Source organism: Papaver somniferum, chromosome 11 (assembly GCF_003573695.1).
Source record: "Papaver somniferum cultivar HN1 chromosome 11, ASM357369v1, whole genome shotgun sequence".
In the NCBI taxonomy this organism is placed as follows: domain Eukaryota; kingdom Viridiplantae; phylum Streptophyta; class Magnoliopsida; order Ranunculales; family Papaveraceae; genus Papaver; species Papaver somniferum.
This window is the reverse complement of record NC_039368.1, coordinates 105478361-105550449: the sequence shown is the minus strand read 5'-3', so window position 1 is coordinate 105550449 and position 72089 is coordinate 105478361. Positions and strand designations below refer to the sequence as shown.

Sequence of the window (72089 nt, the reverse complement as noted above, 5' to 3'; positions counted from 1 at the left end):
TCCAACAGCCAGGATCGTTTAAGATTTTGAGACGGTATCAGCCCCTAGTAATATTGGTATCATCTCTTATAAATCATGACGTACTGTATCAAATTGCTTTGGAAAGAGTTGGATATTTTGAGAGAAATGCACCCACGTACCATCATTATACTATGCAGTGTTGTCGGGATGATTTGTCAATTTCCCAAACCATTCCTCTCTAAGACGTGTCAGATGAGGGTGTAGATTCAAACGAAAATGATTGATATACAACGAAAAGTGTACCGAGTGTGTACCATGTGAGAGAAGGGTGGGTCATTCATGCCCCACCCCTATCCCAATGTAGTGAGGGTGACATTTAGGGATATTTTCGTTGTGTGTGTATCATTACTCAGATTCAAATGCTTTTTTGTACTTTAGCATATTGGCATGTCTTTCTATTCACTCTTATACGAGTATTGTTATTATGTTATTAGAGAGTCACCTTCTTTAAGTTTCATATATACACCGTTACATACTCCATGTCTTATGTTTGTTAATGCAGATGTATACAAAAAGAAGCAAGTCAAACAAATAATGTGGGCAACATAAAAGCAAATAGTATATATATTAAGGAAAGTGTAATACTTTCCAAGACTGTAGTGGTCAGTTTATGAAAAGTATTGTCCATGTAAGTCACTAATGTGAGACCGATAAGGTAAGTGATATATTAGGAAAGGATTGTCCATGTAAGTCATGATTTTGAGACTTATAAGGAAAGTCTCAAATCTGTGTCTTAGGAAAGTTTTGAGTCTCCAAGTTATCGGTCATGTATAAATATCTATAGAACTACTATGAATGAAATTAAGAAAGGAATTTACCAAAGTTTTATCATGGCATCACGAGCCAGTTGAAAAACCGAAAAAAATCGTTGAGAATGGGTGGAGATGGAGAATCAAGCAAAGACAAGAATATAGATTATGATACGCAAAAGAAGAATCCAGTATATCACCTAGGATCCAGTGATGGTCCAGGTATAATTATCACACTGGTTGTTCTAAAAGGACATAACTATGATGAATGGGCTAGAGCCATAAGAAGATCATTAATAGCTAAGAGGAAGTTTGGTTTCATTGATGGAACAATCCAAGAACCTAAAGATAGTGAACAATTGGAATAATGGGTGGCAATTCAGTCAATGCTTGTCTCTTGGATCAGCAACACATTGGAGTCATCACTCAGATCGAGTTTGGGAGACTATGATGATGCCAACTTGTTATGGAACCACTTGAAGAGACGGTTTTGTGTTGTAAGTGGAACACGGACATGCCAGCTAAAGACATCTTTAAGTGATTATAAACAAAAGCAAACAGAAAGTGTGGCTGCTTATTTTGGAAGATTGAATAAGATATGGGATGAGATGATTACATATATGAATGTACCAACGTGTAAGTGTGGCAAGTGCGAGTGTGATATTGCAACACAGGTTAGTACTTTGAGAGAAGAAGATTTACTACATTATTTCTTAATTGGACTAGATGCTGTCTATGGTTCCTTGCGTGAACAATTGTTGGCAAGAGATCCACTACCTTCAATAGATGTAGCATATCAAACAATGATAAACTCGGAACGTCTCAGAAGAGGAGATGTAGCTGCCACACCGGAAGTTCATGACAATGTGATGGCGTTCAAGGTACAATCTGATCAACGTACTCTCAATAACACTTATGATCCTAACAAATATTGCAAGCACTGTAGCAGACAAGGACACTCAGATGAAGGTTGTTTTCAGCTTATTGGATACCCTGAATGGTGGGGAGATAAACCTAGAAGTGGAAGAGGATATGGTCGAGGTGGAAGAACCGGTGGTAGAGGTCGTGGTGGATTTGCGAATGGAAGAGGAGGTAGAGGACAAGGAACGGGCAATCAGGTTCGAGCACATAATCTAAATATATCAGAGACAAATCAGTCAAATGGTCCATATTTCTCAGACGGCTCAGATTTGATGGGAGTAACCGCAACACAACTCAGACAGGTGCTTGAGTTTTTGAATGCAAAGAAAAATACGTCCCAACTTCAAGGTAAGCAAACTAAACCGAATTGGATTATTGACACGGGAGCTACAAATCATGTCACGTGTAGAAGAGATGACATGATTGATGTGAAAGATATTGTGAAGTGTACTGTTGGACTCCCAGATGGAAAATATGCACAATCTGAGAAAATAGGGACTATTATTCTGCAGGGCGGTTTGAGACTTAATAATGTGCTTTATGTGCCTCAAATAACTTGTAACCTAATTTCAGTCACACAACTTATTGATGAATTAATGTGTACGGTACAATGTACTAACAGTTTATGTCTTATACAGGACCGGTTGACGAGGAAGGTGATTGGAATGGGTGAACGACAAGGTGGACTGTATATTTTCTGTGGTGTGCCTCGAGTTGAAGTTATGGCAGTCAGTGGAGAATCATACGAGCTGTGGCATCGACGAATGGAACATCCATCAGAAAAAGTATTGCAAAGGTTGCCGGGTGTGAGTAGATTGAAGAAGCATAATGAAGTTTGTGACATTTGCCCAAGAGCGAAACAACATAGGAGTAGCTTTACTAGTAGTCTAAGTAAATCCAGTTGTATTTTTGAGTTGATTCATATAGATTTATGGGGTCCTTATAGGGCTACATCGTCTTGTGGAGCACAGTATTTTTTAACAATAGTAGATGATTTTTCAAGAGGTGTGTGGATTCATTTACTTCCAAACAAAACGGCAGTTGAACGAACGTTTCTTGATTTCATTGCTCTTGTGAAACGACAATTTGATAAAGATATCAAAATTGTTAGAAGTGATAATGGTACCGAGTTTAATTTATTGCGTGGATATTTTAAGACTAATGGGATAGTTTTTGAAACATCGTGTGTAGGCACTCCGCAACAAAATGGAAGAGTGGAGAGAAAGCATCAACATATATTGAATGTGGCAAGGGCTTTGAGATTTCAAGCCAACTTGCCAATACGGTTTTGGGGAGAATGCGCATTGACAGCTGCGTATTTGATTAATCGTACTCCTACACCTATTCTGGAAAATAAAACTCCGTATGAAATATTGTTTGGAAAGCAACCTCCGTATAATCAGTTGAAAGTGTTTGGATGCCTGTGTTATGTGCATGATCAAAGTAATAAAGGAGACAAATTTGCAAGTAGAGGAAGGAGGTGTGTTTTTCTTGGATATCCGTTTGGTAAAAAGGCATGGCAAGTATATGACTTGGATGAAAGAAAATTTCTTGTGTCAAGAGACGTCCAGTTTTGTGAGAATAGTTTCCCATATAAGAATGAAACATCTGTGTTGCAGCAGCCAACAGTTTCGACTCGCAAAGAGAGTGATCAGCCTGGTCATTCTATTGAGACCGAGGTGACTGGTGTATCAGCTGAGACTGATCAGTTGAATCCAGCGTTTGACTGGAGTGATGATGAAGATGTAACAGCGACAACAGGAGAAACTGTGGCAGTACCAGGCGTAACTGCGACAGCAGGAGACGCTTTAGGCATTCCGGGCATAACTGCGACAACAGGAGAAGGTGTAGCAGTTCAAGATGTGACTGTGACACGAGGAGAAGGTGTAGCAGTTCAAGATATGACTGCAACGGAAGAAGAACGTGTAGCAGTTCAAGAGAGATCTGCTGGGATTATGAGTCCGGGCAATGATGTTGCAGTAGAAGGTGATATGGGTAAAGGAAAGCGTACGAAAATTCCATCGAGTAGGCTTAAGGGATTTGTGACGCACACCACTCGAGAAAATAGTCCATCTCATCTTCATTCATCACAATCATCCTCCTCAGGTACACCGTATCCTTTGACATATTATGTTAGTTGTGATAAATTTTCTACACCGTATAAGAAATTTCTTGCAGCTATAACTGCGAGTTCTGCACCTCGCAACTTTAAAGAAGCAATGAAACATCCAGGATGGCGGAAAGCCATGGAAGAAGAAATACGAGCACTAGAAGAACAAGATACCTGGGTTTTGCAAGAATTACCGGAGGGTAAGAGAGCACTAGGAAGTAAATGGATATATATAGAAAAGTATGATGAAAATGGGAATTTGGTTCGTTTAAAAGCAAGATTGGTGATCTTTGGAAATCATCAGGTGGAAGGCTTAGATTACAAAGAGACCTTTGCACCTGTAGCAAAAATGACAACAGTGCGCACTTTTCTAGCTGTTGCAGCTGTTAAAAATTGGGAAGTACATCAGATGGATGTGCACAATGCATTTCTACATGGAGATTTGGAGGAAGAGGTGTATATGAAAATACCACCTGGATTTGCGAGAGGTAATCCTAATATGGTATGTAGAATGAAGAAATCGTTGTATGGTTTGAAACAGGCTCCACGTTGTTGGTTTGCAAAACTATCAACAGCTTTGAAGAATTATGGTTTTCGGCAATCTTATTCAGACTATTCTCTCTTCACTATGATCAAAGGAAATATGCAACTTAATGTTTTGGTGTATGTGGATGATTTGATTGTTGCAGGAGATAATATAGTGGAGCTAAATAAATTTAAAACATATTTGGGATAGTGTTTCAAGATGAAAGATTTGGGAAAATTAAAATATTTTCTGGGCTTGGAGATAGCTCGCAGTAAGCAAGGCATTTATGTTTGTCAACGGAAATATGCATTGGACATTATTATGGAGACGGGGTTATTAGGAGCAAAACCAGCAGAGTTTCCAATGGAAACTAATCATCGTCTAGCTTTGGCAACAGGGCCGCTGCTGAGTGATGCAGAAAGGTATCGACGACTGATTGGAAGATTGATTTATCTGGCTGTGACTAGACCAGATCTAGCTTATTCTGTGCATATTTTGTCACAGTTTATGCAGCATCCAAGACAAGAACATTGGGAGGCTGTACTTCGGGTAGTTAGATATTTGAAAAAGAATCCTGGGCAAGGAATTTTGTTGCGCTCTGATAGTATTCTAAGTTTAAAAGGCTGGTGTGATTCAGATTGGGCAAGCTGTCCTTTGACTAGACGATCGTTGACATGATGGTTTGTGCTTCTTGGAGATTCACCAGTGTCTTGGAAGACCAAAAAGCAGTACACAGTTTCTCGGAGTTCAGCTGAAGCAGAATACAGATCTATGGCTGCAGCTACTTGTGAATTGAAGTGGTTGAAGCAATTACTAGGTGATTTGGGAGTTTGTCATACACAGGGAATGAGTCTTCTTTGTGATAGTCAGTCGGCATTGTATATTGCTCAGAATCCCGTTTTTCACGAAAGAACTAAACATATAGAAGTTGATTGTCATCTCATCAGGGATGCGATAGTACAGAAAATTATTTCTCCCTCTTATACTCCTACGGGGTTGCAGTTGGCGGATATCTTCACCAAATCATTAGGCCGAGTTCAGTTTCAAGGTCTTTTGTCCAAGATGGGCATTTGTGACCTGCATGCTCCGTCTTGAGGGGGGGTATTAAGGAAAGTGTAATACTTTCCAAGACCGTAGTGGTCAGTCTATGGAAAGTATTGTCCATGTAAGTCACTAATGTGAGACCGATAAGGTAAGTGATATATTAGGAAAGGATTGTCCATGTAAGTCATGATTTTGAGACTTATAAGGAAAGTCTCAAATCCGTGTCTTAGGAAAGTTTTGAGTCTCCAAGTTATCGGTCATGTATAAATATCTATAGAACTACTATGAATGAAATTAAGAAAGGAATTTACCAAAGTTTTATCAATATACTAGCGTCCATTTGACACTTTATCGATCCTTTTACTGTGAGATTATTATTTTTTAACTAAGAATAGATTTTAGAGAAAATAAAAGACTAAAATACAAAAGAGGAAGCAACATTAACGGAAAATGAAACATAGTGTTAAAAATAATAAATAAAATAATTTATTGAATGGTTAATAATTATTGAAATTTGGGACAACTTATCTCGTACCACTAGTTTATTGAAAGTTAATATGATTTTATAATTTTGGATGATTATCATATTTTTGGGTACATGTTTTCATATCTATTATCAAAATAATAAATATTGAGCATAACCAGAAAAAAAAAAGAATCGTAGACGTGGTGGCATACCCCTAAAATACACCTAAACTTAAACCTTAATTAGCATATTCGTTTTACTGGTCAAGTAAACAAAACTTTTCCTAGAATATTCATCATACGATTTTTAAGTTTTGATGATACATACGAAGGAAAATATGTATTTTTCCCCTAAATAACCGTGTAAGTAAAAGAATATGATTTTCTTAGATTTTTTTAGAACGTTGCTCTAACTAAAATGGAAAAAATAAGAAAGACCTTATAGGACCCGCCAACCTGAATTCTATAATAATCTCTCTTGCAGACCTGCAGTAGTCCCTCCTTTCTGTCTACCCAGAAATCTCCGTGAAAATGCCGTCTGTTGAGAAGAAACCCATTCAAAAGGAAGAAGAAATCAGAGATGATGAGGAAATCTCTACCCTCGGAAACAGGAAGAAGGTTTTTAGTTTGCCTGGTCAGAATCATGAGCCGGAGGAAAGTGTGTTATTTTTGATTATTTTTTTGTGATTTTTTAATGGGGTTTATTTGATTGGGTAATGAGGTTTCTGGTATCTTGTATGTGCAGAGGTTGGTTCAAGGATTTTTTACGAGTCTCTCCATAAACATAAACCGGAGAGTGTGATACGGGACGTATCCAAACAAGTCATAGTGGCTAGTCGAGTTTCCAAACCTCACAGGATTTGCATACTTCTCCCTGTTTAAGTACATGTCCAATAAAAGGGAAGATATTACATTATATGAGTATTCTTGTTAAGTATTAGATACTTAAAGATTTGTTAAGTTTCGTAGGAATTCATTGTTAGGATTTGGTCGCACTATAAGTGCCAAAGAGTCTGTTCTTTAGGCTCAGCTTTTCGCTCACTTAATATTATCAATCTTATTGAATCAGTTCATTGGTTATAAACTATTCTCTTATCTTTTACTCTTGGATTAGAGTTACCGTAGCTCCTGGATTGGAGTGATTTATTTGATTAAGGAGTGAATTCTCCTTGTGTTCTAACCTGTTTCTTATTGCTTCCGCTGTCCTATATTAGGTGTTATCAAGAGCTAGTTCTTTCCTGTTTCCCATCCTTGCCTGGAAGACTGATTCCATGACGAAGCCAACAAAGATGGCTAACGAAGGCATCAATGGTGCAAAACCTAATGAGAAAATTCTGAGGAACTTATTGAGGAAAGTACCAACAATGATCTGATGTCGATGATGATCAAAGCTCAAGATACTTCTATTGCTTCTCTTGGTGAAACCATAACTGCTCACACAAAGATCTTAAAGGAACTGCAGGAATCCCTAAAGTCTTTGAATCTGGAACGAGGTGAGATGCAGAACGCCGTCAACATCAACAACCACCCCAAAGATTCGGTCGAGATGGAGAACGACATCATGGACCTTATCAACACTCATATCAAAGATTCAACCCTAAAAACTACACCGGAAGGTAATATCTTAAATTCTAGAGGTACTAACCGAAACCCTTATTTTGAATAGTGCAGACGAAGGGTTGGACGTGATGTTCATGGATTTTCTGAATATGATTTTCTTCCTGATCATTTTGGTGATTTTGAAGAGTTCGAATCGATCCCCAGGAATTTATTGTTGGAGCATTCAGTTCCAAGAAGGAGGTTTACAGGGTTTAGAGGAGGTTCTCGGCGTATTCCTATTGAGTACGAGGATAAATCTGAAAATGTTTTTGATGAGGCATACCAAACTAATAATTTTCGAGAAGAAGACGATCCAAACGCTGCCTACAAGATGAAATTGGACGTCCCAAGTTATGACGGAACAATTGATATGAAGGGGTTTCTCGATTATGTTGCATCCGTAGAGATTTTTGTTTTGAGTATATGCGAATCCCAGAATCGCAGCGAGTAAAGCTAGTCGCATACAAGCTCAAAGACGGGGCAGGCACCTGGTGGAGGCAAACTGAACACAATCGAAGGCTTACGGGAGAACCGGCAGTCACCTCATGGCCCGAAATACGATGCATGATGAAGATTCGTTTCCTCCTACCTGATTTTTCGCAAAATCTTTTTCAAAGCTACCAACAGTACTCACAAGGAAATATGTCAGTGAATGAATATACTGAGGTATTTTACCGGATAGGTGCGAGAGTTAACCTCCCTGAAACCGAAGATCAACTAGTCTATCGATACATCAGCGGTTTAAGACCAGAAATCAGCGAAGCCCTTTACTTGCAGTCCATCTATTCCGTAACGGAAGCAGTTTTTCTTGCTCAAAAGATAGAGATACAACAGCAAACAAGGGTGAAATCTGAATATAAAAGGAACCCAAACTTCTAGGATGGGGTAGAACGATCAAAGGAGAAGCCAGCAGGTCCCTTTAATAACAATCAACTCACGTTCTCAGTCAGCAAATGACCTTCCATTGAATCATCTACTGCACCAGCAATGAAGAATAACAACAACTCTTATGCAAGACCAATGTCTACTATTTACTACCGTTGTAGGCATCCTGGACATCTTTCAAACGAGTGTCCAAAAGGACGACGAACCGCACTAGTCGGAGGAGATGAAGACAAGATTACTGAGTCCAGGTCAAATGAGGAATCTGTTGTTTATGCTGACGATGTGGAGGCTATCCTAGTGGTAAGGAAAGTGCTACAATATGACAGTACAAAAAGGAAGGTACTCCTGACGCCAAAAATTGATGAAATTACTCAAAGAAACAAGCTTTTTGAATACAAAGGAATAATTCTAGAAAAGGTATGTGACTTTATTATTGATAGCGGGAGTACAGAAAATCTTATATCTTGGAAGTTAGTTCGAGAACTCGGTTTACCGGCAGATCCACACCCTCGTCCTTATCGTGTCGGCTGGATTAAAACTGGGTTAGAAACCAGAATTGAACGAGTCTGCAAGATTCCAATTTCTTTTGGAACGGTTTATCGTGATGTTATTACCTGTGAAGTGATAGACATGGATTCATGCCACGTTCTTTTATAACGACCATGGCAGTATGATGTGGATGCTTTATTCTGCGGAAATGCCAACTCCTATGAGTTCTATTGGTGGGGAACGAAGGTGACGCTACTACCAACCAAGCGACAATCAGTCAGAGAGGAAAAAGAAATGCTTCCTAATAGGGTGTTACATGTCGCAGCTACTGGTGATTGTGCAGCTGTTAATGATCGTGGAAAACTCGGGACGAGTTTAGTCGCAGTGGGAGAGTCTGATACGGGACGTATCCAAACAAGTCGCAGTGGCTAGTCGAGTTTCCAAACCTCACAGGATTTGCGTATCTCTCCCTGTTTAAGTAGGGGTCCAGTAAAAGGGAATATATTAAATTATATGAGTATTCTTGTTAAGTATTATATACTTAAAGATTTGTTAAGTTTAGTAAGAATCCATTGTTAGGATTTGGTCGCACTATAAGTGCCAAAAAGTTTGTTCTTTAGAGTCAGCTTTTCGCTCACTTAATATTATCAATTTTATTGAATCAGTTCATTGGTTATAAACCATTTTCTTATCTTTTACTCTTGGATTAGAGTTACCGTAGCTCCTGGATTGGAGTGAGTTATTTGATTTAGGAGTGGATTCTCCTTGCGTTCTTCCGCTGTCCTATATTAGAGCGTGACTGCGATATCATGGTATGAACTTCAACAAAAATTTGGGTCGTTTCAATCAAAACATTGTTTTTTTTCTCTGTCTGAATAATCCTTTTTTTTTGTCTAGAAGTGTGAATGGATTCAGTATGATTGTTTGCCGACTTCCAATTCTCCCATACTTTTTGTTCTTCTACATCTACATGAGTATAAAGGTATGGTACAAATCTCCTTGTCCGGAGAAGCCAGTGTAAACTTTGAACCATGGTATGTTAAAGCATGCACCTGCATTGCTGGATGCAGTGTGCTTTTAGGTGTTCATGTTCTCTACAGTGCTCGGTACATACAGATAATATGATCGGTTAATCTTTTAATTTTGATAGCTCCCTTGGCTTGATTTGGTGTATCTTCAAAGAATCAGAGTCTGTAGCGGTGTCCATAACATTTTCTAACATGTTAAGTAAAGGTCTGTTAAGACTTCCACCGTAGATATTTTATACACGCTATTAGAGATGCTCTAAGTTTATTATGGTCTTTATTTTGAGCCGATTTCAAATACACATGAGATTAATTAAGATGGCTAGATGGTCCCGAATCCACTTTAAAGGTGGTCATATGCGTCGTTAACGTGAAATGAGCGAGCCGTGAGAACGAACCTACGGGGCCATTGCATTTGTTGTCTGGATATTGCAAACCTTATCCTAATTACTACTTTTTTTTAATGCTATAAATACTGAAGTCGGACCCAAATACAAGTCGCTAAGTAAAAGATTTTGATTTCATTCCTCTTGATATGTTCAAAGTAGCAAATAAAAATATTTGTATAATATTGGTATATGTTGAGGAGGCAGGATGATTAGGCATGGCTTTTTACCGGTGGATGAGCTGAAAAAGGTTTTCGAGCAGAAACAGAAAAACCAGATACAGAGGTAAACCAAGTATGCTATTTCTACTGTTAAGACAAGAACTACTATTACCTTTACTAGACTACTACAACAACCTATGCATCAGTAAAAAGGAAGTATGTCTCAGAACCTAAAAGCACACGGAGCAATCAGCAAGTGAAAAACATAAACTCGAAGATAGATCATCAGACGATGACGGCTACGACGACGATGATGACTTTCAACCTATCAACACAATTATGAAGATTAACAACATACTAAGATGAGAACGATGATGACTTCACTCTTTAGAGTACTCCGAGCAAGAAAGCGTGTTTTTGTTAGTAGGTAGTATCGTAAAATCTTTCTTGTGTTTACATATGGTTATTTGATTCACCTTTGGGTAGAGCATGATGCCATAATCTCAAAAACTGCCAAGTAATAAACATTTTAAACTAAAAAAATAAAAAATAAAACTCGGTATCGCAAATCACCTTTCGGCAGAATTGCGACATACATGAGTCTAACCTAACGAGTTTAAGATATGTATTTCATGCATAACATAATAACAGTTCCATCAAACCTTTGGATCCAAGAAAAATGAAACCAAGTGTAAAATATGATTCATATAAATATTACTATTATGAAGTACCTTTGGGCAGGTTCACACTTGTAACATCCAAAATAAATCACAAGCAAACCTTGCTTTAATAGAAGACTGATGAAGAACGCGTTCGTTACTTTGTGATTCATGTATTCTGAACCACAGACTTCTTTATTTATTTATCCAAGTTCAGTTATACACAGCCAGAACCTTGTAGTAACCTCCCAAACAACTAAATCACATAAAAAACTTCATTCTCCTTAGAAAAATATTTTCATACTTAGTCGAGTAATGAAATGTGCAGAATAGCAATAGTTATAACTTTAAGAAACTGAAAATTAAAGGACACATCTTTAGATTAAACCCGTACCTCAGAGGAAAACATACCTTGAACTTGACTGTAAAAAAAATGAATGAGTCCAAAGTAGAGGAAAAACACATGTCACCATTCTTAGATTCTTGCCTGATAAAAAAGTACTGCACATTTGCAACCATCGGCTGACAATATCCATACATATCTAGAAAAATTCCAAATATTGTAACTTTATTTAACTTACGAGCTAACCAATTATCAAATCCGTCACAAAACAAAGTTGATACTATTCATAGTAAAACACTACTTTCCACTCCATACAAGTACCACTGCCGAACCTTGTCAGTGACCCCTATTTTCCTAGGGGTTGGACGCCTAAAAAACTCATCTTTAAATGCCAACCAAGAGTTCTAAATGCACGATATGGATCAATATTTCCAAAACCCGTGCTACAGAGTACACCTGATCTTCCTCCAAGATACACGTGAATAAGACTAAGCTTTTCACAAAGATGGCATCAAAGAGACTCTTTTTCCTTGAGATCAAGTCCATACCCAATCCACAATACCAAGTCAACGCTATCTAATACAAACAATCAGACCATCGTCACAGAGTTATGACCTTAAATATATCAAGCAAAGACATGATAACTAGCATCATAGACATAATGGAAATTGGTTCCCCCGATCTGACAGATGACATATTGCTTGATGAGTTCTGTATGCAATTGTTCTCAAAGCAACCGCAGTAACACGAATCTCCATGGAAGTAACAACAATAAAAAATTCATCACTGGTCAAGTGTTGTAGATATTTGAGAAGTATGTCTATCTTTGATATCTATGCCGCAACCCAAAACAACTACACGTTTCCTTGAGAAACAACAACAACTGAACCTTATGATGGCAGGTACCCTACTTACATCCCAAGTATTTGTTGTCACCTTAGCACCGAGGTAAGAATATCTTCCTAGTTTCTTAATCCAAACTGATGTCTTTCGACCTTTTCCCTTCAAATAATAATGGTAAATCAAAACCAAATTGAAACAATGTGACATAAAATAACTGTGGTACAAAACAGAAACGGTAAGTAACAGGTATATATGTTGCTAAATTGTAAAACTTGATTTTGCACATTCCTTCAATTTTTTGATCTGACTCACTACAACAGTCATCTAGTTACGTATATGCCAAGCGTATGTTAAGTTTGTATAGATATAAAGAAAGTTTTTAATAAAAAGTAAATGGAAGAGCTCAAGTTTTGACATCGAAATGGAGAGCTCAGTGTATCTTCAATCGTCTTATAATATTTTTTATTTTTATGGTCATCTAGAACTTAGTGAGATTTTAATAAATATTACTTCTATCTGTTTTAATTTTTTTTTTCCTTTTTATAGTTCCTTTTATCTCTTATTTATTTTTTACTTAATTTCCTTCTTCTGTTTTTTGCGTTTCTTGTTTCTTTCTGCTAATCCCTTTAAAAGTTTCACTTTATGTTGTGTGGTTTCATGGATAGCTGATATCTTGTAGCAGTAACCATGTTTATTAGTCAGTTGCAAATCTAAGTAGTGGTGTTTGATCCAGTGGTGGTTTCCTCCTCAACACTAGTTCCTGTTTCAAATGTTAGCCATGGGATATTCAGAGGCAGTAGTGCATTTTCCAACAGTGGTGTTCTCCATCACCTCCGAGACGGTGTCAACAAGGTTGCTCAGAGTTGTCTCCTATCAAGTTAGTCGTAATATTGATAAAGCATTTTCATCAAAAATCAAGTTGTTTAACCAGTTTCAAGATTCATCTTCAGCAATTCTAGATCCATATTCTGAAATTCAAAATTTGAATTTTTCTCCCTCTCCGGTACAAGATTACAGCCGTCCCAGAAATTATTCAATGCAATTAAGCTATTACAGCTTTCACAAATATTCTCGACTTAATTTTAGCCGCAAGGAATTACCTTACAAACTTTTAGAGCCACGGTGGGAAAATACTTCTAAGAATCTGCATTTACATATATATCTTAACTATCTACGGACAAAAGTTATCTTTGTAAATGCAAATATAGGTTTTCATTGTAATCCTATTCCCACTATAAATTATACCCTTCTCTCGCCTTTTCATCCACACCTAAAAACTAAACATATAGAGTATCTTTTCTCTGCACAAACTTTTTCAGTTCAACCTTCAATTCCCTGTTATGGAGTCTAGCTCTCAACATCAAGTCTCCAGTATCACTTCTCAAATGCAACATACTAATATTGGGGTGGTTAAACCTCAAAGAAGAACCCTTGGATCTGCTCAAGTGGTTAACAAAGCTGTTGACAAATGGTCTAATAGTGTATTGGGTAAAATCATTTTCCCTCAAGTATTGGAAGTCAGAGAAGTTCCAGAAGAGATTAATGATATTTGGAAGAAATACAAAAACAGAGAAACCAAAGTTATGGGTCCTAATCTTTTTATTTTCAAGTTCAGCACAGACAAAGAACAAGAAGAAATAGTGAAGAAAGCTCCCTGGACTGTCAAAGGGTTCTTACTTGCTGTGGAAATCTACAATCCCAAAGTTCCATTGGCTGATGCAAAGTTCATTTATCAAAACTGGACTGTCAAGTTCAGAAATCTCCAGTTGGAACATCTAAACGTGTGATAGACGAAATCATTCAAGATTTGGGAGAAAAAATTGCGATTGATCCTCCTAATGCTCATCATAGGATTGGTAGAATGGTGAAGGCCAGAATTCGAATGAACTTAACATCTCCATTGAAGATAGGTGCTTGGTTGAGAACAACATCTGGAGGAGAAGCTTGGGTTAAATATCACTGGGAAAAGCAACCATATCATATATGTGATCAATGCTGGGTGGTTGATCATTCAGATGATAATTGTGAGCAAGTTGCACTACAACATCAACTTGATTCAATGTCCCAAGAGGAGTATGAAATATGGAGTCTGAAACAAGAAGATTATGAAGTGGAAGCTACTGCTGATGGTGATTCGGGTGCTGTTAACGTTTCTAGTGCCCCTATGTCTAATACGGGAGCCGATATAGAAAATGGGTCCTTATCCGTAGATATTGGCAGAGATGAGATCGATAATTCTGAAGAGAGACAAACCAAAAGGTCGAGAAACGTATCTGTTGAAACTTCTCAAAGCGATTCAATCAAGGAGAATCAAACCCGTCTCTGCTCAAAAATTCAAGCAAGGTTACCGATCTGAAACTCACTGGAACCATGATGAAAAGAAACCAGTCCAAGTTGGCCAACAATAAAACAGTACCAATGGAAGGTGTGGAGATGGAGGATGTTGAAGTAGATCCAGCTGTTGAGGAAGAAATTGCACTGATTAATAACATGGGGGCTGCTAATCAGGTACCCCTAATCTTTGATTTTATTTCCCCTAAAAATTCAAACCCTAATTTTTATTTTTCTCTACTCCTTTTTCCCTTGAATTACTGTTATCCTTAAACCCTAATTAATAATCTAAATTATTACTTAGACCACTTAAGAAACACTTTTAGTTGTTATCTCTTGCATTTTTATAATCTCACATATGAGTTTAAGTTGTTAAACAAGTGTTGTGTGATTATCTCCTTCACTGATTTATTTGTTGAAATTCTGTTCAGAACCACTTATTGGGTAGTTGTGCTTTGAGTGATCCTAACCTTTTTAGTTGTTCTGCTGAATTGCATTTGTTTAATTTGTCTTTTGATTGCTTTGTTCATAAAAATCTGTTCTCTGGTTTGTTGTTTCCTAAAAAATTTAGTTGGCCTGTTGAGACTCAACTAAGTGACTTGATTGTTGGTGTGTGCTGTGCTGTTTGTTTAGCTATCTACTATGCCATAAATATCATTGTTTACTAGTCTTGTGGGTGCTTAGTTAAAGTGTGTGACATTCAGTCCATTTTTCTGTTTAACTTCAGAGTTTGTATCAATTTTTACATCTACAATTTTGGTCTTTTAAATACTCCCACCATGAGAATTTTGTCGTGGAATTGTCAGGGATTCGGCAACCCTACCACCAGAAACTCTCCATGGAACTTGATCAGAGGTCAAAACCCTGATATGATATTCCTATGTGAGACTAAAAATGAATCTTCTAAGATGAATTAATATCTTAGGAGGTTCAATTACCCTAACTCATAGGTTTTTCCCTCTATTGGTCGTGCTGGGGGTATTTCTCTTCTTTGGAAAACTGGTTTTCAATTATCCTAACACCGATAAAATGATCAATGTCATGATTTCTGATAATACAAGTAAGCCTGAATTTCTAGCCATTTTTCTCTATGGTTCTGTATACCATGAAGAGAAAATGGAACAATGGAAATACATTGGGGAAATTGGTGCTAGAGCCAATCTTCTATGGGTAATCATAGATGATCTTAATATTACTATGCATTCCCATGAAAGATCTACTTTCTCCACTCCCACAACTTTAGAGTACCCTGAAATCCAATTTATTATAGATAATGCTGAACTTTCAGATTTAGGGTACATTGGGAATAAATTTACTTGGAACAATAGACAGGCCGACAATGATTGTATTTATGCTAGACTTGATAGGGCTCTTGGTAATGGTCACTGGTTATCTCATTATGGTTCCTATGTGGTTCACCATATTGAAACTATAGGCAGTGATCACATACCAATCATCTTGGAGACTAATCCCATGTCTAACCAAGGTAGTAAGCCTTATCGTTATTTCAAGTGTTGGAGAAGTGATCCATCTGTTAGAGGTTCTGCTCCATACAAATTAGCTAACAGACATAGGTTTGTTAAACATGATCTTAAATTGTGGAATATCCAATATTTCGGCAATACTGATCATAAGGTTAGGACTCTAAATAATCAACTCAATGATCTGACTAATCTTCCTCATTCCTCTGAGAATGTGGAATTGATTAAACAAGTAGAGTTTGATCTAGAACACTGGAAAAAAGTTCAAGAAGACTCCTATGCCCGGAAATCTAGACAAGAGTACTTTAAATCTTTTGATAGAAATACTGGATTCTACCATAATTATGCTAATAGAAGAAATCACTTTAACCATATTAGTGCTCTCAAAAATGGTAGTGGGCAATGGGTTAATGACAGAGTTGATCTTGAAACCCTCTTGGTGAATCATTTCAGTTCTATAGGGACTACTTCTAATCCGTATATAGAAATACTGAAATTCTTAATTGCATAGACCCTTGTATCTCTGATATTGATAATTTGACACTGCTTAGACCTGTTACCAAGCATGAAATTATTGATACCATAAACCAAATGACCCCCTGGACTTCCCCAGGGCCCGATGGTTTTCCACCTGGGTTCTACAAGGAAAATATAGACCTCTTAATATATGATGTTTGGCAGACAGTCAATAGTTTCTTTAAATCTAAACATCTATTAAAGGAGATGAACCATACTTTCTTGTCCTTGATTCCAAAAATTGATAATCCTTCTAGTCCCTCTGATTTTAGACCCATTTCATTGTTAATTCTAGTTACAAAATCATTTCTAAGATTATTGTAAATAGAATGAAACCTTTACTGAGCAAAATGATAAGCTCTTACTAGGTTGCTTATGTCCCTAATAGGAATATTCAAGAAAATGTCATCATTGCTCATGAACTGGTTCACACAATGAAAAGGAAGAGGAAAAAGGATAAATGGGGTGTCATGGGTGTAAAGACCCTCAAGTTCTTCAACGCTATTAGACTAGTCAAGAGACGTCTTAGCCGCTGATAACTCGATTAGTTTAACACAAACGTTAATTAATAGGAATTAATCTAACAACGATTGAGATACAAAACTAGTAACGTTAGATAGAACTCGAGAAGTTATACAAAACAGACTACTCGAACGTGTCATTCGGATATCAGACTAAGAAGATATCATCAGATTTAATTGAAGGGCAAAATAGTTATTTCGTAACTTAGCCGATCCGGGCTTCCCATATCATCTGGGTGAGTACCTTTATCATTTTTCCTTGGCCTTATCAGTAAGACGTGTCGAAGAGAAACTCATTCTCTTTTCCTCTTTCCTCTTTCTTCTTCTTTCCTCCTCTCTTTTCTTTCTTTCCCCTGTTCTTCACGGCTGCTGATTTTGAGAGAGAGAGAGAGAGAAAGAAAGAAAATCGGTGTTTCTGAGATCGTTAAAAGGTGGAAAGATTATGTAGTAGATGTTGGTGATAGCACTGTGGTTGTTTGAACCTGAGAAGAAGAAGAGATGTCGATCTGTGGAGAAAGCACGAAGTTATGGTTTTGTTATTGATTTTGAGATCATGAGGAGAATTGATAGGTTTAGTAGATGGATGGAAGATGGAGATGAAATGGGTAGATGTTTAATTGAAGTTATGAAGTTATTTCAGTGAAGAATCAAAAGGTTAGGGTTTCTGCAAAATGAACTGAGTTAGGGTTCTTGAGTTGATTGGGGGATTGTGTGAAATTGAGGATGTTATCAGGCAATTCAAGGATGGGTTTGATCTGAATTAGGGAATAAGGTTGTCGAATATCATGGAATCGATAGTTAATGTTTGAAGTTATGAATCTCATGTTGAATTGAAGCTGATGAAGAACTCGGACTTGATTCTCATACTGAGAAGGTGATGGAGTATTACTGGTGTTGGTCTGGATGTGGGATCGAACTCAAGAAGAATATAAAAGGTAATCTAATTTAAGGTTTCTTATATTTGATTCTGTTTAGGAATTTTGAAGTGATTGATTATATTTCAGTAATTGGATGAATGGGTTTGCTGTGTAGATATGATGTTGCTGATATGAAGATTTGCAGTACTGAAAATGTTTATGTCGTTATTAGTCTGAACTGCATGTGTTGGTGTTAATTTGTGAGATGGATTTGAAATCTCAGGGCTAAGAAGTAATGTGAGTATGTGTTTGGTTGGTGGTGTTAGTGTATGACTTGTGGATATGAAGTTAAATCGGAATTAAGAATTAGTTGAGTTGTAGTGGCTGAGTTATGAAAATTACAGGATATGACTGTTTGCTAAGATGATACGATGATAGGGTTCTGTTGAAGAATTGGAGTTAGGAAAAGAGGCTGGTGCTGCTGTGGTGTATGGATATAAGATGAAGATGAAGTTCAGTTTGATCTATATGAAATGATGAATGTTGAGGTAACTATTTAGATGGATATAACATGTAGCTGGAGTTATAATTCGTATTGTATTGAGTTACAGAGAATTGTCTTTTGTTGGAATGTGCTTGAGTTACAGGTTGAATGGTAGTATTGTACTACAAGTGGTGTGGTTATTGGATTAAATTCATTAAGGATGAATCTCTGGAGAAGTATGAATGGATGTGCAGGTGGTGGTTTTATATGATGAATGTAACTTTGTGTATTGGTTGAAGTGATAATGAGATTGTTGTTGGACTCAAATTGTCTTATAGTTGATGATGTGTGTGTAGAGTTGTTTGTATTAGTGATGTTGTGGATGGAGTTGCAAGTTATGAGATTTGTATTATGTGTTTTCTAGTTGAGCAGAGTGAGAATGACTGAATGTTTGTAGATGAAGTCAGACAACGTTGTTTGAGTTGAATCTTAGATGTAGAAATTACAGGAATTATGAACTGGTAAGATGTGTAAGCTGAAGAAGAGTGTAATGTTGTTATGGCAGTGATCTTAGTAAAAGCCTGCAATGCAAATCAAGGTAAACTCAGTCTACTGTTGTATTGAGTTGTGAAGTTATTAAGATAAATGTTTGAGTTGTTGTTGTTTTTGTTTAGTGAAAATGTTTACACCTAATCTGATAGAATGGAAATCCATTGTTAGATCAATGGTTTGGACCTATTAGTTATCCTAGTCAGTTTAGCTGACTCATTTGTTTAGTTGACTTAGTGTGTCTGACAGAGTTAACTCAGTGACTACCTGACCAGACTTGACTCAGTGAATCTTGACTGAGTTGGTTTCTTTGACCATTGACCCTGGACGTTGATCTTTATGACGTTGACTATTAGTTGACTTTTGACTGTTAGTTTGACTGTTAGAGACCGTTAGTTAACCCTAGTGGACCAGGCCTTGTGTAATGGGCTTGTACAGTGGACTCGGTCTTAGGTCTAGTTATCTTAATTTGATGATTGGACCACTTATGGTCCGAATTAGCTTTCGATTTCTTCTACAAAGTTGTAGATATTCTTAAGACTTGGCTAATGGACTATAAAATTAACCCAATTGAATTAGTAAACCTTATCTATGCTAAAGACAAAGAATGAAAATGTGTAAAGTCCTAAATGGGCTTGGAACCATTAGATAGACTTGTATGATTCTTGTATGAGCCTTTTGGCTAGATTCTTAGACTTCTTGTGTGAATAACAGTTGGTCTATATTAACAACGATCGATTCAAAGGATGAACCAGTGGATCGTGGATCTCGAGGTAGGCGTGGCTTGTCATCAAAAGAGGTGGGAATAATTTTATCTCTTTCGAAACCATTATTGTTTCTTTTACAAAAGTTTATGTTTACAAACTCATGCATTGTCCGTTCGGACATTTCATGCATTGTTTAGTTTGTGTTATGATTGTTCTGTTGATTCTTTGAATCTTTCCATGAATTGGAAAGGGCTTGTAATGTTTGTTGTCATTATGAATTGTTATGGGAAATGAGAATTTCCACGTGTGGTATATAGGATACGCTCCTTCATTTATACTACTCACTTTCGAGCTATGCTTAATAGGTGCGGCACGAGTCACCATATAACTATCTAGGAGCGGAACGATCAAACGAGACACCATGATATATATTGTTTGGAAGGAGTTGGTCCATATACATGTTTGTGCATTTCCAGTGATTTAGTCACTTTGATGTTTGGGAAAACATGTATTGTTTTCCAAATCTTGCCCATGATTTCTTTAAAGGTAAATGTTATTCCTGCTGGGCACCCCTTCTAGGGATGATGTGCTCACCCTTTCCCACTTTCTATTTCAGAGACAGATCAGAGTTGCGCAGTGAAAGCTTCAAGGAGTTGACTCTGTTAATTAGTTGACTTTTGCTATGTTTATTATGTTGCATATTATATTTTTTAACCAAATGACTATTGTATATATGTATCATTTGAGATAAGTTCTTGTATTTATATATTTATGAGCGGGGATAGTTTTGTATCAGATCTCTTAATTGAATGCTTAGGTATTTGATTTGGTTTCTTGGTGACTCTTTATTTAGTTAATCTCTTGGATTAGTCAGCTGTTAGCTTTGAGGGCGCTACAATGAGTCTTAAACTTGACATGTCTAAGGCCTTTGACAGAGTCGAATGATTTTTCCTAAGAGATATTCTTATTGCTTTTGGTTTTTCTGAGCATTGGTTTGACTTATAATACATCAGTGCATTAGCACCACTAGCATATCCATTTTGTTAAATGAATCTTCATGCAAATCCTATAAACCGACTAGGGGTCTGAGACAAGGAGATCCCTTGTCTCCATACCTTTTCATAATTTGCATGGAATCTTTTTCAAGATATCTCATAAATATCGAGGAAAATAACCTTATTCATGGCATAAAAGTTAGCAAAATGCCCCTAGCATAAGCCATCTTCTCTTCGCCGACGATTGTCTTATTTTTGCTAAAGCCTCTCATGCTGAAGCTAATAATCTGTTGGGATTAATTAAGGATTTCAGTATGGCTTCTGGTCAAGTGATTAACCTTCAAAAATCTGGATGTTTCTTTAGTAATAATGTTCATCCTGATCATGCTGTCTCTCTTATCAATGATTTAAAAGTCAAGAAAATTGCTTTGAATGAAAAATATCTAGGCCTTCCCCTTTTTATAACTAAGTCTAGAACTGATTCTTTCAATTATCTTAATGATCATTTTGATAAAAGGGTTGCTAAGTGGAAAGGTAAGTATTTTAACCAGGCTGGTAGATCTGTCATGGTCCAAAATGTGCTAAAATCTTCTCTAATCTATCACATGAATACCTTCATAATTCCTGACAGTATTATTAATAGTATGGAAGCTTCCCAAAGAGATTTCTGGTGGGGTAAGTCTAGAACCGGTGGTATTTATTTTAGATCTTGGCCTAGAGTTTGTTCTCATAAATATCAAGGTGGGTTAGGCTTTAGAAATCTTAAGCATGTTAACTTATCACTTTTATCTAAAACTGCTTGGAAGTTGATTCAAAATCTTAACGCTCTGTGGGTGGTCATTCTTAAATGCAAATACTTTAAAAACTGTCACCCTCTTCACTACTCTAAGAATGATGATTGTTCCTGGGCTTGGAGGAGTATTAGTCGTGGTATAGATTTCATTTTGAAACATTATGTTTGGGAAGTTAAGGATGGTAAGAGTATTTCCGCCTTTAGAGATAATTGGATTCCTGATTCTTGTGAGCCTTTGTTTGTTACTAATCCCAATCCAAACCTTGTTGTCTCTAATTTTATAGATAATGACACTAAATATTGGAACCCTGAGCTTGTTAGAGCTTTGTTCACTCCTAACAATGCTAAGAATATCCTTAATACTAGGATCCCTCTTTCAGGGTGTGATAGACTTATTTGGCCTCATTCTAAAAATGGGCTTTTCACTGTTAAGTCTGCTTATAAAGTCATTTATGGTCAGATTGATTACATGAATAATGTCCAAAGAAGTAATCCTTTCTATAAAGCCCTATGGAAACTCTCAGTTATCTCTAAAGTTCAGATATTCATATGGAAGTGCCATGAAAACACCCTCCCTGCCAACTCAGTGCTTGCTAGGTTTTTTGATAGGCATAACAATTCTTGCAGTATGTGTAACATTGATTCTCTTGAAACTCTTGAGCATATTCTCTTGCACTGTCAATTTGCTAAATCTATTTGGTCTCTAACCCCATATGCTGACATTATTGAGCAAGATAGTAACTCTCTAATCAACATACAAGATTGGGTTGTCAAATGGATTTCTGACAACAGATTGAAAGATAAGACTGCTGATGTTTTCACTATTGCTTGGAGTATTTGGAAAGAAAGATGTTCTTGTGTCTTCCAAGGAAAAACTTTAAACCATCATGTTACAGCTAGACTAGCAATGAAACTGGTCACAGACACTGAGACCTTTTTGAATGATGTTATCTCACAAGAGTCTGTCCTTGCAGTCTCTACTGAAGAGAAAACTCTTTCCATGATCACTAATTCCTTGCCAGATGATTGTGTGGTTGTTTTCAATGATGTTGCATATGATAAAAATATTAATACTAACTTTTCAGGTATTAGTTTGATCATGTTAAATACTGCAGGTTCCTTCATCGGATGCAAACTCAAAGCCGACTCAGTGAGGAATGCAGAAGAAGCTGAAAGTCTAGCATTACTAGAGGCAGTGACATGGGCAAAGCTAAAAGACTTGAGAAAGTGTGTGTTATCAGTGATGCTAAGACAATAATAGATGCTTTTAATTCCACTAGCAATCAAATATTTTAGTATAATAAATCAGTCTTAGAAGATTGTAAAACAATTAGTTCTTGTTTTCATTTGGTTAAGTTTGAATTTCTTAAAACAAACCATATAATTTTAGCTGATCAAGCAGCTAAGTTTAGTAGGAGGACTAGAACCTCGGGAAAATGGATGGGAAATGTCCCTGATTTTTTCAACTCTAAAATGTAATTTTCTTACTTTTAATAAGATCAATTTTTCCTAGCAAAAAAAAAGAAGAATAATTCAATTTTTCCTGATGAGATCTGAATTTTATTACTAATTTTTTTATTAACATCCTCGTCGAAATCTCGAGCTACATAAAGTTTTATCAAATATCGTTTCACTGGGATTTGAAGATTTGTCTCTGTCATGAACCTAAACCTGAACCGATACCAAAAATCTCGATTGTATCCTGCCAACATTAATCCAAACCCACTCAAAACCTTACATAAAATTATCAAGATCATTTAAAAGTCATTCAATTTGTAGAGTCTCCACCAATTCTTGCCTTTCAATATCCCTTCATACCAAGAACAGTTTCAGATGACTCGTCTCTCTCGCAACAGAGAGGACCAAATATCTAGGACCAAACTGATTTTGAAAACAAAAATAATATGTTTCACATCACAAGGCAATGACTGGATCAAATCCAACCCAATATTCATCAGAACATGCAAATAACATGAATTAGAGTTTTAAATTTTTTGTGTTCATTTGAAAAATTATATGTGTTTTTTACCAGGCTCCCATCTAATTTTTGTAATTTTTTCTCTTCCGATTATTAAAACTAGTTATTGCGCCTGTGCTCTGCATGGGCCTAGATATCTTGTACAGATTAAACATGAAATAGTGAAAAATAGGGAACTCAAATAGCAAAAACATGCTAAAATTGATAATTCTACATAGAATTTTAAATAATCAAAACTAACATCAAAAGAATAATGAAATCTATTAAAAATAATGAAATCTAAAAATAGAAATTTTATTTCTCTTATAGTTTCCACACATAATGATCTATGAATTTTTATTTCTCTTTATGATTCTGATCTTCTTCAAAAATGTAACTTTTCACGCATGAGGACTTCGACAAATTTATACCCGCATCAAGTCATTTCTCATGCACATTTATCTGCAGTGCATTCAACGATGTTGATTCAATGGGTATTTCTGATTAGGAAGTGATAATTACATTGTACTTAAAACTTCATAGACGACATACGTATTACCTCCGGGTTGGTCACCATCCATAATTCTGGAACACCACTTTCTCATTCATTTGCATTGGCTGTGGGTTCATACACTAAGAAGTACAACCCCTGAATCTCAGCTGGCAGCCAGTTTACATCATCCTTTATTTATGTCAACCATGTTTGTTCAATTTGTTTAGTTTAATTTCCACCAGGGAAATCATCCTACGAATGCTTGCAGGTGGCGATGACTCATGATAAACTTTTTTTTAAGCGTTGGTCGGTATCTTCCTAGATGGAAAATGAAATTGTTGATAATCCCTGCGACAAAAAATAAAATAAAAAAATAAATCACCAAATACTCCATATTGACACGCCTAAGATTGCTGCAACGGATACTTTTGATTACCATTCAAAATTTTCCCAAATACCTGAATTTTTACATTTTCCTCTACAGTCAAAAGCCCGAGCACTGCAGTAGGTCTTAGAAAATGATCTAGATAGCGGATTAGTATCCATAATCTAAGATGCAACCTGCAGCATCTATGAACAAAGCTAGTGTCTCACCTTACTCAAGATAAGGCTAAGTATAACCAAGACTAACATTGCAGTATGCCATTGTTGCATGAAAACAAAATTTAACTTCCTTTGTTGATGAATTTACCTACCTCCGTTGCAGTACGTATCACAACACTAACCTATGACATGGCATATTGGTACTATAAAACCTCAGCAAGCCTCATACAAATTTGGAATATATGTCAAGTAGCAGGAAGGGTCTCATACATATCAGTATCTCATACAAATATAAAGATACCTTTCAAATGCTTTTATGGATTTTTTTTTTCTAAGGAAACCTTTTTATTTTTCTCCTTGGCAAAGAGAAATTTTACCATTCAACCATATCCGCATTTTTTTCGCGGCCCTATTATTCCGATGGAGAGAAGAACCTATGATTAGCTTAGTTTAAGTTGCAAAAACTCAATAATCAAGTTTCAAAATACATTTTAAGGGAATATGTATACACGCAAGTCCCAGAAATTCCCTTAATTCAGGTGTAAGTAATCAAAATAAAAACTTGTTTCTATCATCAAATGTATCTGAATCATATATAGTAAAAAAAAAAACTAATATACAATACCAAATCCATTCGGGCATTTCCATCTTCAAGGTACGATAGAAGTAGTTTCACATTTTTGCTCATATATTCCTAGGATCGTGTAACCATCACCGGTGGGTCATTAAGACTTCACATGTGGCACATACTTGTGCCTTATTGCAAATAAATTAACAATGAATCAGAAATCAACTCTCTTAAGGAAATTTCTCTAATCAAGCACTAATTAATGAGCAAAATTAATTATTAATAGAAATCAAAATCAACTACTGAACTTAACTTATTGATCAATAACCCCCAGTCGGTCCATAGCATAGTATACAATATTCAAACAAACAAAAAAACAAACAGAAAATCGAAAAAAAATTCGTACCTGGCGGAGAGTTCTCGTTTGGCACCTGTTAATAAATCAATATACAATAAATCAATATCACAAATAAGTATGACACTGAAGCATCATTAAACGATATCAATAACAGTGAATTCAAACCCTAATTTCAGTTTCTTGGTTTAGTTTTATGATTCAGTTTATCGGAACATGATGTCATGATCTAAAAGCCACGATTCCATATCAAAGCATATGACCAGCGGCATAAAAACAAAAAAAGATCAGCGCAAAAAACACAAAGTCAAACAGGAAGAAGAGAAGAGGTGAAGAAGGAAGCGGAGGAAATATTTAGGTTTTCCTCCCAATATTCGGCAAGTATATGGACTAATAGATACGTAAAAAGAAAAACAACCCGGTGGTGTAAGATAACCAAAAAAGTGGTGGCCGAAAACCAAAATAGTATTGGTGGGGCCAGAATCTCTAAGAAGAGGGCTTGATTCAGCTTTTAACCACAGCAAAGGAAAATCACCTGAAATCATATTATTAATCTAAAACAGGAAGAAGAGAAGAGGTGAAGAAGGAAGCGGCGAAAATCATATTATTCACGGAGGGTCGATTTCCATGCGATCACACAGTCAGTGTGTTTTCAATTGATCAAACCGATTCTGGTTGATCCCTGCTCATCGCTTTCTTCCCTCAGATTCATTCTCTTCCTTTTCAGTTGCACATCGATACCCTTTCCGACCTTAACAACATCTTGTGTAATTTCCTAGGGTTTTCACAGATTGCTTCTTCATCTAGGGTTTTGCTGTCGACCTTTATCGTCCAATGCTTGGAATTGTTCCCTGTATAGCTTCCACAACTCTCATACCTCAATCCCATCCTGCAACTCCTATTGCTCTGTGTTCTTCAAACCCTGCTGGAAGCGATGATCTTTTCCAATGTTCATATCGTGGCTTGGATGGTTGTAGGAACGGTGTTGGTGGTAGAGGGCTATTGCGAGTGTCTATGTTTAACCATTTGAAGAATCAGCATTATAAGAGGGAAGAAGGCAAGAACAGATGTCGAGAGAGATTGCAGAGCAATGGTGTTGTGTATATGGCATGGGATTTTGATTGTAGCACTTGAGAAGTTGTCTTTGCTCTCAGTGTATGCATATCAATGCATGGGGAAAGAGTTGCAAGCTGCAACAGAGTGATATTGTCTCATCCCCTGCTACTGTTGTAGGTGTTGAAGCCCCAAAAAGTTCCAGTGCATTCTCCAATGTTGTTACAGACAAGTCTGAGGAGGTGCTCTTGCCTACTGCGAGTCTTGATTTACTGAATACAGTTTTTCAAGCTAACATTCCAACTGTCTCGAGTATTCCTACCAAATGCAGGCTCCATTTTGCTCGCACTTTCAAGAATTTTCTTCAAAAAGTAATTGCCTCGCCTAAGGAGTTTTTTTTTAATACGAAAATGAATTTTATTGATGATCTTTTAGACAGTAGAATCTACTTGCATACAATCCTCAATTCCTGATGGAAATGAATTGTTCTAATCCGTTTTTCCTAGTAAATCAGTAGAGAATTTTGCAGCTACATGTGCTGCATTATTAGCTAGTATTTTAACAAAAGAACAAGTCCAGGAATCAAATTGATTAAGTAAAGAAATGCAGTCTTCAAGAATGTTGTTATGGAACCAGTGTACAGCTCCTATGTTTCTATTAGCTTCCAGCACCACATTGTTACAATCTCCCTCAAGTGAACATCTTTGAGTCCCATCACTTTTGCCCATTTGATTTCTTCTAACAACGCCAGTACTTCAGCCTGTTCCGCATCTACTGCAGTTGTGGGGATACATCTAACTCCATGGCAAACACCTGCAAAACCACGCCATATTAGTCTTATTCCAGCCTTTCCAGTTTCTTTGTAAAAAGATGCATCAAAGTTAATCTTAAACTTTCCCATATCTGGGCATTTCCAAGTTGGAGCATCTGCCACTACATTATGTATCATAGATAAATGAGTAGTTTTATGATTTAACCATTCACTATACTCCCTGTTAATATTTATTGCAACATCTGTCATTCTAACTTGAACATTATCAAACACCAGTGAGCATCTTACCTTCCAAATTATCCATATACCTGTAACAATTTTATCAATACTAGTATTTGTATTAGCTGAATTATTATTAACAGATAGAAAACTGCACAGTAACCAATCGTGAAGCACAACAGTATCCATAAAGCTAGCAATAGTAGTATCAGCTAGCCTCCATATATTCTTTGTGACATTACATTCACAAAACAAATGCTGAAGAGTTTCAGTAGCATTATCGCAAAAAATACAGGTACTAGGACAAGTAGTGATATGCGAACTTAGACACTTTTGGATACATTTCCATAGGAAATGCAAAATCCTAGGTGGGAGGTCTTTCTTCCAAAAACCTTTACAGTTCCAACTATTTTGAACACTGGTACTAGAAGAGTTTTGAATCACTCTATAAGCAGTTTTCACTGTGAAATTACCATCTCTAGTGTGTTTCCATCTTAGTCTATCTTTACCATTATTAGGAATCCTGATCCTAGTGATTCTAGTAACAGTAGTACTATTAAACAAACAATTGAGAATATTCAGATCCCATTGTTTAGTATCATGATCTATCAGCTGGCTGACATGTTCCATGTTAGCAGAAACCAGGGAATTGTCAACAGTATTTTCTCTATCTGGTATCCAGATATCCTTCCATATATTTATCCTAGATCCATCACCTACCTCCCAGCAAACATTTTTTTTTGATAATTTCTAGACCTTGTTGGACTCCTCTCCAAATCCAAGAACTTGTACCATTAATAGCACCAGTTAGAGGATTAACACCAAAGAAATATTTACTTTCCATAAGTTTAACCCATAAAGCATCTGGGTTATTTATCATTCTCCATGCCAATTTAGATAAAAGAACTTGGTTCATAATGGCAGATTGTTTAATACCTAGACCTCCTAATTCTTTAACTTGTGCAACTTCCTTCCATTTTATAAAATACATACCTTTCCTCCCATGTTTTTTGTTCCACCAGAATCTCATGTGTATAGAGTCTAGCTTGTCAGTCATCTTCTTTGGCATTGGAAACACTGCCATCTGGTGGGAAGCAATAGTACCCAAGACAGATTGAATAAGGATAGTCCTTTCAGGCTGATTCAGAAATTGAGCCTTCCAGTCAGCTAGTCTGCCATAAGAGTTATCAATGATACTAGAAAAAGATTCCATTTTATTTTGCTGGAGAAGAAGTGGGACACCAAGGTACTTGTCATTTAAAGCTAGTTTCTTTATCTGCAGAATGTTAGCTATATTATTCTTAACATTATTAGGAATATTAGCACTAAAAGAAAGACCTGACTTGCTGAAGTTAACTGCCTGACCAGAGTAGAGACTAAACTGCTCTATAATTTCATTTAGTTTCCTAACTTCTTTAGTATTAGCCTTGGTGAAGAGCAGGCAATCATCTGCAAAAAATAAGTGTGATATGGAAGGGGAATTTTTGTTAGCCTTCGTACCATGAATATCACCTTTATTTTGAGCATTTATAAGAGCTCTAGAGAATGAATCCATAAATAGAATGAATAAATAGGGGGACAAGGGGTCTCCTTGTCTTAAGCCCTTTGAGGAGTAAAGATATCACCAGGAGAGCCATTTAGCATGATAGAAGTGCTGACAGTGGAAAGGCATTGGTGAATCATGCTGCAAAAATCTTCATCAAAGCCTAATTTAGTTAGGGTCTCCAGCAAGAAGCTCCATTCTATTCTGTCAAAAGCTTTTGACATATCCAGCTTGATAGCCATCCAGCCTTTTTCAGCTTTACAATGCTTCATAGAATCTATTAACTCATGGGCAATCACAATATTGTCAGTAATAAGCCTGCCAGAAAGGAAAACTGATTAATAAGGAGTTATAATTCTATCTAATAAACTTTTCAGCCTAGATGCAATCAATTTAAAGATGATTTTATAACCTACATTACATATACTAATTGGCCTAAAATCTGAGGCAGTTTTAGGGTTATTAGTTTTAGGTATGAGGCTGACAAAATTATGGTTTATTTGTTTTAATAAGTGTTTGCTTCTAAAGAAAGACCGAACCATACTTACAGTGTCATCTCCAAGTGTAGACCACATTTCATGATAGAATCCAGGTGGGAATCCATCAGGAACAGGAGTTGTCCAAGGTTGCATACTAAAGACAACATTTTTAACTTCTTCATGACTAGGAATGCTATTTAACATGTTTTTATCTTCAGCAGTGATACAAGGAACTATATGGTCTAGATAAGAGCCAACATTAGGGGGTCTGGCAGTTCTGCTCATTTTGAAGAAATGACTCTTCAAATTAGCAGCAATTTCCTCCCTCTCAGTAAGCCAAATTCCCATCTCATTTTGGATAGTTTCAATCTGAGTCCTTTTCCTCCTGAAATTGGTTTTATTATGGAAGTAGGCTGTATTTCTTTCTCCAAATTTAAAAGCTTCTTCCTTACCTCTTTGCCTCCAAAAATCTTCTTCAATGTCATGCCAATGTTTAAGCTTGGATTGCACTTCCAAAACAACAACAACAGAGTTAGGAGCATTATTAGCATTTAACAGATTTTGTAAAGTAGATTCCAATCTAATGATCTTGGTGGAGATATTACCAAAAATATTATAATTCCAATCTCTTAATTCATGCTTGGTGGTAGACAAGGATTTAGTATGTCTAAAGGCAGGAGATCCCATACCATATCTCTTCCATCTTTTTGCAATAAGTTCTTTACAAGAAGCATCTCAAAACCAGGATCTGTTAAATCTAAATGGTTTAAAAACCTTAGATTCATTTATAGCATTAGTTAAGAGAATTGGACAATGATCACTAGCCATAGGGATCATATGGTAAACAACAGCTTTAGGATAGTTTTGTTTCCAATCTAAATTAGTAAGACATCTATCTAGTCTTTCTAGAATTAGATCTTGACCATGTCTCCTATTGGTCCAAGTATATGGGTTTCCTATAAAGGACATACTATGCAAGTTACAGCTGTTAAGAATGTTATTAGCTTTATCTAAATCAGACTAACTCACATTATTGCCTCCCTCTTTTTCATCTTGACTAAGAATGAAGTTTAAGTCACCTATAACAGCCCAAGGAAGTTTATAATGGTTGTACACAGTGTTGAGATAGTCCCATTGATTGATCCTGATACTATCTTCTAAGGGACCATAAACAAAGGAAATCAAAGACTCTTTAGTTCTAGCATCAATACTAATGAGACAGTTTATAGCATTATACTGACAGTCTATGATTTTCATATCCATTCCATCTTTCCAAAGTAGACACAGTTCTCCTGAAGCACCTGTGGGATCATGGAAAAAAAAAACATTAGGATATTTCAGAGGAGCAATATAGAGTTTCATTTTTCTCATTATGTTTTTAGTTTCAGACATAAAAATCATATCAGGGTTTTGAGCTCTAACAAGATCTCTTAGGTGCATTCTAGTGTATTTGTTACCAAACCCACAAACATTCCAGGATAAAATCTGCATTTTCCTAAGCCTAAGACAAATAAATTTTTTATCAGTGCAGGGAAGAATAATTTGAAAACTGAGAATAAAGAAGTTCAGTCTAGCAAAAACCTTTTCCTCCCCTTCCATGTGTTTGACTTGTTTGTCCTGCTGAATGGCTTTTGAGGTTGATTGTGTTCCCATAAGATTATCACCCAGCTCAGTAGTCATGTCATGGTTCTTGTCAGTAGTATCATTTCTCTGTCTCTTGCCAAGTCTGGCATCTCCTCCACCTTCCCCTTCGGTGATAGTCAATAAAGTTGCCACATTAATCTTAACACCATCTTGTGGAGGGACAAAAAGAGATTTTTTTATATTGTTCCTCTGGACCCTCTTAGGAATCTGAAACATAGTTCTCGGTTCGGCTATCTGGTTTTTCCCATTCAGACTCTTTGTTCCAAAATAGTGAGCTCTTTTGTGCAAAGCCTCCAAATAGTATGTCGCTGCCTTGCAAACTCCTTTCTTGTGATTAAGAATGAAGCATTCAGGGCAGATCTTATTTGGTTGTTTTTCATAAAAGAACCGAATCCATCTAGTACATCCTGCATCAGTCATTGCTAGGACTCCGCTCCTAAGTGGATTGTTGATATCTATTTTGACACAAACTTTAACAGGGTTTCCTGCCTTTGGGATAGCATCTTCTGGATCAATGACTACAACTTCCCCCATGAGAGCTCCAATCTTCCTTATAGTTTCAATCTTCATATGTTCTGGCAGCAGTTTCTTTAGTTGGATCCAAAAAGCTTGATTGTTCAAGTCCAGTTCCTGGTACAACAAATTTGAGTTATAATGATGCAGCATGATTAAACTCCCATTCACACTCCATGGTCTTGTAATAAAGATTTTGTTGAGAGTATCCCAATCTTTGAAGTTGAATACCATAAAGTTGGTATTTATTTCCACGATCTGCACTTCATCTTCAGCAAGAAAAGGCCAGGCGTAGCGAATGTTATTTTCCACCATTTTCAGACCCATATTTCCTTCAATGATTATTTTCCCTATCAAACTATATTCCCATTGATTTGTTTCTTTAGATACTTCTTCTTTATTTTGGTGACTTATTATATCTGAAGATTCTCCCAGTTCAATAGTTGCAGTTTTAAACTTTTGAACTAGTTCTGACACAGTAGAATCGTTTTCCATAGCCATATTGCTTGAGCAAGAGAAATGGGTTTTTCTATTGGTGTCCATTGAATCAAACCTAAGAGATATGTTTGATATATATTGACTTCTTTTTTGGATTAGGGTTTGGAAATCATCACTTGAATATTTCCATAAATTGTGTAAATCATGTTTAAGAGAATTTTCTATATGTATGGAAATAACAAAGCTGGCATTTGACCATGCGAGGAAAATCAGGGTGAAAATTGAGATATGATAACTAATTTTTTGAATTTTGAATTTTTGAAATAGGTTGACGCTGAATTCACGGTTACCTCTTGACTGATCTGGATCGGTATTGACAACGATTCCCATGAACACTTCCAGGATCTTGATGATAATCTTACTGAACAACATTGCTTCAACGATCTCAAAAACAACCTCTGCATACGCCTTTACCAATTCATATACTGTGGCAAACGCCATTTGGACACAAACAAGCTGTAAACACATTTGGGAGAAAAAAGAAATTTAATTAGACATAAAGTTTTTTTAGAAAACCCTTTTAAAAAATTCGAAGCAATAACATAAATCAGAAGATTAAAAAGAAGAATCGAAAGGAAGAATCAACCGTAGAGTATGAAGAACGTTATTGTAAGTTCCGGTTGGCACGACCCGTCTTAGGTCCACATGCTCTCTCTTACACTAGCACAGCCCCTCGCCTAAGGATTTGACACTTTGGATTCAGCTCTTGCTTTTTCCCGTATGTATTCTCCATATGTATATTCCTCAAAGCACTCAGGAAGAGAAGGCTTCAACCAAGAAAAAATGCAAGTCAGGTCCATTAATTTGGCCTTGAATCAGTGGGAAGAGGTTAATGGCTGTATGAGGTTGATACATAATGTTTTGTACGAACACAGGAGTGTACAAGAACTACGGTACAAGAGGAAGAAGACTTTGCCGAACAACCAAGAGGTCACTAACCTACGGTTGTGTAGGACCAAACTGAATAGCGGCCTTTATACTGCAGCCATACGTACTCTCACTTCCAGTGGAGTAGCTCCTGATAATGATGGCACTCTGAATGAATTACAGAGTAAGCATCCATTTGTTGCTCCCCCTCAGATTCCGACCAGCTCTGTTGTCGTGGAGGCTATGACAGCATCAACTGATCTTGTTTTGAGCCGCCTAAAAAGCTTTCCTAAAGGTACTTCCTACGGTAGGGATGGCTTCAGGGCGCAACATCTCTTAGATGCCATCAGTAGCTCCGTAGCTGCCATTTCAGAGGAGGTACTCGCAGCTATCACGGAGGTAGTTAATCTTTGGCTTGAAGGCTTGTGTCCAGCTGTTTTGGGGGAATTTGTCGCGAGTGCACCTCTTACTCCCTTGGTTAAGCCGGGTGGCGGCTTACGCCCCATTGTTGTGGGGAAAATATGGAGAAGGCTCGTCTCCAAATGCGCTGTAACTTTTGTTGGCAAGGAAGTAAATGCGTATTTAGGAGACTATCAGTTTGGAGTAGGTGCTAAATGTGGTGGGAGGCAATCATACATGCTGTTAACCGTATGATTGAGGAGAAAGAGGACTCAGATAATCTTTCCATGTTACTGGTAGATTTCTCGAATGATTTTAACCTCATTGACAGATCTTCCATGCTTTTTGAGGTACGTAAATTGTTCCCATCGATCTCTCGGTGGGTTGAATTTTGTTACGCTTCTCCTGCTCGTTTATATTACATGGATCATGTTACCGCCTCTCCCAGGGTGTTCAAAAAGGTGATCCTTTGGGCCCTTTGTTGTTTGCTCTTACTCTTCACCCCTTGGTTAAAAAAATTGCCGCGCAATGTGAGCTTTAACTACAAGCCTGGTACTTAGATGATGGTACCTTGATTGGAGATACTCTTATGGTTGAAAAGGCTTTGAAGATCATTTAAGAGTTTGGGGTTGAAAATGGTTTACATCTGCATATAACCAAAATCGAACTATTTTGGCCCTCTCCAGACCCACGAGCTTTAATTACAGGCGTTTTTCCTCCGAATATAAGTAGGCCTACTAAGGGTGTGAAGCTTTTTTTTTTCTGTGGGTGGGTGGGAGGGGTAATCCTTGATGCTCAATTCAATAAGGATTTGGTTGTTAGTAAAGTGCGCAAGACTATAAATCTTATTGATGCTGTAGAGAAGTTTGAAGACCCGCAAGGTGAATTGCTTTTGTTTCGGAATTTCACTGGTCTTTCGAGACTTTATTTCGCCTTGAGAACAACAAGACCTGAATTTTTACAAGATGCTCAAGACTTATTTGATGCCCGTCTGTTTCAAATCCTTAGGCACATCATTACCGGGGACTGTCCTGGTTACGGGCTCCTTTAGCAACGACTTTCTACTTTGCCTTTCAAACACGGAGGTATGGGTGTGTACACTATGCAGGATGCTAAAAATTATTGTTTTCTTGCATCTTGTTTACATACCCTTGAGTTGCAATCCAAGATTTTGAGAGATACTGGTATCAGTGGTAGTGGTCCCTCTCTCCAACGTGCTTTGGACTCATTCAATTTGGTATGTGTCGACGTTTCTCCTCTCTGCTCTAGTAATTTTTCCACACATTCCATGAACTCCTTGGCAAATATTTACTTAGATGCGGTTAAGAAAAACATACACACCACTTATGTTATGACGGAGCACGACTCTATTTTATGGCATTGCAACCAGTCCAAACATGCCTAGGATTTTCTGATGGCGATTCCAATTGTGGGGATTAATCAACATATTGGATCTAGGAAATTCGGTGCAATTCTACGGTACAGATTAGGGATCCCTCTTTTTGAGGAGGATGGTACTTGTCTATATTGCAAGAGATATATGGATATTTTTGGTGATCATGCCTTACATTGTGCGAATGAGGTTGGGTTTAAATTTAGACATGACTTGGTGCGAGACACTCTTGCAGACATGTGTTACCGTGCAGGCGTACCGGCTAGGAAGGAAGTTGACTTGGGGATTCTCCCTAATAATGACACTGCTCTGAGACCGGCTGACTTACTTGTGCATAATTGGGATAATGGACGGGATGTGTGTTTGGACGTGACTGGTGTTTCGCCTTTTACTGGGAATGGAGTTTGTACCCTTTCCCCAGGTCTTGCCATTAAGAACGCTGTTTCTCGCAAGAATGCTAAATACTTGGAGAAGTGCACGTCTCATGGCTTCGGTTTTGAGACTTTGACCTTCACTACCTTAGGGAAGTTAGGTGATGGTACCATAGATTTTCTGAAGCGTCTGCGCAATTATATGGCTAGCCATGATGCTAATGTTCAGGTTGGAGAGTTTCTTTTTCATAGGTTAGGTGTGATTATTCAAAAAAGGTGTTGAAGCTCAGCTTGTTGCTAGGCTTCCATCCAATTTCTTACCAGTTGATAGTCTTTCTGATTTATAATTATTAATTAATTACACCCATTTCCTACAAATAAAAAACGACAATGCTATTCAGTGAGCCGATCTCCTCCCCACTCTCCTCCCTATATGACGTGGTTAGGCTACGTGTACATAAAGTTAAAGCCACGTGATTATCTCTTTCCTTATTTTCCAGTTTCTTTCCTTATTTTCTGCTTTTCTTCTGTACTATGTGTTCTTCCCCTAATCCCCTCTCTTTACCATCCCGATTATTATAGTTTCTTCGTATCGATTTCAATGTCTTTACCCTCGTAACATAATTCTGAAATATTTACTCTAATATGCTTTTAATTGAGTATTATTTTCATTTTGTCTGGTTTTATTATGATTACAATCATTATGGATCTGATAATGAAACTCATCTTGATCTCCTTCTAGTAAATTAGAGATTTCCGTGAACAAATAACATCTTAGCATGCTTCAATAAAAAGAAAAAACCATCTTAACAGACTTACCTGCATATATGTTATTTGAAATTGCTAGATTTGGTGATTAAGATTGTTATGGTCTTGTGTTTGATCTTGTGTTTGAAGTAAATAATTTTAACTTATCTAAAAGAAATTGGTTATTGAAAAGAAATTGATCAAGAAAGTTTCTAATATAAACTCTTACTGATCGATTGACACAAGTAGTGATATGCACGGATCACTAATCAGTTGGTTGATTTGAGATTAAACTGAAGGAATGGAAAATCTAAAGGTCAAGTATTTATTTAGTACTTGACTACTTGTTACTTTTGTCTTACAAATTTTAAGTAGTCATCTTACTGAAAAGAAAAAAGAGTATGAAATTATATAGTTTTCATCTCAAGTTTTGGAAAAAGTTGTCGCAATCTGGCTTTGAGATTAAGAGGATCATGCTTTGTTTAATTTTTTCATTATTTTTTTTTTCGGCTTTTTACAAAAATAGGCCTGTTCTTTTTATGGTTTGCAAAACTAGGCCTGTGATTTTATTTATTGCAAAACTAGGAAAGTTTTGACCAAAAGTGATGGATGGAAAGTTAGCATCGTTAGCTGTAACTAAAAAGACCTAAAAGTCCTTTGAATCGGTTATTGTGACCCAACCAGATGTGTGTTGACTCTGTATACGTCACCACATAGTGCGTTCGTGGCACTGCGTACGTGGCACCGCTTACCTGACACTGCTTCCGCGGCACTGCGTACGTGGCAGTCTTATCTTTTTGTCCATAAATGAACATCTCCACAACCACATAAATATGCTTTTCTTCATTTTCAGATCTGAAAAAATGGGTGGTGGTATGAATGACAAAGCAAGTACTTCAAGTAGTATGATAGTGTGTTTAATGTGTGAAATGGAAGAAGATCATGAAACAAATGCATGTCCATGGGTTTATTCAAGGTGCAAACATGTACCTTGTAATGGGGTAAGAGCTTTGTTGAGGTCTTAAACAGATGTAAGTAATGGAAAGTTGTTCTTGAAATGCTTGAATCCTACATGCAACTACTTTAAGTGGTTTTCTCAAGCTTCTTCCCATTCTTCAGCACTTCCAATCAAGCTTCCATCATCTCATGGTTGTATTGCCTGTGGAGAAGACAATCACAGTGTTACAAACTGTCCACTGAAGCTTCAAAAATGCTTTAAAGACCACTGCAACTCTCAATTAGAACTGAAGATATGAAAAAATCAACATAATTTCAACATAGCATACCTTGTGTGCAAGAAGAAATCCTGTGATGCATTCAGATGGGCTTCAGATGCTCTTGTCATTGAAAGCAAAGAAACAATGAAGGGTAAAGTGTATGAAATATGCAAGGAATTTAAGAAAAATCTGAAAATGTAGCCTGCAACAATTTTATAATAACCTAAATTTATTTTAATTTCAGAACTTGCATTGTCTTACAAAAGCATCCATTCATCCATTCACAAAAGATAACCAAATTGAAACACAAAATCAACCAACACAAACATAGAATCAGATTTTCATGTACTTCTTTGGTGTCTTCTTCTTTCCCTTTGGATCTGCAACTGTGAAGGTGACTTTGTTGTTGACAGATCCAACATGTTTGTTATTCTGATTGAAAGAAGGTTGAGAAGAAGCCTTTCTCTTACTCCCTTGGCCTGATTTTGCAGCACCTTGTTTAGAAGATTCACTAACACATGTTTTGGAACTGTTGTTGTTCTTCATTCCATCCTTAGCAGTAGTAGATGCACCTGCAGAAGCACTAACAACTGGTTTCTTTCTTTTTTACTTCCTTTTTGATGGTTCAGGGACATAAATAGATGATGTTGAGCCATCAACACAGGTTTTAGGCTTGTTTTCCTTTGGATTCTTTCCAACCTCTCCACCACCACAAGTTACTGCCTAGTGACCATAAACTCCACACTTCTTACACTTTCTCATTTTCTTCACACTTCCAGCTTCATCATAAGAAGGAATCCTCTTCTTCCCTGGCCTTCCAGTTTTCCTTATGATAACAGGAGGATTAATGAACTCTACCAGTATATTCTACACAAAGAAAGAAAGAGAAGATATTGGTTAAGATATGAAACCCTTAAAGGTTGTGTACTATATAAAGCATGTATGAACCCCTAAAAGAATCTTTGTTATTATTAAATCAATATATTTATTTTTAATAAAACTAATGCTCTTACCCAGTCAATTCAATTTCAGCTGACAGTGGTTCAAACTCTGGAGCATAGGTCTTTTTGTAATATTTCACACTGTACACAGGGTCACAGTAGCTACAACATGAAATCAGACAAGCAGGTCCACAAATTATCAGTTTACAAGATTGAGCAAGGAAAAATAAAGGGAACATAACAAATCAAAACATAGGAATGAAACTCTGGAATGAAAAGAGAGTGTGACTTACTCAGCCCAGTTTGGTCTCAAAGGTGTTAAAGCACATACAACATGTTGACAGGGAAATCCCCTCAGCTGCCACTGCAAACAACTACATGTCTTTTTGGGAAGATCCACAACAAACACAACATCATGAACACTCTTAACCTCATACACCTTTCCCCTTACAGCTCCAGTTAACTCAAACAGATGAGTTAAGTCCTGCATCTTTGTAATCAGCTTCATTGCCTTTGGCACTATCTGACCATCCTGCCACTTTTCACATTCATTCCTCCTCTTGAATAAAAGAACCATCACCAGGCTAGCATACATTTGTCCAAGTGTAATGATAGGCTTATCCTTGAAGGGCTTGGCCATGTTGTTGAAAGATTCTGAGAAATTATTGTTAATGTGCTCACACTTGCTATCATTTGAGAAATGAGACCTAAACCAGCATTCAGGTTTTTGATCTAAGAGATACAGTGCAGCTTTATCATCTTCAGCAAACAATTTATTCATGTGTTGCTAAAAAAACATAAGTAGTATCAAACTCATGTTTGTAATACTTGAAATTACATTATATTGTTTTGAGAAATGAGAATACCTGATAGTGTCTTTTCTTGTAACATGTGGCAGCATTCCGGAAATGAGTGTGTAAGCTGTATGACTTGAAATACTTCTTGAAATTCTTCATCAAATATCTGCCAAGTAGCCAAGTAATAGTTAGTCATTAAACTGATATTGTTAGGAAATATTAAAAAAGAAAATAGATTAACAATAATATAACATTACCTGAAACATAATCTGTGCTCATCCAAGCAGAAGTTCACAAGCTTCACTAATCCCCTTCTGCTTGTCTGATATAATGGTGAAATGCAAGTCTTCACCCAGTATAGCTTTCAAGTCTTTAAGAAATATCTTCCAATTCTCAATGGTTTCATTCCTACACATCATTATACCAAGAGGAACTAAACCATTATGACCATCTAGACCTGTTGCAACCATTAACACACCACCATACTTTACATACAAATGGAAAGCATCCAATCCAATGATTTTCCTACATCCAGCCAAGAATCCTTCTATAGCAGGCTTGAAGCAGAGTGTGATTGACAAGAATGTGTTGTCTGTGCTTCCATATGAGAAACTAGCTACACTGCCAGGCATTTTTTCCTGCAATTACAACAAAGTAATGTTAATGCCATATAATTTGTAATATTAAGTCATGTTGCTCTAACTAAAGACAAACATTAACCATTACAATAAAGTAATGTTACCTTCACAATTTTACAAAATGCAGGAATTTTCTTGTACTGCTCGTCGTAGCTGCCATAAAGATTCTACAACACAATATTTCTTGCTCTCCAGGATGTATGGTACTTAATGTTCACCTTCATTGTTTTGTTGAACTCATTTGCCAATGACTCAGGATCAGGGATGTTGTTTTTGTTTCCAAGAGTCTCCAACCTTTCCATGTACTAATCAGCTACGAATGTTGGATTTGCACATCTGTTCTCCCCTCTAACATTTCCACTGCATGTGTGCTTCAGATTCCAACTTATCAGAGTAAATGTAGTTCCTTCACCCTTCATAACTCTTCCATAAATGAACATAGGACACTTGGTCTTCTGATTATGAATGCACTTCACCCTAATCTTATAGTTGTTTGAATCACTAAACTTAATTTGATGTTTATGCTTTACACAATAGGCTCTCAAATGCTTCTTGAATACTTTCTTGCTGACAAACTTGCTTCCCTTCACTAGGCTATAAGGATCCACTTGTTCAAAAGTAACTCCCTCAGGGAACATCTCTTCCGCTTCCTCCTCCTTAAAATGTTGTGCATGGTCTTCCTCAAACTGTGTGTTATCATGTGGCTTTGAAAATTTAGGCCCATCAGTCTTGTTGCTTTCTGATACTATAAGTTTAAGCCCATCAGTCTTGTTGATTTCTGATACAAATTCCCAAAAACAAATGATTCAGTTAAAGTTCAAACAAACATTAACAAACAAACAAAAAATAAGAAAAACAAAAGAGTACAAAACAAATGACAATTTACCTTCTTCTTCTCTGTCAGAGACCAAATCCCCATAATGGTCCTCTACAAAACCACAAAGACAAGGGCATTAGTACTAAACAAATCTAAAATCAAACCCAATAAAGTTTTTTAAAAAAAGAAGCAATGAATTACCTTCCTTGTCATTCTCAACCTCCACCTCCCCAAAGTTTGGATCACCACAATCACTTTCAGCATCATCACCATCACTTGCAGCATCCTTATCATCACTTGCACCATCATCACTTCTCTCACTTGCAGTACTATCTGAAAGATACCCATTCTCAACTTTTTGTAGAAACTTATTGTAACTCTTAATATCTTTCTCTTCATTTTCTTTATCTGATATATTGTTCAAGACATACTCATCATCAGGATTATATTCATCTTCTTTTACATTCTTCAAGTGCAGGACATACTCATCACTTTTCTTGTACTCTTGGGAAATTGCAAAAAAATCTTCCACCACTTCTGCCTGTGTTGTAGATTGAACCCAAAAGTCTTGATTGAAATATTCCCCAAATCCAGGTATCTCATTAACTTGTTCAGCTCCACCAACATTACTGTGTTGAGTCAATTCTTCAGGTTCAGCTACACTAGCTTCCAAAATAGGATTATTTTCAGCTACAGTAGCTTGTGTTTGTTGAGTAAACTGTGGAATATAAACATCTTCATCATCAGCTAAATCAATGTATACTTTAATAGGATTCTTCTTCTTGATCCTAGGTATTCTTTGACTTCTTCTTACTGTCTTGTCATCCCTAAATCTCTTTGTTACTGTCTTGGGTGATGAACCAACTGATTTAGGTGGAGTCTTAGAGACTGGCTTCTTTGGAGTCACATTCTTTTTGGGTGTCATCTGTGGTGGAGGAGGCTGTGAATCTGCAGTAACCTGAGATACATCTATCTCACCATTCTCATCTAGTGGCATCACTTGCAGATACAATGTAATCCAACCATGTTCATCTTCAATTGAATTTTCCTAGAAAAACCAAAACTCTACATCATTAATGATGTTTGATGGTAGGCATGGATCAACATACCATAGAAGGTCCAATGTCTCCCTACTGGTTAGTCTCAACATAGGACTAATCCTAGACTTTAACTGATTTATACCCATATCTTCTCTGGACAAACCCTTTAACTCAAAACACATAGTAGTGTTGATTAGATCCTTCACCTTAATATCTCTGGTTGGAAATATTTCTTGTTTAACCTCATTTGTAACCTCTTGAACCACTTTCTTTCTACAGTTAAGAACAACAAAATATATATCAGACAAATTACGGAAAACCCATCTCAGACAAATTCTAGAACCATAAATACCCTAGAAATCAATTATCACACAAACCATAAAAAACCCTAGAATCAATTTCAACTAATCATTATCAGCAAAACCCATTTTTGAAATTAAGAAACCCTAGAAAATTATCAGCAGAACAAATTCGAACATTAATCAACAGATTAGGGTTTTTTCTTACCTCTCTGTAGAACGCTTCTTCCGTCTCAGCATCTTCACCAGCAGGAAATCTTCAATTTGTTCTTCGAATCTCAACTAACAACACTGTTTCACTGATTTATCTCTCTACTAAAAACCCTCTCTGAAGAACAAGAGAGAAGAAGAAACTAAATGAATCAATCTCTCTCTCTGTCTTCTCTTATTCCAGATTCCTTCCCGCGCTGTCGATAATAACAATGAAGTACTATCATGGCCGTTTAATAATCCTCGAAATGTCGTGTTAGTTAGATTAGGCTTCCAGATAGAGGCATGTGGACATCTTATCGAGACACGTGGACATCTTATCTAATGTGACTGACACACACGTGTGAAGGACATTTCAGTAATCTTACCACATCCATGAGATATCGTTGCATGAGTAATTGACGAGTCAACGCGATGAATTGACCGAGATAACAAAAACGGATGGAATCCGTTTAACTTGCCTAGTTTTGCAATAAATAAAAAAACAGACCCTATAAACGAAAGTGAGGGTCCAAAACAAGCCTATTTCTACATATAATCCTTTTTTTTTCTCTTTCATCACACATAAGCTAACACGTCGGATAGGGAGGAGAAGGAGGAGCATTAAAGCTCGTTGAATAGCATTGCCGAATAAAAAAATAAAAATAAAAAACATAAATCCAAACCCACTCAACATTTTCGGTAGATTTTATTTTACGTCAATAATGGAACTCGGTCCTATTTGCTTAAAGGAACTGTTGGAGTGGGGTCGGATTTCAGAGTCTGATTCCGACAAGCTACACTCTAATGAATCGAAAAGTCTCTACCAGTCTCCACCGTTCTCATTTAATCGTGGGGCCCGTAACAGAACCGACGAGAGTAGTTCCATGCGTAACATCCAGACAGAAAAACAAAACAAAATTAAAAAATCCGTCTGACCACTCTTACCCCCTCTGCCGTCTTTCTTTTATCATCATTACCAGGTAGAGAGTGTGAAGAAGTGAATGATGAATTGGATCCTCGAGAGAATTTAATTATCATCAATCATGAATTGTTTTGACTAGAAACGACTCAAAACGATTCACTCTGGTGAGTCAAACAGATATTGAATTCCCTTCTATTGTTTTCTTTTCTGGTCGATTCCTTCTTCGATAGTTCTTATGTTTTTGTTTGCAATATCAGTTTCAGAAATTATACTCTAACAAATTCATAATTCAGTTTGTGATAATTCTAATACTACTACAGATACTTGGAAAGGTTTGTAATTCATAGATCTGCTTGGCTAAGTCACTGAATTTAGTTCTAGTTTAGTTGAATATGTTTCTAAGACTGAACAATATCAAGCTTAGCTTTGCTTGCTAATTAAAGGCCTAGGCTTTATGGGGTTTATTCAGGTTGTAGGATTATAGAATTTGATTGAGTATAAGTTGCAGTAATCACACTTTAATGAAATTGATTACTTGTTTGAAACAAAGAAGAATTTGACATTCTTGGATTTCTACCACATGTAATGTAGTCAACTGTTTGAGTCTTTTTATTTTTTGGCACAGGTTTAATTTAATTCAACAGCTACAACGGAATTGAAATCATGGGTGCACCGGGGAAGTGGCTTCGGACGTTGGTGGGGATAAAGAAACAAGAAAAATCATCACAATCTTCAGAAACCAATGAGAATGTAAGTAAATTTAGTATTATTTCTAAATGCTTGAAAGTTTGTTGGTTTGTTTAAACCACTGTTATCATCATTAGCTGTATCCGAGAACGTTGTATCAGGTGAGTTGTTAGTTTCATGCATTTAGATTTGAAACTTGAAAGAACCTGTCTGCGAAAGATGTTCTCGCACGGCAGTGATTTTTTTTCCTATCTTTGTGAAGAATCTGTAAAATGCCAAAATCTCAATTCACACATTAGATTTTCTGGATAGCGCGAGTAGTCTCGTATCGTCCTCTTTCTCATTTTGTGTACAATATTGAGACTTGGGCTGGGGCTGGGGCTGCTAACAAGATCTTTGCTCGAATTATAATATTTGATTAAGCAACTTGGTATACTCCATATACACATATCTCAGTTTATCTCCGAGAAGTGGTACGTTGGATATCTCGAACATATTTTTTTTTGGAATTTCATTTCATTTATCTATTATATTTCAGAAAAAAACATCTGGTGCTCGTTTTTGGCACCGAAGAAGGAACACTGTCGACTTTATTGGTGATGGTCTTAAAGACGAGTTTGTTGAGGACGCAGCTCCTGTAACTAGTGATCCCAATATCCAGTCATCAACATCTGATATTGCGAGCTCTCCTGCTAGTGTACTTCAAGTCCAAGTACAATCTGTTGCTCAGGTTCAGGAGAATAGTCGAGAGGAATTGGCTGCTACTCGCATCCAGACAGCTTTTAGAGGGTTTCTGGTGCAAATCATTTTATCTGTACTCTGTGCTTGTTATTAAATTTGTATCCAGTAGGTCACATCTTTGGTCCAATACTCCAATTATATACTTCTTCTGGATGAGGCTACAAAGATAATCTCAATCATGCACTAGTTCACATCTTGCCTCGTTATGTTGAAGTATTAATTGTTGCAATTATAAAGCTGATCTAGAAATAAAAAGGTTGGCTAATATTTTTCAGGCTAGACGAGCTCTGAAAGCTTTGAAAGGATTGGTGAGACTTCAGGCCCTTGTGAGAGGCCATGCTGTCAGAAAACAAGCTGCAGTAACTCTACGTTGCATGCAAGCTCTGGTGAGGGTTCAGGCTCGTGTTCGTGCAAGGCGTGTTCGCGTGGCTTTGGAAAGTCAGATGACGCAACAAAATATTCAGCAACAACCTGTTCACGAGACTCGGGTTCGTCAGATCGAGGTAACCGTTGTATGAAGACTCCCCAGTTACTAGTTCCCTATGTTCATTTCTTTAACCGTTACAACTTTCATGTCAACTAGTATTGTTTCATGGCATGAAAAGTTACTAGTTTATTCATTGGAATCCTCAGTGTAATGTAGTGTGTACGTTAATTTTGGCTGACTGAAGGAGGATGGAGAGTAGAAAGGACAATAATTATACTACAAACATATTTGGGATTCCCTTTTTAATTGCTTTAAGTTGGAACCCATGGATGCTTGATACCGCGTTAGAAAATGGGGCAATTTCTGTCCTATTATCGATGTAACTAGTGGCTTGCATGTAAGTTAATTAGAGAAGTGCTCAAGTTAAGTCCGAAGTTACTAGTGACATATATGATTAAGTAAGGCAATGTTACCGCATAGTTGTTTGTATTACCCGAGATGCTCTTATTCCAACTAAAAATTATACCAAGTCAACTAAAACATTCCATTAATTACTGTAGGAAGGGTGGTGTGACAGTGTTGGTACGGTTGAAGCTATTCAGTTGAAGATAATAAAGAGGCAAGAAGCTGCAGCCAAGCGTGAGAGAGCTATGGCCTATGCCATGTCGCATCAGGTAAGCCTCATCAAATAGCATGTTCTTATGTTATATCACTCCATTTCTGTAACAATTTTGCTCAATCTCCATGAGTAGTATGTAGTTGTTTCTTTTGTATGGATGGTTTGATGACACAAATTAGTCAAAGGGGGACATCATTAGTTCGAGCTATTCAATGGGTTGCCCCAGAATATGGGGGTCTTTAATTTGTAGACAAATTCATAAGCCAATACATTTGTAGTATTACACATGTCCATTTTCTCAACCGTATCCCTGGTGTCCAATGCCGAACCAAGGGTATCCTCAGGAGAAAACTGGACAATCTCACCTATTCAAATGTAATCTTGACTTGGTGTATCTCTCTCTTTATACAGTGGCAGGCTGGATCAAGGCAGCAAATGGTTTCCACTGGGTTTGAACCCGATAAAAGCAACTGGGGTTGGAACTGGTTAGAGAGATGGATGGCTGTTCGTCCATGGGAGAATCGATTTGGTGACATTAATCTTAAAGATGGAGTTACTGGCCATGAGACGGAATCACCTGAGGAAACAAATGTAACCATCCCGAAGTTCAGATCCGCCAACAGGAAAAACATTGCGCCAAACCTTCATCCAAATTTAGTATCCATCAAAACCAGCGCATCTCAATTCCCAGATGGAGGTGGTTCATCATCCAGCGGGTCACCTACTTTGTCTGGCAAGCCCAATCCTAACAAGCCTTCTGGAGAAGAGCCAGGTGAAGAAGCCAACTCTCGTCCATCTGAGCTTGGACCAAGATCCAACAGCAATCCTAAAGAGAGACCCTCACTGCAAAATTCCAAAGCAAAAAAACGCATGTCCCTACCAAACAGCGGTAAGTCTTTATTTTTTATATGAATTATGTTTCTTGAGCATATTTTCGCCATACATACTACTGTACTGGATGTCACAGAGTTTAAACTGCCACCATTTTCACTTATTTGGGAAATTCATTGTTTTCTAACTCCTCAACTCAAACTGGCTTAATCATGGTAGGTGAAAGTAGATACTTATCCCTCAAATGTGAAATCCCTTCTTCGCAACTTTTCCTAAAGTTGAAATTCAATACAATTTCTGATAAACAGACATGTGGTAGGCTCCTATTTGATTGACTTTTTTTTGGTGTCAATATGAATAGGTCTTGGGGGACAAAAGACCAAGAATCCTAGCAGAGCAATTACCAACAACACGGCACAAAATGGGCTGAAGAAGCCAATCAAGGAAACCTCTAAGCTGGTCCGAAGAAGTGATCCAAAAGCATCAAATCCCGGTTCTTCTCAGGGAGTTTTGATTGCCAAATGAGAATTTGTCTATACCTAAATATTTGTTAATCCAAGTAAAATTCGTTTTTGAAGGAATATCCAAGTAAATCAGGTGCCACATTTATTTCCATTTGTTGTATATATATAAATATATATGTATTCTGGTGTTACTTCTACGTCCGGCATTGTCAGCGTTAGGATTTCAAATATGTTGTAACTATTCTTCATCACTGCCCGGTGATGGTAGTTGTATTAGTGTCAAGCTTTTAAAGGTTTTTTGCTGTTGTTGTTCTGTTTCATATCCGTTTCATCGGGTGTGTTGAAGAGGATAATTTGTTCAAACATTGTACTCCAATGCATATGCTTAATTTGTTAATGATTCTGAAACATAAGATTGTGGTTTGAGGATATCCCAGCTCAAGTTCTTACAAAATCATTCAACTATCAACTGTTAATAGCATATATGCCGGTCCTGTAATGTATATTTGAAAGTAGAAATTAACGTTTAATCCCAAAGTTGTTGGGATTTAGACACTCTAGTCCTCTCAAGCCTAGTACTAGGAGGTCCAAATTTACACAATTCAGAACGAGTTGGTCCTTTGGTGAACGATTTAGTCCAAAACGAACATTTTTTTGTGACAAAAATACTCAATGTCTAAATGTAATTCGTGATTCTTCATTTTCATTTTATGAAACCAGCTCTCACAGCGAAGAACAAATTTTAAAACCTATTCTCGTCGCGTCAATGAAATTTTAATCTCCAAACCTAATTATGATAATCAAATAAAGACTCGATTCAAGTTAAAAAACCTAAATCATCATCATTAATTCATCTTCTTGAAGATTAACTCGAAATTGAGAGGAATAGTTGATGAGATTTGGTTTCAGAGAAGTTCATCATTGAAAGAGATTTGAAAGATAAGTTGAATCTATTTTTATCATTTAATTTGATCGCCACTGTTAATTTGCCGATTTTATAATCGATTTCAGAAGAACAAAATAACGGTTTGAAAAACCTAATTTCTTTGATTTCTTTTCGAACCTCTTATTCGATAAATGATAAGGTTTTAGAACTATAATCGTCTCATCTTGATTTACCTATCTCTAGAACTTTCTCCATTATGAAACCTATTTTTCGTCTTCGACATGTAGAAGTAATCACATATCATACCTAATCTCTCATTGCTTGTATTTTAATTTTCTATTTTTATCTTAATTTTTTGTGTGTGTTTTAGTTTCATTTTACGATTCATTTCTCATACAATTCATTTGTTTCTTGTCGTTCTGCATTTTGGTGATTATTGTTGAGAATTTATAATTTTATTTAGCTTCTGCTCGTTTATTCTCCACATTTAGGGTTTACTCATTTGTTGCTGCCTTTACTAACTCGGCCAGCTTGAATCCTTTCTTGTACTCAAAAGTTACATTCTGTTTAATTCTCTGATTAGTACTTTAATTTTATTATCCATTGAAATTGTAGAATCTGGTAGGAAACTGGAATGATAATACTAAACCATCAACACAGGAAAAGTACAAGTAGGTGCATTAGTTAACTTGGATACATCCACTACGATGGATGGAAATTCATTGAACTTGTCGGTTTGGAAATGACCTTCATGTTATTAGTGAGGGTATATTATCTTTTCACTTAATATTTTTCATTTGTACTTCAAAACTGCAGTATACTGAATTTTTTTTTCAGTGATGTTAGTTGATGGGCAAACAGGTGATGATACTAATTTTTGGAACCATTTATAGGAGAGTTAAACATGTGGCTTGTGATTATTTAATTAAACATGTACGATTCGAAGAACTGGTGGTGGTAGAGGAATCCATCAGTCCAGGGAGATATACTTCAATATGGGTATTGACTTTATATTTGAGGTAATTAAGTTGATTTTTAATTATTTTATAATAAATAACTATTAGGCTTCCATGTAACCATGTGTGTAGGTGTAATCATTTTAAGTGATGATTGGAACTGTAAATGATATGATGATGGACGGACTAGTTTGTATTTATTTATAGCTTACATGATTAACTTTGGTTCTAAGTGGAGATCTGTGACTTCTCCCTAGTATGCATATTTTAGCAATTGATCATTTTTTCCGATTTGCATGATGTGAAGAGTGTTTCATGTTAGCTTTATAAGTAAGGTCTTAGCTGGATTCTATTAAGTCAAATTTTTTAGCTCACGTCATTTTGAATGGTGTCTTAGCAAGTGCAAATGATAGTATTGGTGCTTGACGTGCACAACAGGAGTAAATTATCTTATTAAAAAGATAGGATTTTTAAGATGATTCCCGGGAATCGCATCTAATTTATACCTTATTTATATACATGGTACAAGCGTCTTATCTCTTTCGCCTCAATAATTCGATATAGAGCCTTATGATTTAGTTATTGGTAACAGTTTTTGCTCGATGGCCATTTTTATAATCATTTTAGCCTATTTTTTGTGATTACCATTGTATTATGCCAGTTAGACGAATCCTAAGTGCATATTTGGTCGGCGGCTATTAAGTAGCTCATACTGTTTAGTTGTTGTAATTGTCAAGTGAAGACAATGCTTAAGAGTTTTATGTTATGCAAGAAATAAAACCTTATGAATTATGATACCTTCTTGGTAACATTTCAACAATCCTGATTACTTCTTGTTAAGATTCATATTCTCTTACCTACTAATGAATGTTTGATCTACTTGGTGTATATAATTGTACACATGTTGACTTTGAATGTGTACATAATTGTACACATGTTGATTTTTAGTGTGTACATAGTTGTACACCTGTTTATTGGTAATATGTATATAGATGTACACACTAACAACTTTTGATTTTCTTATTTTAGATCTTTTAGAGATATTTTTCTATGTTCATTATATATTGGACTAGCTTGTATCATTTGATTATTATCTGATATCTAAATTTTGAACTGTACAGGCAGATTTCTTATTCTCAATGTGTACATATTTGTACACATGTCCATTTTTATTTGATTTAAAAATGTCATTGAAATTTCCAGGGTTGTGCACCTCAATCTCCAAGCTTTGTTTGTTGATGTCTTAAGTTAACTGCAGAAGCAAGTGATCAAGTGAGTGCAGATGGGGAGACTATTCTTACTTCCGGGACCACCACTAAATAAGTTTTAAAGTTTGATTCTAGATATTCTAAGATGCGGAGGAAAGAAAGAGAGACCTTGTGGTGCTAGAAGAACCGCTGCGAAAGTAAAATATTGGATCTGACTTTAGGGAAGACAAGCCAAAAATGCAAAGAGTAGAAAATATCTTGATTCATGGAGGATCAATGAGACTTCACGGACGGAGTTAGATACAAAGTTAGTTTTTCTATCCCACCATGTTTCACTATTATTGTTAGTTGGCATGTGATAGTTGTAGGGGAATATCAATGTGTACGTAGTTGTACACTTGCTGATGGTTAATGTGTACATAGTTGTACACATGTTGATTGTTAACGTGTACATAGTTGTACACATGCTATGATTATGATCAAAAAGCTGACTTCGAGGTCGATGCATCTTCCCTAGATAGAGCAATCCATGAGAGATTTCTTTTAACAAAGATTGAGCTTTTAAAACAATCTATAAGATATTGTAAAGATTAAGTGGGGTAAGTGAAAAATGTGAAAATGATCTTAATAAATACAAGATGTTGGTTTGGCTTGCTGGCTTGCAGCCATAAGATCAAAAAAATAATGTATAATAGCTTACTTGTTGCCTTTGTTACAGTTTAATTGGGCGGTAAAGACTTGCTTAGAAATGCGTAGAATCCGTTGTTCGTTGAATTGCAATCATCATTTTTATACTTATACATAGTCAAAAAAAACATGGGTAAAAAGGAAAACAGCGGACGCATGTTAGTAAAATTCACTTCTTCACTTCTAAATGTTGGATTTTTTTTCTTGAGCCACTATAGGTGTTTGGAAAGCCGTTTTTTTTTTATCATTGGTATGCATATCAGATCTGAAACTATTGCTAGTAATGTAGGTTTTGAGATTTTTTCATGTGGGATACACACAAACTAGAAGTTGTCCTATGTGCATGCATTTATGATGAGTTATATGTTGCGAGAATATTATCATTTTGCATAGATTTCGTGGTATTGTTGCTCTCACTTTTGCATTTCCCCATATAATTAGTTTGATATGTGTGCAACCTGTGATATAGAAGAGTCCATAAGATTATGCTTGCGTAGATGACTAGGGTGTACAAACTGGTACACATTTAAAATATTAACTCCATAAGCTTGTGCTTGCATAAAACTAGGGGGTACAAACTGGTACACATGTGGGAAAAAATGACTATTAGCTTATTCTAGGGTAAATAAATTGGGTGTACAAACTGGTACACGTGTACGAGAATTGACTTCATAAGTTTATGCATGCATCAATAACTAGGGTGTATGTGTGAAAGAAAATGACTTCATAAGCTCATGTTGCATAAATAACTAAGGTGTACAAAACGGTACACGTGTAGGTAATTCACTCCATAAGCTTATGCTTGCGTAAAACTAGGGTGTACAAGCTACTCCTGCTGCCTAGAAATCAAATGATGCTGAGAATAAAGCCAGTGATGTTGGTGATTTTTCCATAACTAACAATTTTTTAACTTTGCAGGATGCAATTCCATCTGGATCATCTACACATCGTATTCTGAGTTTGTCATGTGACGAAAGTATTTTGAGTTTTTGTCATGTGAGTTCAGTTTCCCGCAAAATGCATTCCTCCTGAACTTTTAAAGCAGAATTTCTCATTTTGTATTTCTTGTCATGACCACATAAACCTTTTAAATTTGCTGCTCCTATGTAATAAATAATATATGAGAGATTTGAAATAACTTAAGTTTGCGACGAGATTTGTATTTCTTGTCATGACCACATACTGATTAGTAAAACTATGCATATAACATTTATCATTCGACATTATTGATTTTTCTTTGTCGGTTCACTTATTTACTTTTCATTTGTATCCCATTTGTCGAGAATCTCTCATTTTTTTGCCATTTTTTCCTTTGTCAGATCAAGTCATACGGAAGATTGATAGCGTTAACGAGATCTGCTCTTTAGTTACCCCACGTGGATATATCACCTGTAATAAATATGTGTTTTAATTTGTTTTGATTTTTTCTATTTTTTATATGTTTGGAACCCCTCATGGATATATTGCCTGCTATGTGGGTCTTGATGTTCGATTTTCTTGATTTTTGCAGCGGTGTACATAGTTATACACAATAGTGTAAATTGAAATTTTAAAAAATGAAAATTATATATTCATATGAGTACTCATTTTGTATCTTTCGGAAAGAGCTTTCCGAATATATAAAGTTTGTGAATTTTGGACAAACAATTCGAAAGATAAATTGTTTTTATTTTTTTTTATATTATTTAAAACTGCTGACATGGTCATGAGTCACTTTGGACTAAACTGCAAATATTTGGACTAAATTGTAAACTAAGAAGATTATTTATGTACTTTCCATAAAAAAAGACTAACTTGTACCCAAGGTAGTCAATTTCGGATTGCGGATTGTCTCGGTCGACACCGAGATACTGGTACAACTTTGTCTCGGGGAAATTCCGTTTTAAAATCTCGGTTTCATATTTTATATCCTCGTATCGGTAATCACTTAAAAGAAACATAGTATTAGTAAATCTGGTTGTTCACCTTCCTCATCATCAACACCAAATAATAATTTTAGCTCAAGAAATTCAAACACAGCAACAAGCAATAATACTAGTGAGTGAATTAATCTTTTTAATTTTTGTACGTGAGATTAGTCCACTCAATTTAAAAAGAAAAAAAAAATCCGGCCAAGACAAATCAATTCCGACTGAAAAACGCGTTTCCGGCCGAAATTTTCGCAAAGATTTCGTCCGGCCGAAACTAACAAAATCGTGTCTTCTTGGACCTAAATCCGGAATTTCGCCGAAATTTCGGCCGAAATCGACTACATAGCTTGTACCTAATTGAATGGGTCAGGACTAGTATATGATGAGATTTTGGACTAAACCGTATTTTTCCCGATTTGAAACCGGTTATTTTCTTGGCTTCTGGCGTGGTTGTTCATTTTCAAGAGCATCTCCAATGTTGGTCAAGGTCTTAAAATTGTCACGGGTCAAGGCTTAAAATTGTACGACACCTTTGCCACCAAAATTTCAGCTTTATTCTCTGAAATTCCTCTTTTTGGACCGTTGACTTGGCAAATCAATCGCCTTGGTCCCTTTGAACAAAATGAAAAAAAGAAAAGAAATACAACTAATAAGATATGACAAGAGGGATTTTAGACCAATAGCAAATCAATAGCCTTTGTCCCGAACATATTCTTCCTTTTCGAGAATATATTCCTCCTAAAAAAAATCTGTCGATTGTAGTTCATTCGGACTACAGGTACAATATTGTAATTCAGTAAAAAAACAAAACCTAGCCTTCTGCTGTATTTATACCGATACAAAAATCTATTCAGAAAGAAAACCTAAATCTCTTAACCATATGGTAGCCGCTGGTAGAGGAAGAACGATATTAAGTTATTTAGGTATAAGCACGAAGTCATCTGCCGCTTTTGCAGAGATTAATATTGATTCATGGGGTGGTCTTCATGCATGGGTCTAATGATGCAGAAACGCTGTGTGTAATCAATTAATTTTTTCTGTTTTTTTTTTGTTTGTTTGTTTTTTTCTTCTTCTTCTAAACCATCTATTGTAATTGATGCAGATTACAGGTATACTATAGGAGGCATTTGGGTCTCTTGTTTGACAAACCCTAACGGCAGTATATGTGTTTGAAGCAAAAATTGAAGAACAAGATGAATCTCTGCAGAACATCACATGAACGGTGATCATGTACTCGCTGTTTAGCGCATTTTTCCGCAAGGAGGTATGGTCGTACTACCACAATATCCCTGGCATACAACCTTTTGCATTATCAAAGATACACAGACGATAATGAGGGGAATATTGATAAACTGCCCACTCTCAATTTCGGTTTAATAAATTGCTCCAGTTTTTTTTCAACTTTTCAAAACTGCCCCCAATGTTAACTTTTCCATCTAATTTAGTTTTTCATCCAATTTTTTATTTATTTATCTTTTATTTGTCACGTTTATCTTCTACTTCATTTTTTCAGGTTCGTCGAGCTCGATTCATGGATTTAAGTTTCGGAGTTCAGGGTTAATGGTTTAAGGTTCAGGGTTCAAAGTTCATGGTTCAGGAGGGTTCAGGGTTAGGAGTTTAGAGTTCAAAGTTCAGGCTTCGTTATTCATGGTTCAGGGTTCATGGTTCACGATATAGTTCAGGGTTAGAGGTTTACGGTTCATGGTTAGGGTTCACAGTTCACGACATAGTTCAGGGGTAAATATGATTTTTTAACGTGTGAGATAACTGCTACCTTGCATTTAACGAGATGTAAACGTTAGTTGAAAAAACGGGGCACTTTAGAAAAGTGCAAAAAAGCGGGGGCATTTTTTTACCCTAATTCAAAATTGGGTCACTTTATCAAAATTCCTTAAATAATATTTATCCGTTAGATACATAGCTATAAAAAATATTCTGTTTTTATTGGACTGTTGTCCGTTAAACTTGTGGATTTATAAAGAAAATATTGTAGAATATTTGGTACGTCTAGAATTCTTAACCTTGATTAAGCTTAAGAGGAAGCAGACATTTGTTGTTATAATAAACTTGATGTCGTTTGTAATTGCAGGGAGTGACGGGAAGGAGGAAACAACCAATTTTCACATCAACTTTAATGGCAACAAGAACTTTTCCTGACCAATTGACTATCTTATTCAGTTGAACTAGATCCAATGTCTGCACTTATGGAATGAAAACACGAGACATAAATTCTCTAAAGCACTTGATATATATCGGGTGAAACGTAATATATATTCACTCTAAAGTACTTGAGTTGAATCCCACTTTTATTACGTAATAAGGCCACAAAACTTATTAAAACTCTCAAGACTCAAATGTATACCTGATAGTTTTTTTTCTTCCACTAATTTAAGGAATTTAAACTAGTTGTTGAAGGATTGGATCATCGAGCGCAGCAATGCTCAAAATTTGTTTTCAAGATAGAACAAAGACGTCGCAAAATCTCTAGATGTACCAAGAGATAATCACACCTTGTTAAATTCTCAAGGGCTATTTTGTGTTTCCTCCCCTCCCAAGATCGTTAATTAGTGTTTCTTCCCCAAAAAGATTGAAATTAGTGTTTCCTCCCATCGTTAGATATTCCATCCAATACTCTGTTAGTTGATTCAGCCCCTGTGTACACATGGATAAAATTGTGCATGTATTTCTGATCTACCCAAAATACCCTCGACTACATCGTATAACAACAACATAATCACTATTTTCTTTCCCTGATTCTCACAATTCATCACTAGTTTCACTCGGCGGCATCTAAATTTCCAATTTGAGAAACAACCAAAACCACAACTCCATTTTCCATCATTCACATCGTCGAATACTATCCGTACCAAAACCAATTTACTGCCAGATTCAGTCTGAAACCGAATTAAGTAATCAACACCACAACCTTCATGATTTTAAGCTTGTTTCTACATCTGTAGTTCCAGAAGCAAACCCATCGAGATAGCACCAACAGACCCATCTTCTAATTCATTCAGACATCTCCTTAAATTCATCCATCATGTAACACCATATCACGGCAGCAACAGAAAACCCTCATCGATTTCATGGCATCATCATTCAAGTTTCTTCCGATTAAAACCCATTAATTCAACAAATGAGATCCCCTCTTACTCTAATCAATTTCTTACAACTCATCGCAATGATTTTGTAGATGCCATTTCCAAAATACAAACAAATTGAAATTTCAGAGGAACATATCTTTGAAATTAAATTTTGGAGGAACCCTAAAAAATTGGGTTTTTTTTTTTTTTTTTTTTTTTTTTTTTTTTTTTTTTTTTTTTTTTTTTTTTTTTACTGATTTATGAAATTGAATTTCGATTGAGCAAAGTAGCAAGAAATTAGGAAAAAAATTTCCAGGTAAAATCTGAATCACGAATCAGATTTGGTTTGTTGTCGAGATTGAGATGCTGTCGAGATTGGTCTGTTTCCGAGATTGCACCTGAAATAACACAGAGATGCAGAGGGAGATGGTTTCGTATAGAATTAAGGGTTTGACTCTCTTAATTGCTTCTGCTGATGCTCGAGTGAATAATACAGAAAGATTGAGAGTAAAATCCATGAAATTTAGAGGAAATAAGGAGCTCGAGAAGATGGAAGAACAAATTGATCAATGCTTTAATGGATGTTGTTGGCTATTAGATCTCTAGGTTTTACTGTGGCTCTATTGAATATTCATTGTCTAAGGATGAGTGGATTATCTTTGTTATTGAATGGTTAGCAGTGATGGTAGTTGAGATGTTAGGGTTTGATGTGAATTTGAGATTGGTGATTGAGATGGGGTTTTAGGTTTGATTGTATTGTCGCTGAAGATGGCTATTGAGATGGATTCAGGGACGAGAATGAACTGATGTTGAGTGGAAAAAGTGTGCTGGTGAGGTGAAAAACAGATGAACTGGGATTTGGTTTGCATCTTAATCACTCAAAGAAGGAGGGGGTATTTTGGGTAATATATGCGACGCGAGTACAATTTTATCCACGCGTGTACAGGTGATGACTCAGCTAACAGAACAATGGATGGAATATCTAACGATGGTTGGAAACACTAATTTCAATCTTTTTGGGGAGGAAACGCTAATTAGCGATCTTGGGAAGGGAGGAAACATAAAATATCCCAATTCTCAAGTAACCCGTGCAAATGGATATCATGTGGAACATCACAATGATGGGAATGTAATTGATTGCATCTTTTATAGTCTCTAATATATTTGGAAGGAAATATATTTTAGAGAAACTAATGAGTCAATCCAGTGAAATGGAATTCACTATAATATTTGGATTATCGAATCCATATTGACTCCGACGATGAAACGTTGGGAATTGACTCATACATGCTTTGGGCGTGACCATAAAGCAACTTTGGTTGTGACATGATGATTTTTTTTGAAAGAACTCATACAAATATCATTTTATTTGAGTGAATGAAAATGGGAAAAAGATTAACAGAATGCAAAGTGACGGCATATCTCTGAATAAGTGTTTTCTAAAGTACTAGATGCACAACCCCCTTCCCATTATGCTTTTAAATAAGAAAGCATATCACTCATTCTACAAATCCTTCAATAAAACAGGATCGAGACCATCCTAAGATGCAAATGGTAAACAATCCATATTACAAAGAAAACAATGTGATATTTAGAAAAATATCGATACAGAATGCGGACCATTAAAGTGACTTATGGATCTGGTGGATGTTTTGACATTTTGGACTAGTTATAGTTTCCAAGAAATTTTGCGTTTGGAAAACTACTAGCACATATAAAGGGATCACCACCCCTTGTAAATCCTAGCGAGTGTACGTCAAAAGGATTTGATGAATATTGAATGTTTAATAGGATCAATGTAAAGCATCTTATACCCATTGGTCTCGCACAGACTACCATCAAATGTTACAGATGATGTCTAAGGAATAGGTTATGCGTACTAACCTACCTTTTATTTCTTTGGGGATATGCAATATTACGCGCATCTTTACTTAATTCGTTTTTAGACCCCAATATTAGTCAACCTTTTTTTGCGTATCAGTTGGTAACTGGATTTAAGCCTGACATTCATGTTCTTATGCATTTTTGGTTGCACTATACATGTTCCATTATGATTCCACATCATACTATGATGGGTCTTCAAAGATGTTAATAGTTATGTTGGAAATGAGTTCCCAACAATTATCCGCATTTTTAAAACCTTTGGCAGAAGATATCTTACCGCTAGATTTGCGGGTTGTCATTTTAACGAGACAGTCTTCCGTCGTTAGGGGGAGATAAGAAATCGTATTTTCTAAGGGAACGACAAGAATTGTTGTGGTGTGTTACCACTGTGTTTCATATTGATTCTTGTACTCTACAAATGTAAATGTGAAGTGACAAAGAATAATCTATTTTCAGAATGTACACTGATGTTGTTAAAGTGACAAGATCACACATACCAACTGCAAATATTTCTGCAAGGTTAGAAATCCTCAGTATGGGGTACACCATAGAGTAAGGTGTTGCAACTACACTTAGTGAAAGTGTGGTTGAGGCCGTGGCTCCATAAAGTAATATGGAGAGACCACCAGGTTCGATCAATGCTCACCTAGAAAGGAAGTAGATGAGTAAGGCACAACCTATAATTTGTATCATTAATGAAATTATCTCATTTGATTGTCTCTGACTATGTCCATGAATCAAAACTGGAGGACGCTCCGAAGTTTTAAATGATTCTAGAGAACAATAAAATCCTGACGGATTATGAGAATGCATATGAGTCAATAGAAGGATCATGCATGCACAATGATGATATAATCCATAAATAGTTGCTCCAGAAGTAGAGCACAATGAGATCGAACCATGATTTATTCTGATTAATTTCAAATAAATAGCATATTTGGCATACGCAATCCAGGTAGAACTTAGTTCTTTGACAAATATATGGGTATTTGGTATGGTAGTGCTAACCAACCTAGTGTAAAGCCTGTGGGACATATGTGGTTATTTGTCACAAAGTGCAGTGAGAAGAATGAGGTCTTAAAATATAACGAATCACCTTGTGGCGCGAGGTTTCTCACAAACCCCTGGATTGCTTACTCTTTTGAACATCATAATGTTCAGTTAATTAGTTTGGTAGTTTCAAAAGAACTTGAAACATAGTAGATGTGGTTATATATCTGGAGATTTAGACTCAAAGATATTTGCAAAAGTGCATGATGGCCTTTTGCTTCCCAAGTCGAATGACTCTAAACCACAGAGTGTGTTTGCAGTTACACTGGAACACTTGCTTATTGATTTAAACAATCAGGCGGATGTGGTATACCCGTCTAAGTGACTATTTGATTGGGAAGGTATAAACAAGTAAGGTTTCGTGCCATGCGTATTAAATAAGTTCCTGATTCAGAATTATAGTTATCTATGTCGCCGGTATGGACATGATAAGTACTCTTAATGGAATAAGAGATCTTACAAGCTATTTAAAATCTGAATTTGAGATGAAAATCCTGGGAAATCTCGATCTTATCTATGTTCTAAACTAGAAGACCGAGCTTGTGGTATATTATTCCTCCAGTTTGCATATGTTTATTGTCAGGCTATTTAACAAGGACGTGCATGCTGCAAGCAATCCCATGATTAGTCGAGTTTCAAATGTACATAAATGACCAGTTTGTCTAAAGGAAGATGACGAAGTTGGGTAGGGAGAACTTTCCTTATCTAAGTATAAATAGACGCATTATTGTACTCGATCAAATGTTACATCCTCAATGAACTTGTTAGCTAGATATATCTCAGCTCCAATGCAACGTCATTGGAATGGTATAGTGAATGTAATCATGTGCTTAAAAGTAACCATTGACATAAATTTGTTTTATCTATGCAAAGACATAAAAAGGAATGCTAAAGAAAGTGCAATCCAAAGGTTGTTGATTATAAAGGAACAATAATCTCTTCTCCAACGAAAGTAATCAGGGGGAGATACAGTAGACTATTTTCTAGGTCATTACCGATATTCAGTTTCGAAAAGTACATGACTAAAGGAACACTCTGGAAAAACTCTAAAATTAATCAGGGGGAGATGGCGACATCAGGGGGAGGATCCAAGGATATGATGTCGACATAATTTACTTCGAAATTGAAGCTGTGTTATACTTTTTTTCCCTTCGATCGAGAATAGTTTTTCCCAAATGGTTTTGTTACTCGACAAGGTTTTTAGCGAGACAATACTAAAAGCATCAAGTATGTTGAACATTGAAGACATAAAGATCGCGTTGATATTATTGAAAATATCTCAATCAAAGAAATGAAACACGATAGTCCCTTAAGCAACGTAACTTCCAGAATCAACAACATGGTTCTATAAACATCCAAGTCACCAAAGTAAAGTGTGATAAACTTCTTTTGACTGCATTAGACTATTGAAAATTGTCTGACATCAGGGGGAGCATCTAATGGTGTGGTGAACTCTTTTCCTTCACCGAGGTTACTTTTTTCCACAGGGTTTTGTTGCTCAGCAAGGTTTTTAATGAGACAACAACAAACACTCGGAAGTAATTTCCCAACTAAGGATATTGTCTTTCCCACAAGGATTTTCTGCCTTAGGAGTTGTGAAGCAACTAATCAACTTCAACGGAACAAAGTGATCATCTGCAACATGTCACCTTTACTTGCATCAGTCACGTTGTACTCTTTTTCCTTGTCAAGGTTTTAATGAGGAAACATATTCGAGTCCAACTATGTTCTAAGTTTGCTTAATATTATACTCTTTTTCTTTAGTTCAGGTTTTGTCTCTCTGGGTTTCCCTGGAGAAGTTTTAACGAGGCAATTAACTTGTACTCATCGATCTGTGAAGATCGTATTGCATGTGATGAACTACATGTAAAGTAAGAGACAACATGTGAAGTACTACATGTGAAGAGTTGTACCAAGGTTTTATCCCACCGGGTTTTTTCCTTGTAAAAGTTTTAGCAAGGCAATTGATTTCGACACAAGTCATCAAGGAGAGAACGACATTTGAAGAACTACATTCAAAGCACTACATGTGAAGGACTATGTATAAAGTTTTGTTATTGAACCACACAAGGGGGGGTGTTAAAGGGCCCATGCCCAAGGATGTGTGGTCCAAAATGAGAGTATTTTGGCTTTCCCTTATCCATGTATACAAATATATGATATCCATGTAACCACATAACTCTTATCAATAGAATCCCTCTCTTTCTCTACCTTTTTCTATTTCCCTATTATATTCTACTGCAAAATTGGGGGAATTTTTTTCTTCTTCCTTTCGACATCGTCCTCATCGATTCATAAAATTTTCATCGTCAATTAATCAATCAAGTATAAGGACGGTTCTTCGAAAGAAAACCCCAAGACTCCCAGAAGAAGGTCTTGTATTGGCACATCTAACAAATCAATTTGACATTAATAAAGAAGTGGAACAGGAAGGTGAACTCATAACTGGGTATCAAAGATGCAAGAAGAACCCTGATTCTGCCACTATGAAAATTCGCTCCCACAAACCCAATACTTTTAATTTGATTTTGATTTGTTAAATTGAATAGAAATCATCAAAATAGGGTTCAAATGGAAGTTACATTGTGTTGTTCGGTTAGGAGTAGTTTCGAAAAAAAACCCAGTTTTTTAGCCGAACTTCCTAAAAGGAAGAACATGAAGAACAGTTCGGTTCCACGAAATCTAAAATTATGTAACCGAACCAAGAATTCGGTTGGTTCGCAAAAAGTTTCAATTTTTTTTGTAACCGAACTTTACCTTTATTACAAAAAACTTTTGAAAATTTCTTGTAACCGAACTTTGTTATTTTTGCGACTATGTTGAGTTTGGTTGTAACCGAACTTTACCTTTAGTGGATATATGTGGAGTTCGGTTGGTTTGCATGTTTTTTTATAAAAAAATATTTTTTAACCGAACTTTATCCTTATTGCCTACATGTGTAGTTCGGTTCGTTCGCATTTTTTTTGAAAGGTTTTGTGACCGAACTTTGCTGTTGTTGCATATATATGGAGTTCGGTTGGTTCGCAAAATAACTTTACTAACCGGACTCTTCTCTCGAAACACAAAATTTGAGTTGGGTTTATTCGAGAATTTTTGCTACTAACCAAACCTTACACTGAGAAATCTTATGGTGCGCCTGATTGAGTCAATCATTTATCGGTTACGCTAATATTTTTTGTTTTCTTGATTAGTGATAAAGGTAAAAAAGGCTAACCAACCTTTACTGGAAGATATGAGAACTCCCACGCCTCGAGGCAGAGTACATTGTGGTGCCGGTAAGCATGGAACCAAAAATGTTAAGTTTGGAGGGGGGGTCGTTACCGGGGGTTGTCATCCAAGATGATGTCAATAGAGATAATATTGACAATGTAATCCAACAAGTCAATCAAGAGATTGTGGAAGAGACGGGTAATCTTGTCAATGAAGTAGATAATCAAGAACATAATTAATCAAGGTGAAGAAGAGGAACCAGTTGAAGAAGAAGAAGGAGATAAGGATGAATAAAATGACAATGATGACAATGAAGAAGATGAGGAAGAAGATGATACATATGGAGAGAATGAAGATGACGAATCGGAGGAAGACTCTGAGGAAGAAGGAGAGGAACAAGGAGAAGAAGTTCAAGATAAACCTAGAAAGATGCCTAAAAAGACTTGTGCTACATATGCATACATTCCTCATAAGGATTTGTGTTTGCCGCCAAAGAACCCAACTTATGGTACTCCAAAGGACAAAGCGATGGTATTGTTTGGATACAAAAACTCATGGGCTGGAAATATCTTTGCGACAAAGGTATTGAATCTTAACCATCAAGATTTTTCGGTCATTTTTTTTGACATATATTTTTCTATATATTGGTATATAAGATATGATGTTATATTTTTAGGATCATAATAACGCGGTTCGTTGTTTGAGACGTCAAAATAACAAGATATGGGATATAACGGATGAGTGTGATGAGGTGCACCTTAAGGTATTTGAATGTGTATTATGGAACGCGATACAACATGCTCAATAAAAATTTGATAGTGTCACTGTTTCTTCATTTTCCGAGAGTCTTTATACAGAGACAAATACCTTTCATCTACCATTTGGCGATATGGCAATACTCGCGATGATTGCAAGAGAATCACAGGCCTACCAATTATAGGAAAAAGTGCTCGAGAAGGCTACGATCCCTTGATGAGTTATGAAGCTCTTGTACCATTGGTTGAAAAGTGTCTAGGATGGGGCGAGGGCAAGGCATATTGAGAGTTTAGACGCTGTTAAAGAGCCTAAGAAAGGTCAAGAGTATAATGAGCGTGAGGAAGACGGCTCATGGAAGAAGAAGTTGAAAATTTTCAATCTGGTTATTTTGAAAAAGAAGCTTAGAGGGACAAGAAATTTGGTTAGGGAATGGAAAGTTGGTGATGATACCAGAGAAGGTTAAGCACCATGTGACTGCTCCATTTTATTCCCCGACACTTCTGGGAACTTGGTAAATTCCCATTACCTGCAGCTTTTGGAGGACCTTAATGAGGTGAACAACTACTCTTGGAACACGACGGTTCTTGCATTCGTTCAAGTGGAGCTCAGAAAAGCTTCGAGGCTTAAGACTTGTCAACTTGGAGGCTTATACACCCTTATTCAGGTATCCCATCAAATTATCCTTTGTATGTTTCAAAATTATAGTTGGAGTATAAAGACAATAATTCGGTTGAGGCATGAAACAACTAGGCAACCGAACTTTAAAGTTCGGTTTGCAAGAGAATTTGCGATCAAACCGAAATCTATTTTTGCTAAACGAATTTTTATTTTTGTATTCAAATTAATGTGTTTTGTTACAAATCACACTGCAAATGTATCATTTGTGGCTCATTGTCATAGGTTTGGGTGTACGACCACTTCCCGAAGCCTACAATTGGTAAATACGAATTTTTGGACTCGCGGAAGAATAGTAAAGGAAAACTGTTGTTGAAGTTGAGAGAGAGATTGGACAATGCAAAGATTGAAGATGTTTTGGTTTCCATCCATACACTATTCCGTCAGATGAAGAAAAAGAAGTCGAGGTTCAGGATTTCTCACACATAGCGGGTTTAATGGACTGTTGTTTTATCCTGGCGGTTGTTCAATGTATAATCCTCGAAGAGTATTAAGACAACTTTGTTGTGTCCAAACTGTACCACAAGTGGATAAAGAAAACTTCAAGGTGAAGAATAGGGGAACGAAGAGCGTCAAATATTTTAACCCAAAATATGAACCTACTCCATCGGTAAACCACTGTAACAGCTTTGGAGATTATCTTCTTCCAGCTGAAGACTGTGTAGATCCGTATGATGATCCAAATGCCATTGACGGGGGATATATAGAATGATATGAACATATTTCTCATCCTCTTGTAATAAATAGAGTACAACAAGCTCGTGTTGAGAAATCGAAAGCGAAGGCAAGGGAGAAAGTGTCTAGGAGAGTTCAGAAGCACATGCCTACCTGTGGCGAAGAGGCCTCGAACTTATGGAATGACGCAGTAATATATTTTCTCTTATTTATGCTTTTCAAATTGTTATAAAGTATTGAAGATAAAAAATATTTATTTATGCTTTTGATTAAAAAAAAAGTGAAGGTAGGTACGAAATTATTGAAGAAAATAATTGCAAAAATCCGGAGTGGAGAGTCGATTAACACTCAAGAACAAACCGACCTCTACAACCAGTGAACTAAGGTTTTATCACCCAATATTGTTGATCCAAGCCAGACCATGCCAGTGAAGAGGAGTCTCCGAGAAGGAGAAGGTTCAAGTCGGATGGTTCAAGAACAAGGCGGTGGGGAGGACACCCAAAGTGACGACGAAGCACAAGAACATGCTCCTTCTAAACACAACAATAAAAGAGTTCGTCGTACTAGTCATCGTGAATGAGTGATTCCTTTTTTTAGATTTTTTTTTAATTGCGGATTTGGTAGTTTGGTTTCTTATGTTTGTGTGTTTGCAACAATTAGTTATGGAATTTGGTAATTTGGTTTTTAATCTATGTTTTAAAGGATTAGTAAAGGAATTTGGTATTGTGGTTTGTTTTCACTATTTAATGCATGTTTTGGATCGGCTACAAGGCTTAGTTATCGATCTAACCAAAGATAATTACAAAATAAAAATTTGAATTACAAGAAGGTGGTTCGGCTATAAGGTAAAAAATCATAGGCAACCGAACGTCATAGTCCTGAAGTTCGGTTAGCAGAAAACTTACAGGTACAACCGAACTTAACAATCACCAAAAACCAGAACTTTAAACTTAAGATTTTTTATTTTTTTTGCTACCTAGTAAAAATCATAGGTAACCGAACTTTAAAATTAAGATTTTTTTTTTGTTTCTTGGTTAGTTCGGTTACATGTACATATTTTTCAGGTAGACCGAACTCCATGCTTCAAAAACCAGAAAAAATGTATTAGGAATTCGGCTACCTGTATAATTTTATCAGGAAACCGAACTTCATGCTTCCAAAACTAGGGAAAATGTACTAGGTGTTGGGATACCTGTACAATTTTAGTAGGTAACCAAACTCTTAAGTTCCAATTCCAGGGGAAATATACTCAAAGTTCGGCTACATGTAAAATTTTAGAAGCTAACCGAACGTTTAAGTTTGGAGTGTTCCAAAACCATGGAAAATATAGCCGTTAAGACTGACAAAAATTTGAAATTTTAAAAAGTTCGGTTGGGAGACTAGGATCGGGCTAACCGAACTTTTTTGTTGGTCTTTCACAGTTAAGTTCGGTTAACACGAATAATCACCCTGCCAACCGAACTTAATTTGCATGACTTTTATATTATACACATTTGATATTTCGAGCTAAGCATAACTCGCTTATATATTTCTCGAAATATGTGTTGGAAGATTTTTTCTTTATCTACGTTCATCGCTATTCTTGACATTAAATCAAAAGATGACCATATGGAAATTGGCTTGAAACATCTTACATGATAGTCATTGGATGTCGATTAGGAATATTTCGTATTGATCATTCGATCACTTGAAAATTACTTCGAAGCTAATAGTTTGTGTGCAATAGCTATTGTCGTCTTCTAAGGACGTTTCAATGATTGAAATCGGAGTTTAATAACAAATACCATTGTCTGGATACATCACAGTATGCGTACCAGTATGCGAACAGTGTTGGTATGATTCAGGTCCGGAAACCTTGTTTGCTTACCAGTATGCAAACGGTTTTTAACTGAGAAGTCCGGGAACCAAGTTTGCATACTAGTATGCCAACCAAGTTGGGTCCGTGACGTTAGTTTGCATACCCGTTTGCAAACTTAGTTGGTAAAGTTCCAAAACCGGTTAAGTGTGGTTCTTATATTCATGAACAAATACATTTATAAATTAAGGAATGCAATCTTTTCAAACTGTGGCTAAAATGTTCATGATTGGAATCAAACAGATTTAGTTTCAATTGGTGTTGCAACTGTAACAATAAAACACTAAAAGAAGATGTTAGAAATAAATTTCTAAAAGGTAAATAAACACTCAATTGATAGCAAACAGAGGGCAGAGTCACGTGTTCAACACGCTGTCCTTACCACGATAGTTGACCGGTACGCCTCAAGAATGAGTGATGCCTATACCCTGTGGTCAAGTCGTATCCAGGATAAAACTGCCTGATGCAAGCACTATTAGCACTACAGTACTTTCCCACTCTTACGAACTCAACAGCAATGGCACAGAAAGAAAGTGAAAACCACACAGAGGGAGAAAGACGAAAAGAAGAGGATAATAGCTCTTCTGGACACAAGTTGGAATGAAAATTTCGAGTCTCTTTATATAGGTAGAAAAGAGAAAGGCGCAGTAATGACAATTGATTCTCAAATCAATTCCCTGCATGAAGCTAATTAAATTAAAACGGAAATAAAACAACCAATTTAATTTAATTTTTAATTCAAAATACGGAAGGAATATTTATGTCAATTAAACCCATCATTACTGCATAAGAATTTTTTGGTAAGCAAAATATATTGCGCCTGGTCAGACGCCCCCCCACATTAATACAAAATTTAAATTGATTTTAAAAACGTTTTAGGAAATAATTCAAAGGAATTATGTCCAAAAGGGTAAGTCTTGGTTGATCAGTCAACGACTGAAGCACGAGCCCGAGCCCTAAGCCCAAGCCTTAGTGAAGACAAAAATATTTCGCCACACCCGTTCCACCCACATTGTTTTACTAACTATCCATAATAGAATAGCTATATAGTGTATCTCCTCTTTAGTTATACCCAATGTGGGACTAAAGGACCTATTTCATTCACTCATAAGAAAATGAGTAAGAGCTCTTAGAGACCCAAAGGTCCTAAGTTCCATTCTCACCAAGACAATACAAACAAAACAATAAATCTCATTTTCTCCAACAATTGGTTCATATACATTTATATTCAATGATGAAAGATTGAACAACTATATTGAAAACATGATTAGATTCAATTGATCTTATCATTCATGTTTGATTGATCATCATATTTGATCTATAAGTGTTAGATGAATATGGCTAAGTCAAAAGTGTTAATATGGCTAACTTCGGTTAACTATTGTTGAGCCAACTCAATATACACGTTTAGGTACGGTTACCCATATCTAAATGAAGGTATATTTCATTTGTGTGTAACAACCTAACAACATCTAACGGTAGAGAGATATTGCTTTGATTTTAAGCAAACTTAGCTTGAATCTTAAATCAGGTTTTCATCTAACAGTGAATATCAATTGCTTTGTTACTAAGCTAACCCTAGCTTTGATTGTAAGCAAACCCTGATTTGAAAGACTATATAAGGGAGAACTCTAGCAACTGGAAAACCTAATCCCCACATATCAGTATGATACTAGTTGCGTACTAGATTCGATACTCCTTTCACCTAGGTTTTTTTAAAACCATTATAGGTTAACGACTTAAAGAATTCATTGGGATTCTGAAGCTAGATCCAACCATTTTTTTGTAGTTGTGTATTCTGATCTTACTTCTACTATCGTATTTAGTACTATCTTCTCTAATATTTGCTCGAGATTTATCTCCGATATGTAAGATATAAAAAGTAATCACAATGCTCTTTGCCTCATTCTTTATGATTCCACAATAACTTCTTCTACTACCATATAGTTAAGTTATTGTGAGGTGGTTGACATTACTAGGTTGTTCTTCGGAAATATAAGTCTGTGTATCAATTGGTTCATGTTCACCTTGATTTATCATAAGACGGAACAAGCATCATAGGTACTTATGTGGGAGACAGATTTATCTATCAAAATAAGCTTTTCAGTGTGAGACAGATTTGTCTATAAGTCTTCGACTTTGGGTCGTAGCAACTCTTAATTGTGAGTGAGATCAACTAAGGGAATCAAGTGCGCAGAATCCGGCGTGGTTCTAGAGACGTAAGTAACGCGAATACACCTTAATCGGTGTGAGACTTGTTAGGGCTCAACTACATTCCAGTCCGAAGTTAATTTGTAGTAGGCTAGTGTCTGTAGCGGCTTAATACAGTGTGTTGTTCAAAACTAAAGTAGGTCCCTGGGCTTAATACAATTGACAATTGTAGTAGGCAAATGCGGGTTTTTCTGCATTTGTGGTTTCCTCGTTAATAAAACTTCTGGTGTCTGTGTTATTTCTTTTCCGCATTTTATTTTTATATAATTGAAATATCACCGGTTGTGCGTTGTTCAATCAATTGATAAATCCGACCTTTGGTTGTTGGATAGAAATTGATTGACACTTGGATATTGGTCTTTGGTACCATCCAAGTTGATTCTCATAATAATTAGTCTCACGGATTCATATATGTTCGATTTGCTGATTACATTGAGAAACAGATATATAACTCTTTGATATTATTCTTGATAGAGCTTGCTTTATAAGCCGGTGCTCTTAGAATTGTATTAGGGTTATTCCATACAAATTGTCGAACGAAATATTGGGTGTGGTTGTTGTGCCTCCGCTTTTTTAATTAATATTAGAGCAGGCAAACACGCTAAGACCTCATAAGTATGTGTTTGTAGCAATCTGACTCTATGGACAGAAGTGTTATCTCTATAAATGTACCGCCAGTCTTTGATGGCTCGAATTATTTATGGTGGAAAATTGATATGCCTGCCTTTCTTCAAGCGCGTGATTTTCAATCATGGATTCGGTGTTAAATGCATATTTTGCATATATTTAGTGTCGAATCCATGCTAGTAATTGCTTAGTTTCTTGCAAATTATTGTATATTATGTTTGTTTTGTTTTATTTATGTTTTGTTAGGTGAATCATCCAAAAGAAGTGAATTGACACTTAATTGTGCATAAAACAAGTTAGCTAAAAGCGGAGAAAGGACAAATTCCAAGTGGAACTCATCCAAATCGAGAAATTCTTGATATCATCATGAAGAGAACGAAAAGACGAAGCCAACGGCGAAAAAATGGAGTCAATTCGACGTCGTATGAAGATTCTAGAAGCATTTGAAGCAAGCAAAAGTTGTCAAAACATTGAGAACCTGCAAGACTGAAGTTGAAAGGCGATTTCTAAAGGCCCCCGACTATGTTACTCGGGGCTGCCACCAGCATCTTCTTCACCAAGCATCACGACTAGTTCAGGGAACTGAAATTAGGTAACTACCATTGGTAGTTGACGAGGAGGAGATTGAGCTCGAGAGTTTCAGGGAAGTAATGCTGCTGCGAATGGTTTACAAGGGCTGTAAAAGAAGGGGCTTGCTGTGAAGAATGGAGATGGAGTTTGCTGTCATGGTGTTGGTAGTTAAGCCGAGGAAACAAGAGAAGATGGAGCTCAGTTGCCATGGAAGAATTGGGTTCTCTCTGCTGTTTGACAAAAAGGTATAACAGGGAGAGATCGAGAATATTAGGAAGATGGTTTTGGCTCGAAACAACAAGTGATACTCGGTGGTTGGCAGGGTTTGATAATGGAAGAATGCTTTTGGTCACGAAGATAGAGAAGAACTCACTCGACACAGGTCAATGACGTGATGGAGCTGCAGTTCATAGATGAGACAGAGAAGGAGTATAGAAATCAGTTTACTGGTTGTTGTGAAGCTGCCATTGACGAGGAGGCTTGAGTTTAAGGTACAGAGAAAGATGGAGCTGAACCATAGGAAGCTGTTGAGCACAATGACGCCTGAGTTTGGGAGATATAGCGATTGATGGCTGCTGCCATTAAAAGAAAACCGAGTATATCTAAAGCTAGTTACTGGATTATCCCGGTGATTGATCCATGATGGTTACTGTTACATCAATGATGAGACGATGATGCTGGTAGGAATGGAATGAGCACGAGTTTAATGGCTTTGGTGACGTATGTGATGAGCACGGAGAGGAGTTGCTGCTATAATTCTCGGTGATGGATGTATGGAGGAGTACAGAAGAATGCCGGAAGGTGAGAACAAACAAAACATGGCGAATGTGAGTTCGAGTCTGGATGGAGCTGATAGAAGACGTCTGAGTTTGGAAGATTGAGACAGTGGTGCTGGAATGAGAAAAATTCAGAAGATTATGATTCTCACGGAGACCCTGGTATACGCGGATTTATCAGCTTGAGTTGAAAATCCAGGGGAATTAAATTCTCACGGCGACCAGAGTATCCGAGAAAGTTTTTAGCATAAAATAAAAATTACGATAACTTTGAATTTTCACGGGAAGGTGAGTGTCCGAGAACTATGACGGGATGAAAATCAAAAGTCAGGGGAAAATAAAACACACGGTGAGAAGAGTATCCGTGAGTTTATAGATAGGAAAAGAAGAAAAGTCACTTGGGCTGGATTTCACCAGCCCAATTAGCTGTGGAAAATTCTTTCCACGACCAAGACTTGGGCGTGAGCTGATTTTGGGAATTTGGCAGCGTTTTGGCAAGCTGCCACATAATTTCGACCGGGATTTGGTACACGGGAACAACTACGTTTTGGATACCTATATAAGAGATATTTTTATCTTGGAATCTTTAATTAAGTCATGGGAGAGGAGAACTCAAGAGAAGAAAAGCTAGGATTTTGGAGCGATTCATCACCGTAATTGTTTCTTTTCTATTTTATCATATGAAACTCATGAGTTTTGTTAGTACCATGAGTAACTAAACTTCTTAGTGATTGGGGATGAATTCTAAGTTCTAAACATGATTTGGGTTATTATATAAATCTATTTTGAAGTTCTTCACATGATTATTGATTGTTTATATTAATTAGAATTTTTATGATTGGTTGATAGATTGTTTAGGTGGCCAACTGAATTAATTTGTTGATTCAATCAAATGCTAGTATTGAGTTAGGAGATTAGTAATAGTTGAATAATTCATACAAAAGTAGAGAACACAAGACCTTGCAGAGGGATTTTGTGTAGCGATTGTGTGTATAAACAACACTAGAAAGTGGACCTTGAGCTAAGAGTCTAACTACTAGGATCAATCTATAATTCACAAAAGATAAAGCATTCGGAAGAATTACACCTTGAGTGAGCTACTACTAGGTGGTTTAGACGAATAGAAACTGGTATTGGAGAGCTTCCGTACTGAGTGATATAAGGAATTTAGGGGATAGCACTGAGCTAGCTGTTACTCCACGGTTGGTAATAATCTGTGATTAATTGTATCAATGGACGAATATAATAACTTGATGACAGTTTAGTAACGAAGAAGGATTCCCTGATCATATTTCTCTCCATATTGCTTGCAACTTTATTATTTTTAATTGTTTTGATTTTGCTTTCATCTAAAACAAAAACCCCCCGTTGTGACCCTTTTCGAAAACTAAAACTCACTGCTCTTTGTGGGAACGAACCTTATTTACTGCTATATTATTAATTAGTAAAGTAGAAGATAAGTGAATTAATTTGTGCACCTACGACACACATCAAATTTTGGCGCCGCTGCCGGGAAGCAGTCGGTAGCTTGAGTTGTTATTTTTCTTTTTGTTTCTTTTGTTTTTAGATTATATTTCTTGTTTTAACTTTCTTTTCTAGAAATTTTATTTCAGGTACCATTGCTGGTGTTCACTATGAATTTTTAGTATTCATCGTTTGGAACGAGAGATGTGGGATAATCCTTATGATAGCGAATCTAGACCTATTCCTATTTATCATATTCTTAATTCTCTCATTCCAAGAGAAGAGATATGGTCTGGAAACTCTATCGTGGGTGATGGAAGAAAACGTATTAATATTAGAAAACTTTCTAAGCAATACGATCTGCTAGGAGAATCCGGAGCATCAGTATGCGAATGGTTTTTATCTGAGAAGTACGGGAACCAAGTTTGCATACCAGTATGCAAACGGTTCTACCTGAGTTAGGTCTGTGACTTTAGTTTGTGTACCCGTTCGCAAACTTAGTTGGTAAAGTCCCAAAATCGGTTAAGTGTGATTCTTATATTCATGAACAAATAGATTTATAAATTAAGGAATGCAATCTTTGAAAAAATGCACAATCAAAATGCAAAAGGTATATGAGATGTCATTTCCAATTACAAAACCCTAATAAAGACTTAAATGATTGATCTAAATGTTTGTCTTTCTTCGTATAGTTAATAATAGTAAAAATAAAGGAAGAAGTTTAAAAGAAAATGAAAAAAAATGCTTTAAGCACGAGTCATCGGTTCGTCCAAATAAGAAGCGCGCGGGAAGCGCATATCGGTGCGTCGGACATGCGTCATGTGACTGACGCGAATCGGACGCGGACACAACTCAAAAAATGGAGCGTCCGTGCAACCCAGATCCCCACACATCCGTGTGATACTAGTTGTGTACTAGCTAGAGTCGATTCTCCTTTGACTTGGGTTTTTCTAAAACCATTATAGGTTAACGACTTAAAGACTTCATTGGGATTCTGAAGCCAGATCCAACTATTTTCTTTGTAGTTGTATATTCTGATCTTACTTCTACTATCGTATTGAGTATTATCTTCTCTAATATTTGCTCGAGATTTATCTCCG

General features: G+C 36.5%; 2 protein-coding genes and 2 long non-coding RNA genes across 5 annotated transcripts; 3 read left to right on the top strand and 1 right to left on the bottom strand.

Moving 5' to 3' along the window:
• The first annotated feature begins 14651 nt into the window (after positions 1 to 14651).
• On the top strand, positions 14652 to 22665 carry LOC113322548. The gene is made up of 2 exons (XR_003347210.1): positions 14652 to 14734; positions 22576 to 22665. It is a non-coding gene; the product is annotated as an uncharacterized LOC113322548 (long non-coding RNA).
• Positions 17380 to 20515, top strand: LOC113322547. 2 transcript variants are annotated; one of them, XR_003347209.1, is made up of 4 exons: positions 17380 to 19014; positions 19680 to 19764; positions 20038 to 20218; positions 20289 to 20515. It is a non-coding gene; the product is annotated as an uncharacterized LOC113322547 (long non-coding RNA). The 2 variants fall into 2 exon arrangements; XR_003347208.1 differs by having other exon boundaries at positions 20038 to 20515.
• Positions 22666 to 29016: 6351 nt separating the features above from the next.
• Positions 29017 to 30129, bottom strand: LOC113324863. Its single transcript, XM_026573147.1, has 2 exons — positions 29498 to 30129; positions 29017 to 29281 (listed from the first exon to the last, which is right to left on the bottom strand). Exons 1-2 carry the CDS (start codon positions 30127 to 30129, stop codon positions 29017 to 29019), a joined length of 897 nt encoding a protein of 298 aa, XP_026428932.1.
• A 12599-nt stretch (positions 30130 to 42728) lies between these two features.
• Positions 42729 to 46910, top strand: LOC113322462 (protein IQ-DOMAIN 1-like). Its single transcript, XM_026570546.1, has 7 exons — positions 42729 to 42901; positions 43363 to 43487; positions 43963 to 44220; positions 44441 to 44668; positions 45153 to 45266; positions 45623 to 46100; positions 46404 to 46910. Exons 2-7 carry the CDS (start codon positions 43401 to 43403, stop codon positions 46565 to 46567), a joined length of 1329 nt encoding a protein of 442 aa, XP_026426331.1. The 5' UTR covers positions 42729 to 42901; positions 43363 to 43400; the 3' UTR covers positions 46568 to 46910.
• The last annotated feature ends 25179 nt before the right edge of the window (positions 46911 to 72089 follow it).

Excerpts from the sequence above, each read along its gene's own strand:
- LOC113324863 (XM_026573147.1), bottom strand. The coding sequence starts at position 30,129 with ATGGGATCTCCTGCCTTTAGACATACTAAATCCTTGTCTACCACCAAG. Across the intron at positions 29,282-29,497 it reads GACACTGTAAGTATGGTTCG|GCTTATTACTGACAATATTG; the intron begins GTCTTTCTTTAG and ends CCTTTCTGGCAG.
- LOC113322462 (XM_026570546.1), top strand. The coding sequence starts at position 43,401 with ATGGGTGCACCGGGGAAGTGGCTTCGGACGTTGGTGGGGATAAAGAAA. Across the intron at positions 43,488-43,962 it reads CTTCAGAAACCAATGAGAAT|AAAAAAACATCTGGTGCTCG; the intron begins GTAAGTAAATTT and ends ATTATATTTCAG. Across the intron at positions 44,669-45,152 it reads CTCGGGTTCGTCAGATCGAG|GAAGGGTGGTGTGACAGTGT; the intron begins GTAACCGTTGTA and ends TAATTACTGTAG.